The sequence below is a fragment of the Conger conger genome, chromosome 7 (assembly GCF_963514075.1).
Source record: "Conger conger chromosome 7, fConCon1.1, whole genome shotgun sequence".
Classification (NCBI taxonomy): Eukaryota; Metazoa; Chordata; class Actinopteri; order Anguilliformes; family Congridae; genus Conger; species Conger conger.
This window is the reverse complement of record NC_083766.1, coordinates 15366547-15423345: the sequence shown is the minus strand read 5'-3', so window position 1 is coordinate 15423345 and position 56799 is coordinate 15366547. Positions and strand designations below refer to the sequence as shown.

Below are 56799 nucleotides of genomic sequence, written 5' to 3'. Positions count from 1 at the left end.
TTCATTTTATATAATAATAATAATAATAATAATAATAATAATAATAATAATAATTATTATTATTATTATTATTATTATTATTATTATTATTATTATTAGTAGTAGTAGTATTATTATTAGTATTATTATTATTAATGCACCTGTCTTGTCATCCATTTCACATTACATTACATTACATTATTGGCATTTGGCAGACGCTCTTATCCAGAGCCAATAGCCATATGGTGGTATTTTAGTGCAGATAGAATGGCCCGAGACCTGGTGAGAAATGCTCAGAAGAACAGCACAGCACTGCAAAAGAGTAGCAAACAACAATATAATGTACCTTAAACAACAAAGACCCTCATGGCAAAGTTTCCAGAAAGAGCAACCTCAACACAAATTAAGCTTCTGAAGTATGCAGAAGAAAACATTGAGAAGCCTGAAGCCTTTTGGAACAATGTGCTTTAGACTGACGAAGTTCAACTTTTTGACGAGTTACAAAGTAACTGACAGGGTTCCCAAACTTTTGTACAGGGAATTTTTCCTTTTTTATTATTTTGAAATTGTAAAAGGATTATTGACCAGAGGTGTCCAAATTTTTGCACACTACTATATTTGCATAAACAAGCTGGTGTACAAGTCTACCTAATAAAATGGTCACTGAGTGTATATGCTCCAGTGCAGATTTTAGGATGTATAGAAATGGCAACCATGCATATGTAATTTGCAGATTTTCACTTTGGTAAAACTGTGGAACTTTTACAATATGCACAATTATTTTGTACCTCATAAAATAAGATAACATTTCTGCATTTTGATTGTGTGTTTACAAAATAGATATTCCTAGATCAGCGATACTCAACTCCAGGGGCCTATTCCACAAAGCAGGATTAGTGAGTCAACTGCACTGAGCAAAACTCAGACCCCGCCCAAGTCTGGAGCATGAGCTGCAGTAAAAAGCTATTCCAGGTTTTACCTTGTGCAGTTATTCAGCAAATTCAGTGACCCTGTCTGCAGGTATTTTCTCCATTCAGGAACAACACAACCTGATTTCACTAATGATTTTACGTCCAAGGAGGTAAAATTATGAATTAAATCATAATGGTGGTGTAGTGCATGATAGGAGGAAATACCTACAGACACTGCAGCCTGAAGAAGCTGGAGTTCAGTAGCACTCTTCTCGGACAGAATACAATAGTGCGGAATAACGTCTGTTCCCCAAGAGTAGCAAGAACCAAAGAGTACAGTAACACCTTTTATCTTTACCAATACACTCAGTGATCACTTTATTAGGTAGACCTGTACACCAGCTTGTTAATGCAAATATTTAATCAGCCAATCATCTGGCAGCAAATAAATGCATAAAAGCATGTAGACATGGTCAAGAGGTTCAGCTGTTTTTCGGACCAAATGTCAGAATGGGGAAGAAATGTGATCTAACTGTGAACTAACTAACTTTGACTGTGGAATGATTGTTGGTGCCAGACAGAGTGGTTTGAGTATCTCAGAAACTGCGGATCTACTGAGATTTTCATGCAGAACAGTCTCTAGAGTTTGCAGAGAATGTTGTGAAAAACAAAAAACATCCCAGGGAGCAGCAGTTCTGTGGGCAGAAACGCATTGTTAAAGTGAGAGGCCAGATTGGTTGAAGCTGACAGGAAGGTGACAGTAACGCAAATAAACATACATTACAACAGTGGTATGCAAAAGAGCATCTCTGAACATACAATATATTTTAAAATATTGTACTCTATTGTCCCTTTAACCCACAGTGTCTGCTATGTGTGTACTAAATGTTTTATTTGTATACAGCGGAGATCAAGGTCCCATCTCTGTCATATAACTATCCCTTGCTTGGTGTGCAGCTCAGGCGAAAATAAATACAACTCTGTAACACACATCAGAGCCAGACTGTTACTGGAGCACAAGATATGAGGCTACCAGGGCTAATCCCAATTCATTTGCAAAAAAAACAACTGTATGAACATGAATAAGCTCCAAAGCCAATTTGTGTTGACCTGTGCATGAGTCATGATGACCTTAGACTAATCATCATCGTTCTACACTATTTACAAATTCACCTCTGAAGAAAGACTGCTTCTTATTGTTTATGGAAATGTTTAGATTCTAGTAAGCATATTCATCACTTGTATGAATAAAATGTTTGTGCAGAAGTAAATGCCAATATATTATTCTTATTAAACAGGGATGTGGGTACTCACTGTGGATTTGACAAGGTCACGATTGCCTGAAAGATAAAATCAGAGTAACCGACCATTGTTACAATTCTACTTTTGCAGAAATGCATTTGATATTACATTAATGACATTTGGCAGATGCTCTTATCTAGAGCAACGTACAGTTGATTAGACTAAGCAGGAGACAGTCCTCCCCTGGAGCATTGCAGGGTTAAGGGCCTTTGCCAAGTGCCCAACGGCTGTGCAGATCTTATTGTGGCTACACCGGGGATCGACCACTCACCTTGCGTGTCCCAGTCATGTACCGTAACCACTACGCTACGATATGACTGAGTCACAGACAACAAACACACTTGGGTATCACAGTTTGATATATTGTAAGTGTCCAAGTAACTTTCACAGCATTTTCTGACCTTTCCTATATTGTTTAATCTTCAGATAAACGTGACCTGCTATGTAACAATAAATCATTGGGCAGGTAGCTCTGCACTTTATGGCATTTTCGTGCATTGCAAGGGCGGTTTATCTTTACAGCAAGGGCCTGCATCCAAATAGAAAATACGTCAAACAAGAACATCATCAAAAAGACCAAGCACAGCACAGCACAGCACATAGTCTTCAGGCCTGGTCTTTCCTAATTTTCATAACCTTTATTTTCCTGTTAAGCATCTATAGTATATGACAGTGTCTTCAAGAAGCACTATAAAAAAATCAGTATTACGTAGGTAACATGTTTTTTGTCTAGAAGCTGGAATAAACCATGTGTGTAGAATGCATGAATATATGCTTAGCTCCCTGTTTTGTTGTTCACGAGGTCCTGTCGCAGTGAAGGCCGGCAATAACTTAATGAGCACGTGGGGCTTGATTAGGTTATGTAGCGTGAGGTGTTGTTTCAAGACTCTAGGCGCCCCCCCGCCCAGTGGTCAGGCAGTCTACATTACGTAAATCTACAATTGATCTGTAATTTTGCGAGCTTCTCTAAGCACAAAGTTACGCCCTTGTCTATCTTGCTGAAAGATCACATTAAGCTCACTGTGTATACTGTATGTCTGAAGGGCTCTTTTTCCTTTAAAACTTATAAAGTGGGTCCCAGTTACATTTTCTTTCACATTTGTTTGTCCGTACACAGAAACCTGAAGTTGAGATGAAGATCTTGTTTTGCGAGATCAGTTACCAGGGCACTGCTTGGCAAAGAGCAGATAGCCGTTTTATTTTTTTTTCCGTCAGGCGTGTCTGAGCAGATCTGACTTCTGTACGGATGCCAGCAGACCAATCAGCAGCCGTTATGCAATGCCCTGCAGTGTGTCCCAGAGAACCAGGGGGTTGGGGGGTTTGGGTTGGGCCAGGAAAACCGAGGCCAGCTGGCTTAGGGCAAGATAATGGTAAATGATGCCTGCCAAGTCTCAAATTGGTAATCACGCAGTTTGCTTGCTCCTTTCTTGTGAGCTTACACCCACATATCCAAATTTGGAATCTTTGTTCACACTCTTTCCCATGAGTGTGCCTACCACTATCCCGCTCCTTTTGCCCCACCTGTCGCAACCAATCGCCCTGTTCTCCAAGTGCCCTGCAATTATCATCATCATCTTCATTTTTGCCCTCTGAGCCTCGAACCGGAAGAAATATAACCTACTTAACTGCAGTAAATCAAGTGTTTTGACATATCAGGTGAGACGTGACCCTCAGCTTGTCCACACACTTTATAGCACTGGGTACATTGTGTGTTTGCCACACCATCAGATGTTTGGACACTTCTCCAGATGATAAAGCAGGGCAGCCTGTATTTCCAGACATTTTCACAGCAGTATTTCTCAAGAAGTCTGAAGTGCTTGGTTACCAGTGATTTACAGAGAAACTGAAGGGCTCCATAAGCCAATGGGAAATGGAGATTGAAGAGGGGGTGGGTTTTGAGATATCAAGCAAAATTCCCAATTACTCATTGGCCAAAAATGTCAGGGGACCCTACAATTCCAAACTCTCATAATCTGGTCGGATCTCTTTGCTCACTCCCCTTTGATTTTCTGGTCTGGCTGTTATTAGTGCAATATTCTGCAGATTGAAGAACTGATGAGCCTTGCACTGTGGTTCTGCTTGGCCTGGCTCTCTGTTCAATGGTGTGATGGGAGGAACATTTCTGGTGTTGCATGCTCGTGCACACCCAAGGGTTGGGTAGCGTGTTGGGTCATTGGTGACTGCAGCACGGAGGGAACTTGCCGCTTTGGTTCCAGCTGGCTGTACTCCAGTTACCCTCCCTCTGAGCTCCATAACTGCGGGAGGCGCTCTGCCACTCTTCAACCTTCCGATATCTTTGCCTTTGTGTTGTCATCCTATTAGCTGCTGACTGGGAGCTGTTGCTATGGGGAGGGGTGGAGAGTTTGCTCAAAGCAAGGAAGTTTGCACAACGCAATTGGCTGTGGCAGATGGCCCTTTCTACTGCTCATATTTCAGTGCAACATAATTGCTCCATGTAATTATGCAACTGTGCGTTTAGAGCTTTGTGTGTAATTTATATTGAAGGTCGCACTGTGTGGCGTTTTTGGAAGTTATATGATTTGGAATGACTCTTGGGCAGATTAACCAGAGTCAGTGCACTACTACAGCCATTTTCTCACAAGAACAGCTAACTGGATCTCTGTATTTTTTATTTTAAAAAATTTTGTGGCAAGACATGTTCAATGTTGTCAGCTGTTTAATGTGGCAGTAATAACCATTGGAAGAACATTTCTATGATAAAGTTGCTTGTTGTCAGAATATGCAGGACAGTATGCAGTCATGTTATAAAATATAAAGCACACTTAATTTGAGGAAGTCGTCGTGTTATTCATGGTTATCTCTTTATTCACTGACACTGAGCAGTTCCCACCATTTCCTTTATGAACAATGCACTGCTAGTGCACATTTCTGCGCTCAATTTCTGGGATCTTTGCACAGAGTGAATCAATCATTAAGCTCATAAGGATAAGAACAAGGAAGAAAGGAGGTATAAGAATTTTTTGTACTGTAATTATCAAGCAAGTGCTATCCATTTCTTTCAGTGCAAAATCAGCATTGTTAAACATACTGAGTTCTCCGATTTGAATGTCCCTTAAATGATATGAACCTGGAGTTTGCACAGAACCACAATCAGTGGTTTCACCATTTCAGCTCAAGCATACTTGTTTCTACAGTGCATCTGTTGTCTGATAGATTTCTAATGTCAATGCAATGTGACAATGTGGGCTGTTGTATCCAAATCCTTCCTTCCACGGGGTCACTACAAGTTCTACATTTGTAAGGTGCAAAGTCTGATAAAAAAGCCAATTTCATTACATTTTTCTGTGTTTTTCTAAGTGCCAATACAGAATAATGCCAAGAATTGTCTAACCATGTGTATAGATCAGGTATGTCAAACTAATCTCCAGGGGAGCATTTCACAAAGCAGGATTACTCATTTAGCTGGATAATGGCATTGAGTAAAACCCAGAAGAGCTCTTTTTACTTTAACAGTCCATGTACCAAATTTGTGAGGGTTCTGGGTTTTGAAACAGGGAGCTGGAGAGTTGCAGTGTCTGTTGGTTTTTGGTATATTTCAGTGCTTAATTGAAGTCATTGGTTGACTAAAATCTATATACCTTGTCTCCAAGGCACAAGCTGTCTGCCGAAACCACAAAAACCAGCAGACACTGCGGCCCTTCAATACTGGACTTTGAGATCTCTGACATAAATGATAGGGATTGAGAAGGGTGGTCCTCCTGAAACACAATCAGCATTATGACAGGTAATTCAAGCAGTTACCATGTTCATTCATAAGCCAATGTTACATCTGCACAAAGTGTGCTGGCAGGCTCTCGACTCCTTTTTATGGTGGATATTGATTTGAGAAGACATAAAATCATGTGGTAGGTTCAACTTTCCCTTGCTAAAAGCTGTTCATTGTTGATGATGAATTGTTCATTCCAAGTCACCGTTTAAATTATATAAATGAAAAGATAGGAAAACAAAGGAAATGTACTTACTGTAATGACTGCGGATACCTGTGTACCACATCTTAATGAAACTGAGAAATGAAGACATTGTGTTGCCACAGATTAAGGTGCGAGCCAAAATCACTGCTACTTATGGGCTATTATGTGGATTAAAAATAAAAAGTGAGTGCAGATAACATTAACCTTACTAGAAGTGTACAAGGAGCAATTTTTTTACAGGTACAGTTGGAGTACTCCAATTTAAGGACTCATATTATATTCACATATAATGTTGTTCTAACTAGCACACTAAACAATGCAAAGGCAGCAGGACAGCACGCTCATATAGATTAGTGGTCATTTCCAGGAGTTTTAATCCAAGAGAAAAGGAGGGATACAATTTATTTTTAGCTTTTTGAAATGACAGGTGCAAGTGACTCGCTCGCTGGGCAAGAAACCGTATGGCTGAGACACAGTGCTGGACAGGACTGGCAGCTGTATAGAATCCAGCCTAGACAGTCACAAAACTGCCTGTGAGGGGTTTACCTTGTATGTTAGATTGCATAACAAAAATTAGGTCCTGTAACAGTTAGCCCCACCCACTGCAGCTGTTCTCAGCTCTTGCAGACATATCCAATCTCGCAAGCGTGCTGGGCAGGGAACAGCACGGATTTACATACATCCTGAAAGAAAACACCAATAAACAGAAAATTTTTGTTGTGTTTATTTTGGTCTTTGACAGCATTAACCAGGAGTGAGAAGATACAGTTTACAGCTGCCTCAGAGAGAATAAACTCCCATTCCCCAGAAAAACCCCAAGGACAAAGTAATTGTCAGCATATGCACAGACAGAGCACAGTACTGAACTGATTGTAACTCCCCAAATCTATTTGAAAATGAAAAATCTGGGCTCTGATGCAGCCGGGATTGCAGCACGTCAGATCATCTGTGGGGTCCATCTGTGGGGTCCAACCCTTGCTTTTTTTTTTTTACTGAAATACTTGTCTTGAGTGAAATCTATCCCAATGAATTTAGTACACAATCTTTTTGTGCCAACAGTATGTGCCATTCAGTGTTCAATTTTAGTTCTGGTTCTGGGTTTGGGGGAGGAGAAAAAAAAAAAAAAAAAAGTTTAAATTTTAAACCTATGTTAAGGCCTCCCATACATCTCAGTTGGGAAATTGTGGAAGATTCCGCCAGATCTATATTTTACTTCCATGGTCTTCCAAGTCGAAGTTTGCAGGCCTGATTTGTTGGATGTGACAGTTTGAGGCAACAAGTGGGGCAGGGCTAACCCAAACAGGATTGGTGGGATGCATTAACATGTTAGTTATTCTATTCAGTTCATGGCCCATTGCATGTTGTGAAGAGAGGCGAGAGACCATTTTGCATCTGCCCACTTCAGTGCACTGCACACCTCCTCAGTGCTGAACAGCAGAAATGTAAAGAGTGTTCATCCCAAATAGGACAGACCTCCCCTATCTCATGAAGTTGGCACCCCCGATCTCCCTCTTGTAGCGATTGGTGAGATGGTCTGCTTGTAGGGTGAGTTTGGAAAGGACCCCAAACAGCCCTCGCAGGTGATAGTGGAACTGGCTCTCCAGGTCCAAGGTCTCATTGCATGGCACCACCCCGACCGCCTTCGATTGTTCCTCCTCCTGCTTGACAGCCATCTCCAGAAAGCTGGGTCCCCCGCTCATCTCACGCTTCAAGAGACCCCACTCCATGTCATTCTTAATGGATTTAAGTAGAAGGTAGTGTTCATACATATCTTTCTGCTTGCCGGGGTCAGACGGCTCAATGCTGTTGTTGTTGTCAACCACCAGGACAGGGCTGTCTTGCTCCTCTAGTGGGACATCCCGCAGTAGGTTAGGCACCATTATCGTCTCATCCATGTTATTGGCTGCAGCGATGAAGCGATTCATCACATTGAGGAGGGAGTGCTTGTGGTTGGAGAAATCGTTGTTAATCTGCATCATGGTGGATCTTCAGGTAGACTTTGGGCAGGCTGGGAACTTTATGGAACCACAGGTGTTTCCAACTAAAGACTTGAGAGCTGGAGACCTGCATATTTGAAGTAAATGGTGCATATTTAGTGCGTAAGCAGCAGATGAACACTTTTTTTAGGCTTTAAAAATTTTACTTTGGTCCTGTGCATGAAGAAAAATCTGAGGCTTTCACCGACATCACTGATCAATGCAAAAAGAGTAGGCTACTACTGGAATACAGCAGATACATTTGTCAAAGTCGTGCAATTCATTTAAATCGATAATCATATGAAATTACTAAATGTAACGTTACACCTTTTAGATAGCCAGTGCTAGAATAGGCTTGAATAAAGCGGCATAACGAGTCATTTGTAATTAAATAAAAAGTAATGACACCTAATACTGAACCCAATGAGACCTTTTTTCGACGGCTTAAATCGTTTGCAAAGCCATGCGTCATTCAGCTTATCCGTTTTGCGCGCTGTAATTAGCAAGTCAAACAGTCAAGCTAAAGATACGATGAAACAACCGCACATTTCACTTCATACCGTGACGTTGCATTCAGCAATAATAAATGTTTCAGGTCAGACTAACATGGCAATTTGAACCGGCGTAAGATTGGAGAATTTACTCAGATCTGAAAGCAGACGTATTGCCAATTAGCCTATAAGCTGTTAATGATATTCTGTTAGCTAGCTATAGCTGTACAAAAATACCTTGGTGCAGCAGTGTGGACGACTGCAGGATTGTTCAGTTGTTACAAAAAAGCAAATGTTGCTTACCTGAATAAGTCTAGGACTAAAGAAAATCAGTTTCAATGCGATCTTAAAAGAAACCGGTAGATCTTAATGCCCAGTCTCAGTTCCTGCACCCCTAGCGTGGCAACCGTTCCCAGCGAAAGTCTGCAGGCGACACTGCTATTTATACTGGACGACGGGCGGAAAAAAGGACTCTCCCACTCTGTCTCCGTTTCGCAGACATTGACAACGCCCACATTGATTAGACTGAGTGCAAGGATAACCAATTACAAAACAGTAGCGTCTGCTTCTGGCGAATGATATACGAATAATTCAGGGGTTTGGCTCTGTGGACACCACCCGACCATGCCCTTCACGAGCCATTAATCTCACGCTATTAGTTTCACAAATATATATGGCGAAAATCAAATTAGTTCCATAATGTACGTTTAATCCAGGTTTCTGTAGCTATTAGGAAACTGGATCTAAAAGCTACCTCGTTTTCAAAACATTACCGTTAAGTGAGTCAAGGTGTCACATTTCCTGAACATAACAAAGGTAGGCTATTTTAAAGCGGAGACAAAGTTGTTTAACCACAGAAAAAAGACAAAGAAAAAAGGTTGTGGGTGGCTGTCACTGCGCTCCACGCATCATTAGTGGCTGCAGACAATGCTTCAACTAAAATCGAATGCATCAAAGGTTGCACTTTATTGGGTAAGTTATAGTCCGCGTCCACGTTATTGACCACAATTACCAGTTTTGGTGACAATTACCAGTATACATTACGACAGGCCGACCAATTGTTCACAAAAAATGGCAGTTTATGTCCATTCATCAGTGCGGCCATACACAATTCCCAAGCGGTGTGAACATACAGTAAATGATTGCCTTGCGCCATCTAGCGATGAGTTAAGACTTCTCGAGCAGATCAGAACAGGCATGAGGATCCAGCGGATGAGCAGGTGCAGCCTTCTACCATTCAGCCTGGATCATCCACAAGAATCAGAATTGTTTCATCAGGACTACTATTGGGTACACCTATCTAGTACCAGGCATGACCCACTTTTGCCTCCAAAACATCCTGAATTCCTTGCGGCACGGATACGCAAAATAACCATCCAAAACTTGATTTAATCTAAATGACAAGAGGTCAAATGTGGTTTATTATACAACTATAACAGTACCTATGCATATTTTGGACACACGTTGTTTTGTGCTATGATGACCCATCATACAATCTTGCTTAAAGAATTATGTTTCAGGAAATAGAGGGCTTCAGAAGCATGTAAAAGTAAAATCTTTTATTAATTTCTACTTTCTGGTGCAACATTTTCAATAGCCTCATCAGCTGCCTCTTTTGACATCATATGAAGGCTCCTGTTACAGTTAGGGTGACCATGTTAACCAATTACAAATACAGGGACAGGAATGGACACAGAGGTAGCTCAGAAGCAAGTAAAACCAATCAGAGTGGGTAAAGCAGTGAGAGAGAGCTGAGGCAAGGTGCTGGAAACAGTTCTGACAGATTTTGGTGCTTACTGACTCAATAGCATCACACAGTTCTGCAGATTTATTTGCCACACATATTTTGTAAGCCTCCCATACCACCTCATCCCAAAAGTGCTCTACTGGATCTGGGGACTGTGCAGACCATTGGAGTAAATACTGTCACAGTCATATTCCTGGAACCAGCTTGAAATTATGTGTGCTTTGTGCATTATCCTTTTGGCAGTATACATTTGAAAAAGGGTAGACTGTGGCCATATAGGGATGCATGTGGTCAGTAATGGTGCTTGGGTATGCTGTTACATTCAAATGATGCTCAGTATTAGGGGCCTAATGCAGGCAAAGAAAACATTCCCCACACCATTACACTACTAGCAGCAGTCTGGACTGTTCACACAAGGCAACATGGGTCCATGGATTCATATGTTTATGTCAAATTCTGACCCAACCATCTGCATGTTGCAGCAGAAATCAAAATCTGTCAAAACAATGTTTTTTCCAATCTTCAATCATCCAATCTTGGTGACCACATGCTAACTGTAGCCTCATCTTCCTGTTCTTGGCTGACAGGAGCAGAACCCTACGTGGTCATCCACTTCAAGGTTCAACACACTGTGCATTCAGAGATGCCCTTCTGCACTACTGTTGTAACCAGCTGTTATTTGAGCATGTGTGGCCTTTCTTTTAGCTTGAACAAGTCTGCCTGTTCTCACTTGACCTCTCTTATAAACAAGGGGCATGCTTTATATATCGAGTTGTACACAATTCGCTGTTTTGAGGAGCAGACTATTAGCATTACCGAGCACTAAAAGTGGTCAGTGAGTGTAATTATGCATAATAACCATCCAAAACTTGATTTAATCTAAATGACAAGAGGTCAAATGTGGTTTATTATACAACTATAACAGTACCTATGCATATTTTGGACACACGTTGTTTTGTGCTATGATGACCCATCATACAATCTTGCTTAAAGAATTATGTTTCAGGAAATAGAGGGCTTCAGAGGCATGTAAAAGTAAAATCTTTTATTAATTTCTACTTTCTGGTGCAACATTTTCAATAGCCTCATCAGCTGCCTCTTTTGACATCATATGAAGGCTCCTGTTACAGTTAGGGTGACCATGTTAACCAATTACAAATACAGGGACAGGAATGGACACAGAGGTAGCTCAGAAGCAGGTAAAACCAATCAGAGTGGGTAAAGCAGTGAGAGAGAGCTGAGGCAAGGTGCTGGAAACAGTTCTGACAGATTTTGGTGCGTACTGACTCAATAGCATCACACAGTTCTGCAGATTTATTTGCCACACATATTTTGTAAGCCTCCCATACCACCTCATCCCAAAAGTGCTCTACTGGATCTGGGGACTGTGCAGACCATTGGAGTAAATACTGTCACAGTCATATTCCTGGAACCAGCTTGAAATTATGTGTGCTTTGTGCATTATCCTTTTGGCAGTATACATTTGAAAAAGGGTAGACTGTGGCCATATAGGGATGCATGTGGTCAGTAATGGTGCTTGGGTATGCTGTGACATTCAAATGATGCTCAGTATTAGGGGCCTAATGCAGGCAAAGAAAACATTCCCCACACCATTACACTACTAGCAGCAGTCTGGACTGTTCACACAAAGCAACATGGGTCCATGGATTCATATGTTTATGTCAAATTCTGACCCAACCATCTGCATGTTGCAGCAGAAATCAAAATCTGTCAAAACAATGTTTTTTCCAATCTTCAATCATCCAATCTTGGTGACCACATGCTAACTGTAGCCTCATCTTCCTGTTCTTGGCTGACAGGAGCAGAACCCTACGTGGTCATCCACTTCAAGGTTCAACACACTGTGCATTCAGAGATGCCCTTCTGCACCACTGTTGTAACCAGCTGTTATTTGCGCATGTGTGGCCTTTCTTTTAGCTTGAACAAGTCTGCCTGTTCTCACTTGACCTCTCTTATAAACAAGGGGCATGCGTTATATATCGAGTTGTACACAATTCACTGTTTTGAGGAGCAGACTATTAGCATTACCGAGCACTAAAAGTGGTCAGTGAGTGTAATTATGCATAATAACCATCCAAAACTTGATTTAATCTAAATGACAAGAGGTCAAATGTGGTGAATTATACAACTAGAACAATACCTATGTATATTCTGGACACACGTTGTATTGTGCTATTATGACCCATCACACAGTCTTGATTAAATAATTATGTTTCAGAAAATAGAGGGCTTCAGAGGCATGTAAAAGTAAAATGTTTTATTGATCTGTACTGGTGTACAGAGTTCTACTTTCTGGTGCAACAACATTTTCAACAGGCTCATGAACTGCCTCTTTTGACATCATATGAAGGCTCCTGTTACAGTTAGGGTGACCATGTAAACCAATTACAAATACAGGGACAGGAATGGACACAGAGGTAGCTCAGAAGCAGGTAAAACCAATCAGAGTGAGTCAGGGAGAGCTGAGGCAAGCAGCCAGCCTGGGAGCTAGCTAGGAACACCAAGAGTACCAACCAGAAAAAAACAGGGCCCTGCCAGGTCTACAAAACATCCAAGATGAAAAATACTAATTCCACAGAAAACAGCATCAAATTCTAAGATTTCCTAAGGTGTGAAGTTTAATTACTTTTTGTGGAGAATTCAGCATACAATTTCTTCGAAACATTTAGAGAAATGCAAAATATACAAAAACGAAAATAGAACATACTGAATTAGGAATGCCCTGTTCTGCATTTTCACATATTAATCAAAGGCCCATTATTCATATAAAGATAGATGAATAAAAAAAAGTCACATATTGCATGGGCATAATTCCCTTTTTAGCCTACTACTTACGTTTTAAAATCTGAAGAGTATACTTAATACTGAATCCTAAAAAAAACCTAAAAGCAATAAAGCTTTCCATTCAATTTTTCTTTCTAAGCTTAAAATCATGGGGAAAAAATCGTTTTTGAATCGACCCACACTGAAAACGCATATATGGATCGTTCTTAATACACAAATCATGTGACACTGACTCATCTACTATGCTGGAGAACGTGTTGCTATGGCCGCATGTCCTCCAACAAGGCCTAGAATCTCGTCGTCAAGGAAATTGGCAAATGATTAATAACGATCTATACTGCTGTCTGTAGAGGACGGAGCTGGATATATCCAAGTTTACTGCTGGGTTGTTTGGAAGGGTAGAGAGAAAGCAGGAGCTGGCTGCACAGCAATTTAATTCATATCAGAAAAGGTAAGATGTGTAATGAGAATTGATAGTTTGTAGAAAATAACAAAATAACAGCAACACTGAAATTAAATGCACTGAAAGTCCCTTGATCCGAATGCTCACTTTCAAAACTATTAGCGTCTCTTACAATCAGCTGCTTTTGTTCGACACATTTAAAAATATCTACATGGAGGCCTTCTGTAAAAAAACTACTATCCTAACTACTGTAAAAAGTCCCTTATTGTGTTTGTCACTTCTAAATACCCCCCCCCCCCCCAAAAGAAAAAGAGAAAGAAATTCAGTCTTACAAAGAGCAGCAAAATTATCTACATAAAATGCCTAAAAACATATACGTGTACATAAGAAATTAAGGTAGAAAAAGGAGTTCCCTTTAATCCGTGGAACAGCCAGCAACATCCATGTGTAGTCTGCAGAAATAGAAAGTGATATTGCGTTACAAAGCTGGTTTGTAAATGAACACATTATAATGTGCATTTTATTCAAATTCATGGCATTCTACTAGTTGTCCTAACAGTATATGCAATTATATTTAAGCACTGTAATGAAACCATTTTTAAAACCATTATAACCAGGAGCACTTTGTGAGCTTGAATATATTTATTTACTGACATGTATACAAATTATTTGAATTAGGGATGTGACAAATCATCAGTTCTTGTAAGTGTTTAACATTCTATTTTGGAAACGGTAAACCATGCACTATACTGTTTATGACCGCTAGGGGGCATTATCTTATTCATGGAAGAAAAAAGAAAAACTGGAGTAGGCCTACTGACAAATATTCTAACTTTATTTTCGGCCATCTTAATAGTTCCATTTAAATTTCAACATTGGAAGTCAGATAATAGCCTAATGGCCAAATTAAACATTTACATTTACAGTGCCATCAGGCAGTGTAACCTTTGTCCCTCTTCCCTATGGCTTCTGCCTGACAGACTTGATTGGCATGAAATGTGTAAAACTGCTGATGTTACAAACAGGGTTGTGCATTCAAACTTCTGTGGCCATGCAATATTTCATCATCGGATCTATTTAACTATATTCGACTGGTCTAATGATTTTACTTTTTTTGCCAACAATTCTTAAACTACATGGTCCAGGAAAATGTAGGTAAGCTCTGACCAACATTAGACAGAACACACGTTGTATAATGATTGCACTATTAACTCAATTTAATTTGGAAAATTGTTGGATTTAATAAAATGATGGAACAGTGCTTACACGCAATTATAGTCTGACTTTTTCAACTTGCCTAGCGTATTCGTATTTGAACCAACACTTTCTTACATACAACTAACTTTTGCTTCATTCATTAATATCTGTACTGAATGAGGTCTCAATCAGTTTGAGAGATAATTACTTGTAAGATTAAAAAAAGCTATTTCCTGAAGTAACTTTAAAACGATAACATAAGCAGCTACACCTGTATAAATACACCTGTATTTATTGCTAACAAGCTAAATAAGAGAAAAACTAACTGGATATTAGCAGACCATTTTATTTCTGACAATAGTTTTATCCTGTTAAAGTGCAAGTGTCTGGCTGTGAAATTACAAATGCCCAGGAAAAGAAGTTGTCAGATTTGACATCTGTGATTGTCGAACCCACTCAGAATGATTAAACGCATCTTTAATAAAGGACAACATTTTTCTTGAAACCAGCACTGTAAATTGGTGTTTTGACACTTGTAGTTTCCAATGTTTGTATGTATGACTATGAGGTGAAACTTTAGTTGACGTGTGTCACTTATTTAACTTATTTATTTCTTGTACATACAATAAAGGTGTTTTTCCCACATTAAAGATCCAAACAAAGTTGTTCAATAAATGTAGTTAATCTAACCAAAATATTTTACTGACATTGTCTAAAAAACACATAATTCTTAAATTAAGAATTAAAAACTGTGCAGCTTGTTCTTTTTCTTATTTAACTGCACATGCTTTCTTAGAGACAGGAATCAATATCTCACCATTTACTTCACAGTAAATAATACACCTTAGCAATGGTGCACATTTTTAACAGATAGAATAGACCACACTTTTTTCAGTTTAGATTATTTGAATTATATGCTTAAATTATGTGTGTAGCCCTTTTTAAAATGACTGTCAGTGTAACCATTTCCTCAATATGGGACAAAACGTATGAGGGCAAACACATTTGGCTTGCATCTCCAGCCTGCGTTTCCCCTGCTGTACTGAGCGCCCGTTACCATCTGGGAAACGCAGGCTGGGGATTCAAGCCAAACACGTCCAGTGACGTCACTGCATGTGTTTGCTCTTAGAAGTTTTGCCCCATATCTAGGAAAGGGCTACACTGACGGTGATTTAAAAAATGCCTAAACACATAATTTAAGGCATTTAATCCAAATAAGCTCAACTGAAAAAAGAGTGACAGTGCTCCTGAAAGCTTCTCCTGTTGAATTTAGGAGAGGAAAAAAAGCATATTGTCATATATCGTTACCGTCCAAAATTTTTTATATATTGTGATATAAATTGTAATTTTATTTTAAATTTGCACGTTTCCTGTGGGTGTTGGACTCCGCCAAGGTTGCCCCTTGTCACCGGTCCTGTTTGTGGTATTCATGGACAGGATCTCAAGGCGCAGCCGAGGTGAGGAGAGTGTCCGGTTTGGTGACCTCAGAATCGCATCTCTGCTTTTTGCGGATGATGTGGTTCTGCTGGCTTCATCGGACCGTGACCTTCAGCACGCACTGGAGCGGTTTGCAGCCGAGTGTGAAGCGGCCGGGATGAGAGTCAGCACCTCCAAGTCTGAGGCCATGGTTCTCTGCCGGAAAACGGTGGATTGCTCCCTCCGGGTTGGGAACGAGTCTTTGCCCCAAGTGAAGGAGTTCAAGTATCTCGGGGTCTTGTTCACGAGTGAGGGTAGAAGGGAGCGTGAGATCGACAGGCGGATCGGTGCAGCGTCAGCAGTAATGCGGGCGTTGCACCGGACCGTTGTGGTGAAGAGGGAGCTGAGCCGGAAGGCGAAGCTCTCGATTTACCGGTCGATCTACGTCCCAACCCTCACCTATGGTCACGAAAGAACCGAAAGAACGAGATCGCGTATACAAGCGGCCGAAATGAGCTTCCTCCGTAGGGTGGCCGGGCTCAGCCTTAGAGATAGGGTGAGGAGCTCGGACATCCGGAGGGAGCTCGGAGTAGAGCCGTTGCTCCTTCCCGTCGAAAGGAGCCAATTGAGGTGGTTCGGGCATCTGATCAGGATGCCTCCCGGGCGCCTCCCTTTGGAGGTTTTCCGGGCTCGTCCAACTGGGCGGAGACCCCGAGGGAGACCCAGAGCCCGCTGGAGAGATTATATATCACTCCTGGCCAGGGAACGCCTTGGGATCCCCCAGGAGGAGCTAGAATGCGTTGCTGGGGAGAGGGACGCCTGGAATACCCGGCTTTGCCTACTGCCCCTGCAACCCGACTCCGGATAAGCGGGTGATGATGGATGGATGGATGGATGGATAAATTTTAGGCCATGTCACCCAGACCTAATTTCAACCAAAGCAATCACTCCAGATTAATAAGGACCAGACACTTTTATGAACAAACTCTCACCAAATCATGTCTCAACCTACCACCAAGCAAATATGAAGCAATACCTGAGTCGAGGTGCTGCTATACCATCTCATACTGGTTGTTGGTGATATACCGGGATAAGCAGCAAGCCAGGAAGACACCAATGACCTGGGGCAGAAGATTCAATTCAGAATTTTGACATGATGAAAAATGTGTGCATTACAGATTCCCTACTTTCCCGAGTTTGCCAATTACCAGTTTGCCAATCACCCATTTATTCTCCATTATTCACCCATTTATTCTCCCCAGCTTTTTTAGACCGGTAGCTGTATGAGTAAATTCCTTACTTATGAACAGATTTATTGTTTCTGGTCAATTACTGCCTTGCTCAGGTGTACTGTACCTGGAAGAAAGCTATGCCAAAGGAAATCCCAGCAATGATTCCGAGGTTGGACTCCATCCGAGAAGTCATGAATGTGAAGCAACCCTGGAGGAAGACAAAACAGTGATTTAACCAAACTGACTTTTCACATGCACATTACACTTACGATTTATCTGAATTTCTACCAGACAATAATTACACTGCTATTGTCAAGTAAACAGTCAAGTATAAACACTATGCAGAGTGTCGTTGTTTTCTGGAATGTCCTGAGCTTTAAAATGTGATAATTAAAAGGTCATTATAAAAGGAGAATCAGAGGAGCTGCTAAGGGATACACCTGTGAAACGCTACATTTTTCTTATTTTGCAAAAAAAATTAGTCTGGAATCACAGTGAGGGAGTGTATTTGTGTATCAACAATTTATACATTGTAACCAACTTTTCAAAACATTTCAAACCTTCTTTGCAATGAAATATCAGCCTGCAATAATGCATGTAATTTTATTACATGCATTACAAACCTCAATTTGTGCTGATCAACCTTAATTAACCCAAGGAAATACATCAGTCCTCTATGAGGAAAAAACATGAATTTAATTAACTGTACCCAAGGTCGTTCTACCAACTGAGGATGCAAAAAAAATAAGAATGTTTTGATGTTAAATTGAATAAGTACATTTAAAGTCAAATACAATCTGTGTAGCTGTATGCTTATACATCGTACACATCAGTTCTCAGAGCATCTAGAACATTGGGAAGAGCTGTAAAAGAATGTACAATTAAAATAAACGAGCTTCACCAAATATGCACACCTGTTTCACAAGACAAAACAACCCTACATCCTTTCGCCAAAGCAATGCCCATGAATGGACACACCGCAATGTACATTTTGGAGGTTGTGGTGAGTGAGATGTCACATAAACTGTCACATAAACTGCACCCTCACCAGATTGTAAACCTCCATAGCAGCCTGGTTCAGATCTTTCAAGATTTCCACAGTGCAGTTTGCGCTCTCCTTGCAGCAGCTGGCGGGGATGCCGTTGTCTTTGAAGTAATCTGTGTTTGCCCAGTCAGTGTAGTTCTTCATTCCACAGCACATCAGCTGGACGAAGGAAAACACAACATTAATACGCCTTACCAGCACATAAAAAAAAAAACGAAACATTTTCTATGGTCACTGGATCATTCCGTTTTTGAGGGGCTGGGTCTGTTTATTGAAATTGATGAAAAATATGCTTGTGCAAAGCAAATAAATAAACAAACATGTACAATTTTTCTAAACCTGCTGAAGGTAACAGTACATGGTCTGTTCCTGTACAAAGCTGATCCATAAAGCTGTGGTGCACATCCTACATTAAAAAATAAAATTAAAAAAATCTACATTTCTCTGGATAGTGTCCACCGCGTTGCTCCTGGAGCTGGTACCATTGTAGGTTTTAATAGCATCTTCATAGGTGTCAGCTAATATGGCCTTAATCTGAAAGACAAAAACATAACCATGAGTTTCCTATTATATGTGCTAGAAGTAGAGAACTCAAAACTCAATGCTCACAAGGAGTGCTTTACAGTGATTTGCAATGCCCTACCTCGTGCCTGAAGAGGAAGCCGGAGATGCCAGCGACGAGCTCAGCTAGAAACACCAGCATCAGGAAAACTGCATACTGAAGAGAGAACATTCACACAATATTAAAAGGAGTAACATTTGGTTGGTCACACTTTCTAAGTTTTTATATGCGATTTGCATAAGAGGGCATTGGGAAAAACATGATGAAAGTATGAAATATGGCCATTCTTTTGTTTTGGAGAAGTAAGCGTTTTAAACGCATCTATTAAATTACCTATTTTCAACCGGTTGAGAATGTTCTGCTCGTAGTGCTTCACATGACGATAACCACTCTCCTTATCCCTCCGATATAACTTCTGACCCATAGTTTGTGCCGCTGGCCTCCAGGCAAGACAATGCAAATGCCTGACTAACGTTAGGTTCACTTAAATTAGAGTGCCTTTTAAGGACCATTAAACTATTTGTGGTTATATTCTTTCAGCTAGCTAGTTCGCCTTCATATGGTGATGTTATCGAAACGTTAGCCACCTAGTTTGTTTTCATAAGGACGTTATAATTGTGCTTATATCTTAACTTGGCTAGCTAGCAATCAAAAATGATCAAATCAGCATCCTTACCTTAGCTATCGATAGTTGATATACTAAGTCATGAAAATTCAGTCACCCAAGATGAGCGCGTACCATGGAGGTAGCTATGGTAACAAACAATGTGCGGAAAGTGGGAGCACAGTTGGTCAATCATAGCTAATTGACAGTTCTCATTACCACGCCCAGACAGTTTGGGTGAAATGGGAAACGTAAGCTGCAAATACATTCAAATGACAGAATAATAAAACAATTATGCGCATTTGTTTTGTTGGTGTCTAAAGACAACTGGCAAATGTCACATTCAACTACCTTTAATAATTGGCTTAATTTACAAATTAGTTTGAATTTGGCTCCAAGTAACAAAAAGGCTTGTTCATTCATGAAAATCGCTTTACCCAGTTCATGAAACAAAACAACTCATAACTGCACAGCAAAGTGAAGGAAATGCATGTTTATGGCAATGGGAAAGCAGCACAGAACACGTCTATGGCAACTAACCATTTTCAGCATCCAGGGGCTTCCTCGGCAAGTGGCAAAGCAGCCGAACAGGCCAAAGATGACAATGGTGGCGCCAGTTCCAATGAGTACGTAGGGTGCATTGGTGCTCTTCTCTGTGGCTAGGGAAAAGTAGGCCTCCAGATTTACCTTCCCCCACACACCTACCGCCAGCAGAATGACCCCTGTGAACTGGGAAGAAACATCACTGTACTCACAGGTCTTAGTCCTACAGGATGCTCTCTGTAATTTGCCAAAATGTGTCAGCTTCCAGAACTTTAACAGATGGCTAAATACAGTCTGGGCAAAAAGCCAACAGTTTAGCTAACCATGCGGCAACACACAATCATTTGTGCAACATCAAGGTGAGGTTTGAGGTTGACTACTAGGAGATTTCAACAAGTGTAGGATGCAGGATATCCTGATTTTCATTATTACACAGTGCCATGCAATTTGTCTATGTAAAATAGCATAACAAGCCATGAATGGGCTGTTCTCATAATTATGCATTGCTATTAGGTACACAGATGGAGAATATGACCAGATGAAAATGTTAGCTTGCAAGTCAGGACAAGAGGACAGTGTTTGCAACTTGCTGGACATACAATACAGTTACAGTTATTATTACAATAATAGTCAAGATGCATGTGGGCATTACAATAAACAAATATAATTTACAGCTAGCTGGAGAGCATTATAAATTTTGTAAGAAAGGAAAGTACATTTAACAGAGACTCTTTTAGTGAGACCATGGCTACAAAAGATATCCAAGTTAGTTTGCTAATCACAACTGTAACAAGCTATATTGTAACATTACTACTGACTAGTTAAGTTGGATGTTGGGGAGCTTTTCGAGAAAAGAAGTCAACGTAGACCGTTTTCCGAACACCAAGTTAGCTCACGATGTTCCGAACAGAACTTTAATATCGAATACATAATGAATTACTCTCAGATCGAGTTCAGACTGATAGTGATCCTTCAGTTTTGATCTGGGTACGAGCTATATACGCGATCTATTTCAGCAGTGACATGGTAATGATGCTCCCCTCAATCGAAAGTGTTCCTTATAAAATTGTCCACGCACGTACACATACCGTTTTATATAGACGGTATCACTTTTTTAAATTAAGTTAATACTAAGCAGATAAATATTTAATATCGTGTCTGCACAACAGAGTGCAAAACTATAGTATTTGTACTTCAGGTGCTGTTCGGAACTGCGTGAATAGGTGTTCGGAACATCGAACGGGGTCTTGTCTTCCGAACACAGGGAAACTGTGTAGTTATTTGCCGTTGTCTTCATAATTATTTGTCCAAGTGACATGAATTCAAGTCTTTTAGTGTCTGGGACAGCCAATACGCAACCATAACCATAAACCACATTCCTCGGGAGAAAAACTACCACTGAACGGACGTTAACTTCTGGGGGAAGCGGCCGCTTTCCCGTGTTCTGTCCGGAACACAGTCAAATATACGTGTAAACGAGCAGTATCTGTACATTTTAAATTGACTTTGCAATTCGATTTCATATTGTAGCGTTACCTAAATGGCAGACGATAAATTAACTATCAGAACACGCAGGTTAACGCTATTCTGTTGGATCTTTCTGATATTTTTGCCAACGAAGAGATAAAAGTAATAATAAATAAGTTATATCATATCAAATTAGTCTATCCACAGAAATAGCAACGTTCACACACTAGACCGTTTACGACATAACGTGCAGGCTGATCTTATTTCTTTGTATTTTGGTCAGCAGGGCTGTGAATATGATAATTTATCTAGTTAGAAGTAGGTAGTCTAGGCAGTTATCACAGTCACTTGGACAAAACACTAAGTTATAGGAAATTTCATCAAGTTAATGTAACCTATTCGCTATATCAATTTAATAAACGCATGCTTAATATGAAAGCTATTCGACTGTGTAGTATAATGCTAGCTACCAGGCAACTTTGCTGCCTATATTTTTTTCCGCGTGTCCATTGTTTCCACGTAGCCAGATTTGCTGCTAGTGAGTTAGAGTTGCTAGCCAATATGTTATTACGATTTTGCAAGACTTACCCAAAATATCAGACTATACGAAATAAGGAACGTCTTGAGACATGTTATTACAGGCTTGGTTTGAAGCCTTCTGGAAGGCGAAGTCATTCTGGCGTTTTTTTTTTTTGCGGAGTGTTTATCCTGATTCCCTTTTCGGAGGTTATTCCTCAACTTTTGTCACGATTGCTTTAAAAAACTTTCGGATTCGGGAGAAAGGAAATGTCGTCACAGACTTCCAATTCGACTTCCTGTGATAAAAAAAAAAAAAAAAAAAAAGGGCCAGGACTTTTGATAAATGCTTTTTTTGATCTGTTTTTTTATCTGTCCCTGCGCGCCCCAATGCGAAGTGTGAACGGTTTAGATCTAGTTATCATCGGATAATCGGTAATTCATTTGTAATTAAAAAACGATAAAAGGCTAAATCTGTTATTTGTTTCAAAACCAAATCCGAAAAAATCAAAAATCAAAAAAACGAAAAACTAGAAAACCACATCCAACGGTCCAATTTTGTTTTTTGGAAATTCCAAATTTTTCCTTTTTGAATTGAAGATTGAAGAACAGTGGTGCTGTTAGAGAGAACGTAAATACATAGGCTATTGGTGACCTGTAACAATAGGTAATTTCGGACTCCTAACGGTCAAGAGAAGAATTGCAACAACAAACAACCTCAAAACACAACACTGTTTATGATTACCACGAATAATATAAAGCGTTATTATACAGTTCAGTGTTGTCATGCACTGTTTTGGAAAGCTGACAGTGACAAACGCCACAGAGCCTGCCGTCTTTTCGTCGTGGTCTAGTAAGAAAATGTTCGCCGAACAGCTGACTTTATGAAATCTTGACTTTTGTGTACTACACAACACTAAATATTTTTTTGTCTTTTTGAAGTTTTCACTTTAGCAAACCAACTATATTGTGAGCAAGCAAGCTTTTTGGCTACGTAACTAGCTGGCTATATAACTAAGATATGATAGTCTACCACAAACGACGCAACTGTAACTTACAGTTTGAGAGAGAAAAAAAGGTTTAGTTTAACATGAATGAACACTTGTCTCTGTGTGCGTCTGCTAAATGCCTGTAATGCAATGAGATAAAAGGATCGCGTAGCTGCCCAAATTGCACTCCAAAAAAGCGATCACTGAAACTCTGTATACTATTGAATATCTAGTTAGAAAACAATACCAGTTCGATATCAGTAACAACAAATTAGCGATTACTTAGTTCCCGAATTTACAAATATCCACCTGGAAGCACAACGCTTCTGCAATCAACGCTTCAGCTTCTGCTGTGCTATGTTCGTATTGCCTATATTTTATGGTAAGTGGATATTTGTAAATTCGTCAAGCTAACTATTGCTAATTTGCTTGTTGCTACCGATAACAAACTGGCTTTGTTTTATAACTAAATATGTAGTCTTCGCTTACAATGTTTTGATACAGAGTGACGGCCCGACAAATGTACACTTTGAAACCGGAATTTAAGGAGTATAAACACAGGCAGAGGGTGAGTCATGTCCTTTTTCAATGATAGGAGGGGGATTGGCAATGGTCTTGTAACAATGTTTTAACACAAAAATCTTACCTATTGTACCGGTACAGTGGCACAAGGAGAGAACTGCAGACAGACGGTAGACTGCTCGACTCTGTACATACATCTACCTCTCCACCGGCTGGCGCTAACAAAATGTCAGGTGGCTGAGCATAAGATCAAGGAGATGGCTGACGCAGGTGTCATCAAGTAGCCTGTGTGCAGCCCTGGAAATCCGAAAAAAAGATTGGACATCTTGGTTCTGCGTTGACTATTGGTGCCTGAATTCTGTCACAAGGAAGGGCTCCTATCCACTTCCCTACATTGACGATGCACTCAACCACATCTAAGTCTGGTCTGTGGTAGTTCCGAGTCATGCCATTTGGACTCCGCAATGCCCCTGCCACCTTTGAGTGCCTCATGGAGAAGGTGCTGGCTGCTGTCTCTGGGAGCTGCTGCATGGTGTGTGGCTGAGCTGCATAGCTTCCTGCTACTGGCAGTTTGTGAAGGACTTTGCCACTAATGCTAGCCTGCTGCACCAAGTGACGGCCACGCGACAGTGCTACCAGTGGGACCTGGACTGCGCCGCTGCCTTCACCCAAATCTCCACTGCACTTGCCGAGGCCCCTGTGTTGGCATACCCTGATCCTGTATGATTATTAATCGTAGACACTGATGCCAGCAATGTTGGAATAGGTGTGGTGCTGTCCCAGGAGGGAGAGAACAGGGAGCGTGTGGTAGCCTACTTCAACCCATGCGCTGAGCCACCCCGAGCACAATTACTGCATCATACACCAAGGAACTCCTGGTCGTGGTTCAAAGCATCAATTCTGTAACTACCTGTACAGAAGGCGTTTCCTACCGTGGATCAACCATGCGTCCCTCACATGGTTCCTCAACTTTGAGGAGCCAGAAGGGCACATGGTTGCAGCACTTCAGGCGGCTCCCCGTCGGTGTTTGGGGCCCCACCTGAACCGGAGGTGCACAGAGAGGCGGGCATGGAAGACTTACAACAGCTGGGGAGCTGTCTGTGTAGTACAAGAGTTCACCTGCCAGGCCCAATAGTCCTTGGGCCAAACCATTTTTCGGTACCATCTGGGTGGGCAAATTCTAGATGTGATTTTTTTAGTCCTATACATCCCTAGATTATGTTTTGATATGATAGACCTTTTGGTTTGGCAGCTTATTAGTGGTTATCACCTCCTAAAGGTATGGACTGCTTTCGTTCAAAACCGGAGTTTTGCCAAAAAAAGTCCCCTGCCATATTTTGCCCCCCTTCGCATGATTCGCTTGTAGGTCGGGCTGTGGGGGTGCTAGAGACATGAGCCTGCAGTTTTTATTATGCGCCTGAGTCTCCTGAACACGGAGAAACCAACCCTGAGTCGATCAGACCTCCCTAGGCCGAGCTATGGTCACTTTTCCCGCACCTACCCCCTACCGGTGAATGCCTAATTTTTGCGGTTTTCCGGAGGTATTGTGCGGTAGGTGCGGGAAAGTTACCATAGCTCAGCGTAGGAAGCTCTGATCGACTCGGGGTTGGTCTCTACGTGTTCAGGAGACCCAGGCGCATAAAGAACATGTCTCTATCAACCACAGCCCAACCACAGCCCGAGCTATGAGCAAATAACCCGAAGGGGAGCAAAATATGGCAGGGGACTTTTTTGGCTCCACCAGAAAAGTTAAAAAGGGTAAAACATTTTACCTAATAGATATCACCATGACACTTCCTCAGTTGGTTACTTACATAAAGACTATTATTTTTTGTATTAAAAGTTTTCTGAATTTTTATGTTTAAATATGCAAATGATGCATTATCTACTTAAAATATGTGTTAATTTACACATACAATACATAAACCCTTCTTGAAGGTTTTGTATATGTCCAGGTTTCAGTTCAGTTCAGTGAGTGAGTCTAGTGGCTGGTGACCGCTAGGACCATAGGCAGATGCCTTGTTGGTAAGTAATTTGTTCAAAGTACTTAAAACAAATAAAGTGTGTGTTTACCCCCTCAAATGAATTAATTAATTAATTTATTTATTATTTATTTAATTTATCTCCAGCCAGATCTATATTTAGAGGTAAGTTACCTTAGGTAAGTTAGCGGTAATGTATATTACATAGATACGCTCCCGTTAATAACTAGCTAGTTAATAACGAGTTAATCACCTTTTAGTTAGCTAGTTTGGCTAGCTAGTAGCTTGCTGTGCACCCAGGCATGAGACACGTGTTTATATTGTAGTAATATTAATGTAACTTAATTTACATTACATTTACAGAAGATTCCTTGTTTGTAGCCCCCCTAAGTTGTAATGAGATCTGCACCCTTGATTGGCAGCACTGAGCCAGCAGGCAGGGCCCCAGTTACTGCACCCTGACAATATTTTAGTTTAGAATAAGGTTGATAATTTTATGTCAAACTATATTTATTCCTCTATGTCAGAGACCCACATCGTCAGCAGTAGTGTAATGATGGATCCAACTTCAGGCGAATGCAGCAGCAACCTGCCAAGAAAGCGGGCCCGCATGGACTGCATCATCCACTGCTCTGATGATGATTCCAACTCAAACCTGGTGTCACCCCAAAACCTGGACTCATGGAGAACTTTGTTGAGGGCGGCAGAAATGAGACAACATCTCCCAATTTTGGACTTAGCCAAATACTTGTGTGAGGGAGATATTCCACCAGTGCAGTATCATTACCGCTGCCGTAGTATTTTCACATTGAAAAAATCCCTGGATTCTATCACAAAAAAAAAAAAACTGCCTCTGACTCTGGAACCGAAGAAGTAAGTTCAAGAAGACTGTCTAGAGATGTGCCAAGCAAATCCATGGTGTATGATGAAGTGTGTATCTTCTGTGAGAAATCAACAAAGTATCTGAAGGGCAAAAATACGAGGGAACCTCTCGTACAGTGTTCAGAGTTGCGCGCAGATGACAGGATCCGAGAAGCAGCAGTCACCAAACTGGACCAAAGGATGCTTGCTGTCACTAGTAGAGAGCTTGTTGCTGCTGAGGGCCATTATCATAGGTCCTGCTACCGAGCATATACACGCGGAGAGCCTGCTGCCAACTCTAAGTCAAGGGAACAAAGTGGAGATGCAGATGCTCCATATGAGGTAGCAGAAAAACATGCCTACGAGGAACTGTTCTCATACATTAGGAATTAACTCTTTCCCAACCCAGAAGTACTACCCATGACATACCTCTCATCAAGACTACAATCATCCATGACGTCTCTTGGTATCAGCCAGATCAAGGACTCAACCAAGAAACACCTCCGCCGTAGGATGGAAACAGAGTTCGGTGGAACCATCCATATATTTTCTGATGACAGTGGGAGGCTTCTTCTGTACCCAGACAACCAAAGACTGAGCTGGCCAAAACTGTGTACTCCTTGAATATGGAACTACAGCATACCAGATCTGTCAGAGGTGATATAACAGAAGCAGCTTTGCTGATAAGAAATGAGATAAAAAAACAATACACCCAAGTGTGGCCACCTGATGTAGAACAAAATGAATTCATCCTTCCCAAATCTATCACTCAGTTCCTGCAAACACTACTGACTGGAAACGGCGAGTGCACAAGTCCATCTGAAAGAGTCAAGCGACTTACCACCTCCTTTGGCAGTGACTTGGTCTTTGCAGTCACCAGTGGCAGAATCAAGCCACCAAAACACCTACTTCTGCCGTTTGCTGTGAAGTCCTTGACAGGAAACACAGAACTGGTACACACCTTGAATCGGCTCGGACACGGTGTGTCCTATTCACAGGCTGAAGAGATTGACACAGCACTGTGTCTGCAGAAGATGGAACTGTCAAGGGGCGGCATACCACTACCAACAGACATATACCAAAATGTCTTCACCACCCTGGCTTATGACAACATAGACCGACTAGAGGAGACGGTTAGTGGAGCAGGAACCTCTCACCGAGTCAATGGCATAGCTGTCCAGGCAAAAGTAATTGGACCTGTACCTCAAAGGATCATGCCTACAGTCACTAAGTCAAAGAAGCGGAGCATCAGCCCCAAAGCACTGATGCTACCCACCTACAATTCTGGACAGAGAGTGGGGCCAACAAACGCCCCAAGTGTAGATGCCAACACTACCACACAGGTACATGATGCAAAGGCAAAGAACGTTGTCTGGCTGCTTGCTCGAATGTTTGCCCCAGAAGCTCAGACCGTGAGCAGCTGGACTGGATTCAACATCCAGACCCGCAACGATGTCACAGTGGTCCAGGATACTGTGAGCTACATGCCAACAATCAATGCCCCTGCTACAGAACTGTCTACTGTGTACGAGATGCTAAACCAGACAGTATGCATCATGGAGTCCCTGCAGTTAAAGACAATTGTCTGCGTGTTTGACCAAGCACTCTACGCCAAGGCAGCAGAAATAGTGTGGAAGCATGACAAGTTCAAAAACATTGTCATCAGGATGGGGGTGTTCCACACCATTTGCAACCTACTTTCCATTCTGGGGAAACGATTCCAAGATGCAGGGTTGAGAGACATCTGTGTGGAGTCTGGTGTTATTGCTGAAGGGTCGGTAGCTGGTGTGATGGAAGGAAGAAAGTACAACAGAGCTGTCAGGCTGCACAAGCTGGTCTACGAAGCATTAATGAGGCTTGCCTGGAAAGGCTTCCTTCTGTGGATAAAGGACAAACATCCCACACAGGTTCGCAACCTGGAAGAAGCCCTGAGGGGCATTGGCAGCTTCCATGGTGATGTCTGTCAGGTGTCACTCACAGAGCTTCTTGAGAATGCCTCATTCACCCTCACCATGGAGCTGTTCCAGGTCTACCTGGACTCTCTCCAAAGCCAACATGGTCTTTCAGCTTTCTGGATGTCCTACCTTGATATGACAGAGATCCTGTTGGGCCTGATTCGTGCTTCTAGAGAAGGCAACTGGATGTTGCACCTTGCATGCATCAGAGAGATGATCCCTTGGTGTTTTGCTTACGACAAGCTCAATTACGCCCGCTACCTTTCCTACTACTATGCAACCATGTCACAACTGCCTGCTGATCACCCTGAAGTACATGCCCACTTCCTGCAGGGAGGCTTCTCTGTCCAAATTGGCAGCAGAAATCCTTTTGGGCGAATTCCTGTCGACCAGACCATTGAGGAGACTGTCAACAAGGACACACAAACACCTGGAGGAACCAAAGGCTTCAGTCTCAGGCCTGGGGCTATAAAATGTCCACTCCAATAATAGAATAACCAAATAAAAAGTGATCAATGTCAATGTGCAATTAGAAAACAAAAATATCACAATTAGTGTAAACAATGTACTCTTGAAAACAACTATTGCACATTCAAATAACGTAAACAGGAACAGTCTTTGCGTTTGCCCACTGGACTCCACTGTAGCCTGCACTTTCGATCGTGTTTTGTGACGAACATTTGAACATTAGGGTCTAAACTTTGAGCAACAGTTGAAAATAAACACCATTGCCCTGTTTTATTATGTTTTCTAGTGATGGATCAAGCCGGTATTTTTTTCGGCCTGCTGGCGGGCCGATCGGGCTTAACAGGTTTAATATTACTACAATATAAACACGTGTCTCATGCCTGGGTGCACAGCAAGCTACTAGCTAGCCAAACTAGCTAACTAAAAGGTGATTAACTCGTTATTAACTAGCTAGTTATTAACGGGAGCGTATCTATGTAATATACATTACCGCTAACTTACCTAAGGTAACTTACCTCTAAATATAGATCTGGCTGGAGATAAATTAAATAAATAATAAATTAATTAATTAATTAATTCATTTGAGGGGGTAAACACACACTTTATTTGTTTTAAGTACTTTGAACAAATTACTTACCAACAAGGCATCTGCCTATGGTCCTAGCGGTCACCAGCCACTAGACTCACTCACTGAACTGAACTGAAACCTGGACATATACAAAACCTTCAAGAAGGGTTTATGTATTGTATGTGTAAATTAACACATATTTTAAGTAGATAATGCATCATTTGCATATTTAAACATAAAAATTCAGAAAACTTTTAATACAAAAAATAATAGTCTTTATGTAAGTAACCAACTGAGGAAGTGTCATGGTGATATCTATTAGGTAAAATGTTTTACCCTTTTTAACTTTTCTGGTGGAGCCAAAAAAGTCCCCTGCCATATTTTGCTCCCCTTCGGGTTATTTGCTCATAGCTCGGGCTGTGGTTGGGCTGTGGTTGATAGAGACATGTTCTTTATGCGCCTGGGTCTCCTGAACACGTAGAGACCAACCCCGAGTCGATCAGAGCTTCCTACGCTGAGCTATGGTAACTTTCCCGCACCTACCGCACAATACCTCCGGAAAACCGCAAAAATTAGGCATTCACCGGTAGGGGGTAGGTGCGGGGAAAGTGACCATAGCTCGGCCTAGGGAGGTCTGATCGACTCAGGGTTGGTTTCTACGTGTTCAGGAGACTCAGGCGCATAACAAAAACTGCAGGCTCATGTCTCTAGCACCCCCACAGCCCGACCTACAAGCGAATCATGCGAAGGGGGGCAAAATATGGCAGGGGACTTTTTTTGGCAAAACTCCGGTTTTGAACGAAAGCAGTCCATACCTTTAGGAGGTGATAACCACTAATAAGCTGCCAAACCAAAAGGTCTATCATATCAAAACATAATCTAGGGATGTATAGGACTAAAAAAATCACATCTAGAATTTGCCCACCCAGATGGTACCAAATCGTCCAATTTTGGGGTTTGGCCCAAGGACTACAAGGGAACTCTGGCGCCTGCCAGAAAGGAGCCTACGACACCCACTGCCGCAGCCATGATCTTGGGGACAAGGTGTGGGTCTACTGCCCCACCCACAAGAAAGGTGTGACTCCCAATGTTCAAGTTCTGGAGAAGCTGTCGGATGTGGTATACCGGACATGGCTGACCGCCGCTTTGTGGTACTGCACCCTATCATCCCCTCGTCAAGTTGTACACCTAACCAGTGGGGACTTTGGAACAGACATGAGCCACGGCACCTGAGGTACCTTGTGGTGGGTTGCTGATGGGGGCGCCGGGATGGGATGGCTGACCCCTCAGGTGGAGTCAATATGGCAATTGTGGTTGGTGATTAGCATTATTGGTTCCCATTGGACATTTCTCTGTTATCACTTCCCATAATTCTTTGCCAGTGGACATTTCCCTTTCTGTTTGTTGATTTTGCAAATATTCCAGTTGTATGCTTACTGTTCCATCAATTATATTATTTGATACAGATATAACATATTTAATGATGTAATTTACTTGAATTCATGTTGCACAACCACATTGGAAACGTGTTGAACGTGCTGTGCTATAATAATCTGCTAGTCAAGGTAGTTGATGGAGGATTGAGAATTATTCTTGAACTTGTCTTATTGTCTTTTGTCACTGACACAGACGACGCCGACCGGATCCAGCTTTGCCATCCCTGCTTGGATCCAACGCTTGGCGTCTTCTTCAAGAAGGGAGGTGCCACTGCACCAGGGGAGCTGATCTTTGATCAGCGAGAGGGAGGATGGCGACAGGAGTCCAGCCAGGTGTCAGAAGACATCACGCCGTCCGCATGACTCTCCTGCCCAGTGGAGAAGGGGGCAGCAGCAGTAGTGTGGGTCCTCCGGTGGAGCAAGGGGCAGGTGGTGCAGCCGCTGAGGGCACCACTGGGCCAGCTGCCACCAGTGGAGGAAATGGAGCTGCTGCCCCAAAAGTGAGCGGACAGGACAGGAGAGTGACAGGTATGACCCGCCTGGAATTTAGTCGGGCAGTTCTTCAGCGAGCCATGGGCTTTGTGCCTGGCGACCTGAACTGCCTGGTGAAGGTTCCAGGAAATGCAGATATTTTTGAAATTAGCTTTAAAAACGCTAATGTCCTGGAGAGGTTCTGGAACCTCTTTAGAGAGGGGAAGGACAAGGCCCCCCTCAGCAACTTTGAGGTAGAGCCCCTGTCCGACACGGAAAACAAAGTGGTCACTGTACAGTTTTATAATGAAGCTGTACAGGACCACGATGTGAGTACGTGTTTGGGCAGGTATGGCCAAGTTAAATCAGGATCTCGGAGGGTCCTGGATGAGGACGGAGTCTGGACTGGGGCCAGAAAATGGCTGGTCCAGCTAAAACCTGACCCCTCTGCAGTTGGGGGGGTATGTCATATCCCCAGCACCATTACGCTGGGGAGACACCGGGGCGTGGTGTTTTATCACGGCATGCCCAAGCTGTGCAGGAACTGCGGCGAGTTAGGTCACTTGGCCGCAGCCTGCACAGTGGTCAAGTGCAAGTCGTGTGGCGGCGAGCACGAGACCAGGGCGTGCCGTGACCCGAGGCCCTGTAATCTTTGCGGGGTGAGGGGGCATCTCTTCCGGGATTGCCCCCTCTCGTACGCGAACAGGGCCCGGAGCACCGCGCCCCTACCATCGTCATTGACTGCCCCCCCGCTCCCTACCCCTCTTATACCCACAATAATTGAAAATACATACACGTCCCCCCCCATTCAGCCTGACAACATACCAACACAAGCACCGAGCACGGCACAAGACCTCCCCTGTAGCACTATTTCGGAAATCCCAAACAGCACAGTTCCCCTGATTACCCTATCCCCAATCACCACAGTAAAGGAGGAGCCTGACTCCGACATCCTCATCACGGTGGAGGAGTCAGACTCTGATGACACCATTACACCCTGGCAGAAGGCAAAATCCAAAAAGGGCAAAAGAATGAGATCACCAAAAACTACAGCTCAGCACAATTTTCCCACCCAGCCTGCAAATCCAGCAATAACACGCCAAACAAAATTAGCCAAAAGAGCCGTTATGACAAACCCAAAAGAAACCCCACAAACCTCCGTTAGGCCAAATCCCCTACCACGCCCAAACAAACCAACCCCACCACCATCAAAGCCGAGACAAACCGGTCACCACACCCTTAGCACCTTTCATCCTAGAACCACTAAGGACCAGCCAGCCCCTGGTCCAGACTCTGTAAACGGGACCCAAACAACATCCGCCTCTCAGGGCCCTCCAGGGGCTGGGGGGAAGCCTGGGGTAAGAACATCTGCCCCCACCTCTCCAGGACGGAACCTCCCAGGCAGTCGGGAGGGGAGACCCATGGGAGCACATGGTCAGGGGGTGAGTAGGCGCCAAAATAACCCAGACACAATTTTTACTACAATAGACCAAATGTGCCAAAAAATTTCCAGTAATAACCCCGGTACACCAGATACACATCAAAAATAAACTTTTATGGAAAATACAATCACATTAACAACACTCAACACTCGCAGCATTAAACATCCAGACAAACGTTCAACAGTTTTCTCCATTCTTTCACAAATCCCCTCGGACGTCGTCCTGCTCCAGGAATGTGGAATCCCGTTCCGGGAGTTGGATGGCGTTCTGGGGGGGGAATGGAGAATGGGAGACTCTCTCTGGTCTGGCTCCAACATCGCCAGAGCTGATGGGGTCGGCACGTTGACCAAGAATCCCTTTGTTAAAACAACAGCACACAATATTGTGGAGAGTGGGCGAATCCTCGTAACTGATTTCGATGTCGGGGGTTCCCCACTCAGGGTCGTCAACGTGTACGGCCCCACCAGTGTGGCCAAGAGAGTCTCCCTTTTCACAAAATTACGCTCCATATTACACACTACAATGCCCGTCGTCGTAGGGGGAGACTTCAACTGTGCTTTAAGAGATGAGGACCGCAGCAAACCAAGGCCGGATCGCTCCGGCACCCTGCTGTGGTCCCTCATCGAGGATTTCTCCCTCTGCGACGCCGGGGGCGCCTCTCCTCCCCAGCATACGTTCGTGAGTTCCTCTGGCTCCTCCTCATCCAGAATTGACATGTTTCTGCTCTCCCCAGGCCTGAGGGTGCACAGCTATTCCACCAAGGCGGTGCACTTCTCGGACCACCACATGGTAACCGTGTCCCTGGTCTGGGACAAATCGATAACCGTGGGTAAGGGGCTCTGGCGAATGAACATCAGCCATCTCCAAGACCCCCAGGTGCGTCTCTCCTTCTCGAGAAGATACCTGGAGTGGGTGAGTCTGAAACATCTCTTTGACTCCCCGGTGGAGTGGTGGGAGATGGTGAAGGAGCGAGTGCGGGGTTACTTCCGGGCAGTCGGGCGGAGGAAGGCGAGGGAAGGGAGGGCAGTTTTTGAACGCCACAATGCTGCCCTTCAAAGACTAAGCCTCCTCCAGTCCCGAGGCCTGGATGTTAGCAGCGAGATCGCGCAAGCTCGGCAGAACCTCACCACCCTCTACCGGGAAGAGCGGAAGAAACAGACCTTCCGCTCCAAACTCCAGGGCCTCGAGGAGGATGAGAAATGCACACGGTTCTTCTTCCGCAGGGCACGGACCAAGACGAATAACATCTTGTCTCTCTATAACAGCAGAGGTGTGGTGGTGTCTGAAGAGGCGGAGGTCCGGGAGGTGGCCAGGGAGTTCTATGAGGGCCTTTACAGCGAGAGGCCCTCAGACGGGGCTCTCATGGACACCTTCCTGGGCTGCCTGGACAGACGCCTGGGAGATGAGCAGATGGAGGCGGAGTTGAGCACTGAGGAGCTCACCAGGGCGGTGCACTCCTTGAACACGCAAAAAGCTCCGGGCCCTGACGGAATCCCAGCAGAGTTTTACCAGGCTCACTGGGATCTCCTGAAGGGGGACGTGGCGGAAGTGTTCAGGGCTGCGTACAGGGAGGGGCGGTTAGGCGCCTCACTGAGACAGAGCTCAGTAGCTCTTGTCCCAAAGAAGGGGGACCTGAAGGACCTCCGTAACTGGCGGCCGATCAACCTCCTCTCAGTCGATTACAAGATCATGGCGAAGGCGCTGATGGGGAGGTTCCAAGGCCTGATAACATCGGTGATCGGACCGGACCAGACCTGCAGTGTGCAGGGGAGGTCCATAAATGACAACCTGCTCCTCGTGAGGGATCTAATCATCCACTCCGGGGAGCGGAGGTCCCCCTTGTGCCTTCTCAGTCTCGATCAAGAGAAGGCATTTGACCGGGTGAGTCATGTGTGCTTGGAGAGAGTGCTAGAGAAAATGAACATTCCTGGCCCCCTCCTGCGCTGGACAAAGATCTGTCTGACAGATATAACGGGCAGAGTGGTTGTCAATCGGCAGCCCTCTGCCCCGTTCGATGTCAGGTCTGGCGTCAGGCAGGGGTGCCCTCTAGCATCTCTCCTGTACGTCATCTACCTGGAACCGTTCCTCCAGGCCCTCAGGGCCAATCCAGGGGTGGTGGGCTACCCACTACCTGGAGCCGGGGGGGAACGGCTAAAGGTGATGGCGTACATGGACGACATTGCCATCGTCGCCACAGACAGTCGTTCTATCGCTTGTGCCACCAAGGTGTTGGACGACTTCTGTGTGGCCACTGGCGCCCTGGTCAACAGGGACAAGAGTGAACTGTTTCTGTCTCCACATTGGAGTGAGGAGCTGACCGTTTCCTTCCCTGTGCGTAGGAATACCATCAAGCTCCTGGGGGTGACCTTCCAGGCTGATGGAGGAGGGAGAACCAGCTGGGAGGGAGCCCTCCGCCACGTCCAAAATAAAATCAGGAGCTGGAGTGCACGGCCCTTGACCATGGCGGGTAAGATCCTTGTCCTGAAGGCAATTGTCCTACCCATTCTGCTCTATTTGGGGAGGGTGTTTCCCCCAGACAAAGCCACCGGGAAGTTAATCACCCGGATGGCTTTCCGCTTTGTCTGGGGGAGCACGATGGAAAAACTGAAACGTGTCACCCTCCTCAAGGAGGAGCGGAATGGGGGGCGGGGGGTCCCAGATATCGTAAACATCATTATGGTGCAGGGTCTGGCCACCCTTGTCCAGAACGTAGGGAAGGTGGGTAAGGCCTCTGGTACCTTTGCCAGGTACTATGCCACCCCCTTCCTCAGAGCAATGGGCTTGGGTGTGCTGGACCTCACCATACCCTACAGCTGGGACCCCCCCTATGTCTATCGAGCCCTGAAGGACTTTGCCTACAGGACGGGTCTGCCCAGGGCTGGCCTAACCTCGTGGAGCTACAAAATGATCATGGCTCATTTACGATCTGGCCAAATTGTAACGCTCCCGAGGGGGGGGCCAGACCTGGACCCGCAAGTCATCTGGGCAAATGTGACACACAAGTGTCTTACCAACAAACAAAAAGACATTGCCTGGATGACAGCCCATAGGTGTCTCCCCACACGAACTTTTATGTATCGCCGGCACTTAGCCCTGACTGAACGCTGCCCCCACGGATGCACTGACTCTGAACACATTCACCACCTGTTCTGGGAGTGCTCCGTGGCCAGGCGGGTCTGGGGCCTTGTTTGTTCCTCTGTCTCCCTAAGCAGGTTCCTGCCGAGGTCCTCCCTGATGGCTGAGGGCATCCTCTACGGTCCGCCGGGGGGATGCAAGACCACCGTGCTCCAGCGTCAGTGGAGGATCATCAACACCGTGAAGCAGGTCCTGTGGGAGACGAGGAACATCAAGGTCTACCAGAAAACATCTGTAGACCTGGTCACTCTCCGGAGGAGGATCCAAAACCTGCTCCAAGACGGCGTGATGTTGGACATTCACACCAACAAGACCCTGGCGAGAGAGAAATGGGGGGTGGACCACTGGAAAGAACTGGTTATATAGTCCACCCCCCCAAGAGGGGCAAGACATTCTCAACACCTGCCAAACCCGAGCAAGATGGACCCTTTTTAAGCATTTTTGCCCGCTTTGGGCTTTCTTAAAAAGACTCACTTTGTTGTTTTCCGTTTGTTTTGATATGATTTTCCAAAGACTTGTTTCTCATTTGTTTAGTCATCTGTTTGCACGTTTTTGTTTGGAGTTATGTTTCATGTGATTTACAGTTGTTGTCTAGTTTTGTCGAGTGTTTGTTTTTGTTGAAATCATTATTTTGAATTATTGAGTGTGTTTTAAAAAGGAAAAGAATTTTAAAATGTAAAAGAAATTTAAACCAATAAAACAACCTTTTGTCACTGACTCAAATTTCTAAACAATTTTCTTTATTTGATGAACATGTCAGTCCCATTATTTTCCCGAGTGTGCGGTTTTTTAGTGTCGGATTCGACATTTCGAAAGAAACACTGTTTCTTTAACAAGGAATGGGCTGTGAATTTCCTTTGGGAGCGCGTGGATGCCTTGTTAAGTGGTGCGAACTTTTTTTCCAGGTCGTCTGTGTTTCAGCGTCGTTCCAAAAGGAGAGGTGGACTGCACTCAGCATTAGGTAAGATTTGTTTCACGTACAGTGTGGCCAAATCCAATAATTTGTCAGAATAATAGAACCAGTTACGACTCAAACTTCTACAATAGTAATTTCGTTTAGCCTTTCAGTGTCGCGCGTAGTTTTCCATCACTACGGATATCCAAATATAAAACGAACTTAACCGCAGTCTTTCAGTATAGTAAATTGCTTCCACTGACCGTATTATAATATTGATTATTGCAATGCAAGTTATCTTATGTAGAATGTATTTTCGCATTAATTTTTTTTGTATCGCATTTTTAAATTTATAATATAGTTAAATGTGCTTTTCTCTCTGCAGCGAAGAAGCTAAAGAGACAAAGATGTCAAAACTTTTTCAATTACTGCTTTACATTTGTATTGCGGACAAGCTTCACGGACAGTATGAAGGTAAGGCTAAAACTAAAACTGAAACACATGAACTATGTTTTACGGGGTCGCTTGATATGCCACTTTGCCTGTAAAATCCAATTTTATTATGTGCCATGTACATCTCGATATTTTCCGATTTTCTGATTAATGGTTATGCCTGCATACCATGAGGTTGATTCAGTCTTACTAATGTGGAAATACCCTCAGAATAGCTAGTTAAACGTTTTGTACTTAAAACAGCTGTTGTGGGGGGCTATCTGCTTCAGAAGCAGTGAGAGGAGCTTACTGTTCCAGCATCACAATAAAACATTTCAAAGTAGCTCTTTGTACATTAAGATAAAATAGTAGGTTTTTAAAAGACACAACTATTACTACCATACACGGGTCATTTGAAATAGTCCCCTTAGCAGTCCAGGTAGAACAGTTTGCTCAAGTGTACAGTAGCAGCGCTCCATCAAGAGGTTTATTTCCACTGCACCATGCTTGTGGTCACACTTCCTGGTCATCATGTCTATGATTTCTGTAATTCTTACGTTTGTAAGAGTCATCCTACACACAAATACACAAAGGGACATTGTCAAAGAAATACTTTTCTTCCCACAACCTGCCATAAAACTACTGAATTTGAAGGGATAACTCAAGTTACACAAATAAATTACTAAAAGATTATGCCAAGAAGTATCACGTTCTGAATCTTCCTTAGAAGATTAGAAGTTCCTTTGAAGTCCTGAATTGTTCCTTAAGCCATAAGCTGACAACTACTGATACAAATTAGCACAGTTTAGATTCTGAATGCAAACATTTTGTTGTCCATTGTTCAATGCTTTAACAATATAATTTTTTTTTAAAGTTTACATTCAGTTCCACAACTATTATGTATATAAACAAAATGATTTGTTTGAAGTGATGCTGTGAAACATTATTGAATTGTTCTTTCGATCAAATTCTCATTCTCACACTGCCCTGGCCCATCATGCCATACTTTATGCATTAGTTCATTCATCAGTTCCAAACAATAAAATCTTATAAATCCATTAAAAAATACTCCTCTCCTGGCCAAGACACTTAATGTGTATCCTTGTCCACCAAAACCTGGTTTTAGGCAAGATAATTCCATGAAGAGGTTTTTTTCCAAAGGTCCTACAACTGAAATCATTGACCATCTGGATGATTCTGAAGAAATGTGATGTGACATGCTGAGTTGAAATTCAACACAGCTGTGATGACTACTCATCAGTGGTCATGGAAGTTATGAGTCTCATAGTCTGAGATATTGGCTGTAAATCTCTGCTGCATGTCATATAGTTTTATATTTATTTATCAGTATTTATCAGTGTGCCAAAATCTTGATGTTTAGAATGCGAAAAACCATAGTGCAACATGTCATGTTCGATTGAACAAGATGCCATTTCATTTACTCTTACATCTTAGTTCACTTCAGCGTAGTTTATCTTTATGAGCCCACAACCCACTTAATGAGTGACCCACTTCAGTTCTCTAAAACCCTAAAATGTTTTTGCATGCCAAAAAACCTTAATGTACGACTAGTAACAGTGTTGCACTGATGCAAATGTTAATGGAATGTATGTTATATACAGCTCTTCTTTTTTTCTTTGTGTGACCTACTTTCCTGACCCACATCAGGCCCACTAACAACCAGACCCACAGTTTTGGAACCACTTACCCGGATCAAATGACTATGTGTATATTTTGGCTATTGCATGTAGCTACTGAACTTGGTGAAAGCGGGGCTAAGATGAGGGCAGCTATTCACACCAGTGATTCAAACATAAGCCACACAATACAGGCAAATGGTTGAATAATGAGAGGAGATGTGTGTGAAATGCATCCCATGCATGGCTGGGTTTGGAGATTTTCTGAAATAACATCGATATCCGAACCGTTTGACAAATCAGATTTCTCTATATTCAAGATTATACCAAAAAATAGATCAGCATTTTCGGGAGTCTGGATGGAATCTTTGGAACATAAGTGCATATCTCATCAGAGTAGGTATTCAGAAACATTCCTTAAAAGGCATGACCTCCAATTCCTATCATAATTCGGCTGGCAGGCTCTTTTGGATTTGCTTTCTCAAGGTAGCAGATACAAATACTTAATCACTGTATTTCTGGATGGAAATAGTTCCCTATCTTTATTTCTAATGTCTTGCTTAAGGGTTTACACTTTAAGGTGTGTAGTATTGAGGAGGCTGGGTGTATAAGTAACTTAACATTTGTATATGTCTCCATATACCCAAGGTTACACAGTACACAGTAGATGTAATACCAGGTTAATTGCAGGTTATCCATTAGCAGCTGGAGCAAGGCCTTCATTTTACCCAGTTCTTCCCAAACATTTTTTGGTCAGGCCCCCCTTTGGTAATAGGACATTTTTAAAGCCTGCAGCCCATACACAAGTCCTTTGCTGTGCCTTTTTTGTTCAATCCTCTCCACACCACCTGTTGTCTCCATGTGCCCTCACTTTGGGAAAAGCTGATTTAACCAAATGACTCAAATGTTCTCATATACAGCTAATGTTGTTCTTCAAGTAAGTTAAAAAAAAAATCATCCTGCTTTAGCTGTGTATGATTTCCCTCATCATTATTTAAAGAATATTACGGATGACTACAATTTTCACCATGGCAAGTAATATACATTTTTGCAATATTTACATTTCAGTATTTCCTAGTGAAAAAATGAGCAGATGTAAGAATAATTAAATGTGCTGCATAGGCACCCTTCCAGAACCTTCCAACCCATGATGATTCCAATCTTGATGATTTACAAGATTTTACATGTTTTAACAACTGATGTAGCACAACAAATAATGACCAAATAGCATTTTTAACTTGTTTATCTGTACTGGCACCAACAATCATGTCTTCTTTTAATTTAACCATAACATAACTCAAACATGTCAGCTAGCAGGACTTGGAAGTCCTTGCTCTGACTTGGAAAGTGATACAAGCCCCAGATTGTACTCATCCTTGTCTATGGTCGAGGTATTTTTTATCTTCCTCAGATGGCCATAGCTGTAATTTAAGATGTATAAATTACCTTATGCCAGTGTAGGTAAAACAAATGTGGCTAAAAGCATTCTTTGAATATGAGTTGGCATGTATAATGCTCCTGTTGAAAAACATTTCAGTCCAAAGATCAAGTGAATTACCCCGTTTAACAGGAAGTCAGTAATGAAGCAGTAATTTTGACATTTTTTGCCATGTTCTTAACTTGCTTGTTTGGACTTGAGTGTCTTTGTGGTCATGGTGTACAGTGGTCATTTGTTTGTACGTGTGTGTTCCTGTCTGTGTTGTTTGAATCTTCCTGCTGTTTCAGTGTGTAAAAATACACCAGTGGTTAAGTCTGCTTGTACTTTGTGATGGTAAAGACAGCTGTGAAAACAAACAAGGAACAAGAAACAAGGAAAAACATTCATATTTAGAGGTTAAAAGAATACCAAATCATGGGATTTTACATTCATACTTGTGCTGTGTTTTTTTTACAGGTGGAAATGGCTATGGTAGAATGTGAATTTAGGCACTATGAATCAACATTACCGGGACTAATGAGTGTGCTAAGCTAGCTAGCTAGAGTATACAAACAATTCATGCAACTGACCACATGTTGATTGAAATTGGTACACTCAGCATAAGCTTTTCTTACATCAGAATCCATCTTAAAAAGGTAATATATTATCTTTATGAAGACAGAGGACCATGCAATTTCAATGAATTATAATCACTATCAAGCCATGTAATTATAGCTACATTCAACAACAACTGAATAAGTACTTGAGATTAAATAAACCACAACTGCTGATGGTGAATCCTCCCCAGGTTGCTTTGGCATGAAGGAAATCAAACTAAAGCTTAGGGTGAAGTGAAGACAAAACATAAATATTGAATATGTAGATGTGTGGATCCTGAGTCATGCTGCTCCTGGGGAAACAGCTAGTGTCAGTTCTGCCATGAAATCTGCAGCCAGTGAATCATCAGGCTGAAGGTCTGCGGTGAATTAAAGTGCAGCAATTTACATGGATGCACATTTTCCCAAAGTATCAATTCTCAGATATTCAGATATTCCAGTGGTCTCTTGGAGCAGTGAAATTGATAAAACAGACATGATATTGCTTGATGTGTTTCACTGGATCACATCAAAAAGTATTTTCTTTTCTTTTGAGACCTAGAGACCGAATACTGGGGCCAGGAAATAAAACCCATCAGGAAAAACACACGCGCACGCACACACCCACGCACACTCGCTCACTCACTGATCTAAATTCCTTTAAAATACCACAGATGGGGATAACCATGGACTGGAAAGTCTAAGTTTATCGCTGTTGTGGTTTGCAGCCTCTTCCATGCAAATGCTAGTAAATAAATCATGTATGATGCAGCGTTAACAGCAATCTGTTTCTTTCAGGCTCAGGGAATACAGAGAGCAGCTACAATGAGGTCATGCCCGAGCAGACCCGGTACACGCCACAACTGGACCACAGGAGTAAGTGAGGAACCCTGTCTCAGCCTGAAGTGCAGAATGCTCACCCTTTCCTACTCTGCAGAAAACAAATATCTGGAGCAAGTGATTAAACCCGCCCTGGTGCCATATGTCAGGAAATGGCTGTTTAAATCTTCTCTAGGAACCTCTAGACGGTACTATATATCTCCAGGATTAGGACTACATGCAACATGTCTAGTATGTACAGATGTTATTTTTCACATGAAAGGATGGGTCACCTGATGGGATTGCAAACGCAGACTACTGTGTTATGTGCTGCTAGGGCCAATGTTAAAGTTAGCTGGCCTGTCGACCCTGCTGTGTTAATGAGATGTGTCACATGTGCCCGGGTGGCAGATCCGCACTGGTGTCACACCTTGAGCCTGTCCAACGGGGAGGCCACCTGCTTCTCCCCACGCGGGGGGCACTACCGCAGCACCCTGGGGACCCGCTGTCACCTGGCCTGCGACCACGGGTACCGGCTGCTGGGGCGAGCGTCCGTGCACTGCATGGCCAACCGCCGATGGTCAGGCACCGCCCACTGTCGCCGTGAGTAACACTCTGGTACACCGCACTGTCTACTCGCGTTTTAGGGAAAGACTCGGCCTAATTGAATCTGGTCAAAAATATGTAGGTGGGCAGTATAAAAGTAAATACTTGCAGTTCAGATTCTGGCATTGTGTACGTGTCACTCTATTTTGCTGGTTAAGGAAAAATTTGTGTAAAAATGGATTTACCTCATTCTGAATGCTAAGGTAAATCACTGTCAAAGTCCTGCAGTTGCAATATTTTATCACCAGAGGGCAAGGTCACATCAAATTGGTAAAGATCTTGGCTGGGTTCGATTCCACTTTGACACATTCCCTTCCCCTGCTGTCTTACCTCGAGGGAGGTATTTCCCAGCTAAATTTGTGACGTACAACAAGCAAACGTAACAGGTGCTCTGCAAGGGAGGATAGGCGATGAACAAACCAAAACGGAAGTCTATTGTAACCTCGGCTCGGTGTGCAAGGACGACATTGGAAAGTTCATGAAAAATTCATAACAACCACTTCAATCTTATTGAGTGTTTATGAAAGGAAATGTGTTTTGTCTTCTCTGTACAGTTAGCGTTTACTGTTATTCCCTTTCAGTCAACACTTCAGAAATAAAAATGTTTTTCTTATTTTTGGCAGAAATCCGTTGCCATGTCTTGCCTCTGATTGAACATGGGAGTCACACCTGCACGGAAGGTGTGGCAGTGGACTCCAGGTGCGACTACACCTGCGACAAGGGTTATGAGTTGGAGGGGGACCGCACCCGCACCTGCCTGGAGGGGGGCTTTTGGAGTGGGGCAGAGCCCACCTGTACAGGTACGGAAGTGGCTTGGATCAACAGTCAACTACAAAACAATCACAAGTTCTTCAGAACAGTGTGTAATAAGTAGAAGACATTAACTTCTTGCTATTTCCCTGAAGCTTTGTTGTGTTTAACCTTTGAAATGCTGCAGTCCTCTGTGGGCCCACGCACATCCCTTCTTTGACTTCACAACTCCATCCCTCCCAGCCTCATACTGCGTTCACCCAATCCACCTTCCCGTGTAACTACAGTGGGGCACAAAATTCTGAGACCACATAGAAAATCTGGGTTTTTTTCCTCAATGTATTTCTGGAAATAAACAAAGTTTTAGGATTTTTAAAAATTAAAACAAATGAAAGTTGCTTCAAAGCTTTGCAAGAACTACCAAAGAAGAGCAAGGAATGCTGGACAATCCAGAAACACCTGACCACAACCCGTTGAACATTTATGGGGGCACTTGAAGATTGACAAAAGCAAAGTTATACTTTTGTGTAAGTTACTGTGTAGTAACCACGTTCTGGTCACCGCCTGGCGTGGGTTGACTGTCGACAGACAGGAAGAGATGAAGCAAGTTATCGATTAAATATTTCCTCAAGTTGTTGGTCATGCTCAAGGGAATGTCTCTGAATGGTAAACAAAACCACCAACATAATGATGGCTAGCTAACTAGCCACAAAAAACCAACATATACTATTGAACACACAAACGATAGCCACCACAATAGTGGCTAACATTAGCTAGCTAGCTTGACAACGCAGCTACCGTTGTAGTCACTGGTTGGTTAAATTCAGTGATTTTCGTTATTTTCAACAATTGGCATGCTCCAGCTAACCGAGCACATCTGAAGGACATTTTCCATAGACAGAGAGAATGTTGCCATAGACATAGAGACTTTTCCCATAGACAGGGGGACTTTTTACATAAGCAAAGGGAAAAAGTTTTCCATGGATGAAGGATGTTACCCATAAACTGACAGACAAATTCCATGAACTGACGGAATGGGTCTAAATACCTTCTGGAGTCACTGTATTAAGGTTCATTTTTCACTTTACTTTGCTCATATCTTCACTACACAAAACTAATGTTAGCTGAAATGTGTGTTGTTGCAGATAATGACCCACCCATGATCAAGTGCCCCACCTCCAAGGTAAGGCTTGCGGGTCCAGGCAGGCAAACTGCCAGGGTGTCGTGGGAGCCCCCATTGGTCAAGGACACCGCTGACATGACGCTGACAGAGTACGAAAGATCCTTTACTCCCCCCCCCCCCCCCCCCATTCCATCATACCCCCCTGACCATCCCTCTTTTTCAGGGAAGAAGTAATTTATTTGCCTCTCTACAGCGTGACACTGATGGGCCAAGAGCCAGGTTCAGACTTTAAAGAGGGGATACACGTCATCCGTTACAAGGTTTACGACCAGGCAAGAAACAAGGCCGCCTGCAAATTCATCGTCCGTGTGGAAGGTATGCAGCCTGAGCTGATGACAGTGTGTGGGAGGGAGGAGATTGCCTTTGGGTCCAGATAAACTATTTTTGATGATACAATGCCTTCAAAGTGGGAAGCTAAGGGAAATAGCAGAGGGTGTCACAGGAGTCTGTACAAAACAAAAATACAGCCATTCCCTGCTAAAAAAAAATAACTCAAGCTAGGTGAAACAGCTGGTAGCTGGATGACCAGTTCAGACCAGCTCCCAGCTCAACATGGTTTAGCTGGTTGACCAGTACCTACCAGCTCAACATGGTTTAGCTGGTTGACCAGTTCATCCAGCTCCCTGCTTCACATGGTTTGACCTGCATGTTTTGAAACAGCACAGACAAGCTACCAGCACTAGCTGGTTGACCAGCTCATACCCAACTAGACCAGCATTATGACCAGCTAGGCCATGCTTTTTGACCAGATCATACCCAGCAAGACCAGGTTATGACCAGCTCAATTTTGATAGCTGGATTTTACAGCAGGGTTTTGTTACCTATAGCTGTTCATTCATAATTTGTTTCATTGTGATTCCTGACAATGTCCTATGATTGTAAAGTAACCAAAGATAGACTACAGTACCCATGAGCACACTGAAATGCCTGCTCGCATCTGCTCTCTGTTTGTCTGCAGTCAGGAGGTGTCCCGCGCTCAAGGCCCCACTGCACGGCTACCTCACCTGCTCCTCGGACAGGAACAACTACGGGGCCGTGTGCCAGTACCATTGCGACGGAGGCTACGAGCGGAGTGGAACCCAAACCCGGGTGTGCCAGTTCAACCGTAGCTGGTCTATGTCAACTCCAGTCTGTGTCAGTGAGTATCAGCAATGAACCTCGGACTTGGCAATCTTATTGTATTCAGTTATCTATGAATTAGCCACAAGATTCATATTGAGAATTGTTAGATATGAGTTTGGTCAGTTAGGGACAGGATTTTTTGACTGATTTAAAAAAAAAAAGTTTTATCCATCATTTGAGACTTGAGAATTACAAGATCTAAGTGACAGGGTTGAAAGTGATATTATGAAAAATTTGTCATAGACAAATATATTCTGTATTCATCATTGTTTACATTTGTGTGGTGTTATTTCTTTTAAGAAGTTTAAAATCTAGGTGTAATTCCAGTTTTGGATGTTCTCAGCACAGTTCATTCAAGTCATTGATCGGCTAAAGAAAGCACACATCTTAATTAGCAGCTCAGAAGAAATCACAAAAGCCTGCAGACATTGTGGCCCCCTGCAAATTTTAGTTTGAAAACCTCCAAACCTTCCCTCTCTGGGTGGTGCTACGATCAACTGGGCATCACCCCACCCAGCTGTCAGCCTGTTTTCACCAGGGTGGCCAGGATTTAATTCTGGACTGTGGGACACTGTACTAGTACTAGTACTTTCATCCAGCTCTAGTACTAGTCCCTGGTACAGCGTCCCACCCAGGAGGCCCTGTTAAAGTAGTATTGTAAACTGTGTAATCCAGCATACATATAGTTTACATGCAGATTGGAGCTGTGTAGCGGATGCTTCCTGTCAGCGATGCCAGTGCTGTTCTAGAAGGTTCTGTGGGTCTCCAGTTCAGAAAGTGATTTGCTGAAGTAACACTAAAGGGTTCAAGGTCTCTTGCCTGATGTTGGCTGAGCATTATCCCTGTGTCCACAGGGTTTGAGATAAACACAAAAGTGAGGACGGCCGCTGCCCTGCTGGACCAATTCTACGAGAAGAGGAGACTACTCATCTTGTCCGCGCCTGACAATTCCGACCACTACTACAGACTGCAGAACATGATGTTACAGGTGTGTAATTCCACTGGTGAAGTTTTGGGGGGTTGGGCAGGTAGATGAAAGACCAGTGGATTTGTTTGATGACCATTTTCATTGTGCAGAGAGCTGGGTGCGGTCTCGACCTGAGACAGGTGACGGTAATCGAGCTTATCGGGCTACCTCCTCGAGAAGTGGGCCGCATAAAAGACCGGCAGCTGAACTCTGAGGTCATTGAGGGACTCAGGTAATGGCAGCCAAAATGGCGCACAACTGCACTTCAGACAGACTGGAAGTTTAATCATTTTCGGTTTTCTTGAAAGAAGAAATGCATGGCATGTGTGCAACTGTGTGTTGGCAATATGAAATGCCAAAACATTAAGCCTTTAGACAGTTTTTCCAAATACGGTCCAGGGGGCCTACAAATTTTTTCATTTCAGGAACTATAAAAAAAAAGAAAATAAAAAGTTTTGAGGACAGAATGAATCATGAATCATAACCTCCAAAACAGAACCAGCATTCACAGTGGTCCCCAGGACTGGGTTAGCTGGGGGAATCCATGCATGCATTGCCAAGAGCTCGGTGAGCACACATCTTGTAATGTGTACTTAAGTGACCAAAAGAACCCATTACATCACCCTTTCTGTACTGCAGGCAGGCTCTGAGGATCTCCAGAGCCTATTTCTCCATGGTGCTGCTCGATAAGCACGGCGTCGATCACGAGCGCTTCATCAACCCCACCACCTCGGAGGAGCTCTACTCAATCATTGACAATTATATGATGGAGGAGGAGGAACGTGAACGCCTGGAGGAAAAGAGGGACTACTGCGACTGAGTCTCCATGCACCGCTGCCCCCTAGTGGTGCAACAACCAGCCATGGCTCTTAGCAATATGAAGTCATGTATTCCACAGAGCACTGGATGGATGCCAAGACAACTTATGTTTCCTGTTTTATTTTTATTTTTTATTTTTTTTGTTTTTTACAAATGTGCTACTTTGCAGCAATCTGAAAAGGTAACCTGGAATTACCTTGTGGCAGACCGGAGGGACACTTGTGGAACATTGTTCAAGGGTGAAACCACAGGGATTTCAGTACAGTTAAGTACAGCTGGTAGCTGAAGTTTGACAGCCGTGATAATTATAACACTGTAGAGATGTGTGAACAGGCTGTGAAGATGCTGCTGTCTCACAATGTGTCATCAGCATGTATATAGCACTGAAAAAATTATATCATTATATTTGTTACAAGATAATTTATTATACTTCATAAAACCAAGCTACACTACCAACCATTACTTTAATGTTTAAAACACTGTATAGGAATATTGTATTCATTCATTTTGTTTGGAGAAGCTGCATTACCCCTTTAAAATGGAGAATGGTATAAGCTGTAAACTTGTTTATAAATCTATGTACATCTCAGTTACATACAGTAAAAACAAACTTAAGTGGAGAGACAAAAAACGTGGGGTTGCATGTGAAAGTTTAAGGGCCAGTTGACCTATTAATACAAAAACCAAAAAACCCTGTATCTGATCCACTTATTGTTCTAAAGTTGACCAGTCTGTGCTGTAGTAAATTTAAAATGTAATAAACAGAACCGAGGTCATTTCTCTTGATTACACTAAACACCAGATATCCACCTCTCCACATTCATGGTCAAGAGCAGACTTTAGTATCATAGCCATACACCATTAAATGTTTGTAGAAAACTGAAACTTGTAGAAAAGTATTATTAATTTATGAATGGACCCCTCATTTTGGAACCCTTTCAGGGTGATGCAGTTATCCTCAATTGCTGTGGTCCATGGAGGAGCACAGAGAGAGAGTGCCCTCTGCCCACGAGTCAGGATACTGCATCATCTTCTGCCACAGACACACTTCCTCATTGGAGCCTGACTGCTCTTCTGTAAGAATCGGTCATGTAAAACAGTCACACATTGCACAGGAATCAGACTCCCACACAAGTGACTTTTTGATCATTATCAATGACAGATGTTTGCGGTGGTTGCGTATGAACATAGGTTTAGTGTTGCTTTCGATAGCGTTTGGAAAAGTGTTTGAGCTCTCACTGGCTCTAGGTTGCTATACCAACAGCCGGAAGCCACAAATATGGCAGTTGAGTAGAAGTGTATATGTCGGTATAATGGCCGTCCATTAGCTCAGGTACCACCCTGTGTCTGCAGTCAGGCACCTGGATTGCTGCTCACCTGTCCCCGAGCGGAGCCGGATGCCCCCAAGGAAGTCGTTGCTGGTCTCACGGTCCCATACGGTCAGCTCCAGGCTCATGCTCTTCAGCTGCTCCAGCCTCAGGTCCTTGTAGATGAAGGTGTGGTCATAACGGGGGTTCTGCGTCATCCTCACCACTGGGGTTTTCTTCTTGGCAGCCCTGGTTTTAACCGGAAGCAGGTACCTGGAGCAGCAGACCAGTCGTGAATGGGACCGCCGGACAGTTCTGGAAGCCTTGTCAAAGGTTGCATTACTAAAACTTAATGAGGGCAGAGCGCTCTCACCCTTTGACGAAGGAATCCAACGCGCCTCCTGCTTTTACTGGAGTCAGGTCTCTGGCCTCTTTGATGTGAATGTGCAGCTCCCCCTCGCTACTCTTCTTCTTCTTCAGGAAAGAAAGGGCTGCACAGAGCACAATCACAGTGAGGACGTTCAGAGACAGGTGAAGTGTCCGCAAGCCCCGATTCCCCCCGTTTCTCCCACTCACCTTTTGCACCGTCTGTAGATGACATGTCAGCAGTGACGTACTTCAGAGAAACCACCAGCTGTCCCTTGTATTGAGGTAAGGCTGAGAGCTGTGCATGTGGTATGACCTTCAAAAGGAAAAAAAAAAAAAGTGACTGTTGGTTCACAACTGCGGCACGGGAGTCAAGAAAGTTAGCATTAGCTCATGCAGCTTTACCTTTCCCCTCAGTGCGATGCACTCCTCATGGGGAGAGTCCAAGTCCTTGCAGTCCAATGGAAGCTCTACCTCCCCTAGAAACATGTTATGGCCGAAGAGGTCATAGTGCCAGACAGACAGTAGCAATGTGCGCATGAGCACCTGTGAACGGCAGATTGAAAACTGGAACACAAAACCGGAACAAACCATTAAAACACTACAGCATTACCTTTTTAGCATTTCATTTTCCATAGATGTAGAACCAGAAAAATAATCCAAACCACAGGCCACTGCTCCTGTTATACAATTTTTAGATCATTCATATGGCAGGATCTATTTTATTGCTTAGTGAATGTGGAAAAAATGATCAGAATGTGAAGACGACCCCCCCACCCCGATACTGCTTTATTGCAGTGATAAAAGTCCTTGCCTTGAGATTCTCATTGTAGGCTGGGTTTACAGTGTTGCGCTTGACTGACGTTTTTTTCTTGTTATGTTGAGACTTTCCTGGTAGCAGGTAACATTTGACATACCTGAATAAGATTACAGCATTCTTTTAAAATCCATCTCTGAGATACAAATCCATGGGTCGACCCCAGATGCAATCCCCTCCAAAAGTATTGGAACAGCAAGGCCAATTCCCTTGTTTTTGCAATACACTGAATACATTTGGTTTGAGATGAACACGAGACGAGAGTTCAGAATTTCAGCTTTTATTTCCTGGTATTAACATCTCATACTACTTCGAACATAACACCTTTGGTAACAGACCACCCCATTTTTGGTGAGCAAAAGTATTGGAACAGAGAGTAGAAGTAAATTAAAGTAAGTAACCCTTAATATTTGGTAGCATATACCTTGCTTCCAAATAATTGCATCAAGCCTGCGACCCATTGAGATCACCAAACTGTTGCATTGTGTTTGTGATGGGGGGTTAATCTTGGTCTCATCAGTCCATGAAACTTTGTTCCAGTACTTTCATGGCGTATCTGTACCTTTTGCAAATTGTAATCTTGCCTTCCCATTCTTACTACTGATGATTGGTTTGCATCTTGTGGTATAGCCTCTATATTGCTGAATGGTCGATTGAGAACTTCACTCTTGCCCTGTGGAAATTGTTTGTGGTGTCACTGACTAATGTTTTGGGGTTTTTCTTCACAGCTCTCACATTCTTTTTTTTCAGGACATTCCAAGTTGTTGTACAAGCTATCCCCAATGATTGATTGATTGATTTCTCCCATTTTCAAAGCTTCAAAATTGCTTGCTTTTCTACCAAAGAACTATTTATTGTTCAACCAATCAATATAACAGACACATCTGACCTTGCTGTTCCAACACTATTTGAGGGGACTGTATTACCCATTTGCTGTAATCCTACCCATTAAGATAAACAATCTCAAATTCAATATATTCATCATCTGTCAATTTTGACAATTTGATACACAAAGACAAGGTGCCATTTGATTTAATTGTGCCATTGAATGTTGCCTTGGGCAGAACACTAGAACAAAATTGATGATGCAGTATCCAAACAATTAGAAGCACCTCATGTAATAATGTCATTGACCACATGGTAAAGTAAAAATAGATCTTCGCATTACACTTTTTATAATGAGGGATTTTGCTAAGGATGAATTGATTAAATAATGAATCATGAATGGCATGGGATACAGGCTAGCCTGTCCCCTTCTCAACAGCAGACTCACGGGCTGGTGCACTGCTTCATGGCGTCTCCATAGGCCAGGTTGCGGCACTCCTTGATGAGGACTGATAAGGTCTGGGTGCGTTCGTCATAGGCCAGGGAGAAAACAATGTCCCCACTGACTTCAATGCAATCCCCTGCCCCACTGTACATGCCTGTCATACTACCCAATGAACTCTGTGGATTAAACATATACACAGCCAGGATAACACAGGCAAGTTACACAACTCGAAACAACCACTGAGAATGTCTTGAAGTCTCACAGCATTTCTAACCAGATTTTAATTGATGACACAAACAGAATGTGTAAATACTGTAGGGAGAGGTGAGACCACGCAATGTGTCACCTTGGAAATGGAGTTTCTGTGGAACTTCACCAGATTATCAATGTCCTCTTCCTCCTCTTCTTCCTGCAAACAGTAATTTCTCAGACATGATATAGTTAAGAAATAACTCACGACAGGCAGTCGTATATAGACATTTTATCACAGCTAAGGGGCGTTGTTTATGCTACATGCAGTGATAAATTTTCTATATACCACACAGTGAGTTATTGCTTTTATAAAACTGTTACCAAACATAATAATATAGATCTTATAGACACAATCCAATTAAAACAGTTAAAACAATTTCATTACAAGAATAATTTACAAGAAAATAGTTCCTGCTACTGGTAGATAGTTTACTAACGTTGCATAGCAACCACTTGGCACTAACGTTCTGCTAAATGCGTTCTTACAAGCTATCTACCATGAGTGAGCAAACAAGTTTATGCCTTTTTGAGGTTCATTTGTACATTCCCATTGTGCAAGCGGAGGCAGTGTGTCGCTCTTCATCCCTGCATGCAAGGTGATTGACATGCATCGGCTAGCATCTAACGGTTTTTCATTTTAACTCAAATGGCTGCCTCACCGCGGAGTGATACATGAAATAGAACTGCAAACAAGCATTAGAACTTAATTGGTCCATAGCAGTGATATATGGAAATTTGATCACTGCTATGGACCAATTAGATAGCGAGATTTGTCCTTCCTGTTTTATAATCAATTATATTTGGCACAATCGGTGAGAACTTGACTGGTGCTGATCGGGTTCACCTTGCCATTAAGATTCTTAATGTCCTCTCAGATTTCACAATCTCTTGGATCACTGGAACGTTAACCTTAAAATTGTGGAAATTACTGACCAAGCATGAACTAAGCTTTAGATGGACAGTTCAAGAAAGCAATCATGGCATGGGGGCGGGGGCCAAAAGATTACGACCATAATTTTATATGAAAATATACGATGCTGATGAATGCAGTTCAGACTCAATGACTTCTGTAGGCAGGCCCGGCCCTCTCAGGCACACCCACAGCAACGGGACATGACCTTTCCTTGGGACATGCGTATCAATATTAATAGGCAATGCATATTTGTTGATCGTCTGCCCTTGACAAAACATAATTTGGTTGGGGTGAATTATTGAGAAGATAATGGAATGGTAAGTGGTTCATTTCCAACTGAATCTGAACACATCTGTTGCCATACTGCAATTTTCTGACTATTTTCTGAGAGATTTAAGCACAAGTTAATTTCCAAATGGTTTGTGATCACCCGATACCTGTGGTCATCATCGATTTCCTGCTGAAATGCATCACGTTTCATGAAAATGGACAGAGAAGTTTCTGAAGGTCACATTTTTAAATGGGAGAACTGAATAGGACTCCAAGCCTTTCAGCACCTGGGTAAATGGCAACTATGCATTTTGGGGAAATTTCACAAATAACACAAAACTTTCTCAAATACAGGAATGTAAAGCTTTCTTCAGAGGTTAATGAAATACAAATGCAATCACATTTTTGTCAGGTTACCCATAACATAAAAACATTGAACGGCATAAAACTGCAGTTGCCTTTTCTTTTACTTGGCTCCTGATCAGAAGTTAATTGAATATACTCTCACATCTGGCTAGTCCTTTAGTGACAGATTGAGTGAATGTTTTGTAATAAGGGATTACCTGCCCATTGAGGCCAGATGCAGACTTACTGTGGTCCCCCATGGACCCTCCTAGGACCTCAGTGCTATCCTCACACAGGCCCAACATTGAGGGGGTCTTACTGTATTCTTGACATAGGGAAAAATACATGAAGAGCATCATATTCATGTCTTTTCTGGATTGACTACATGCAAGAACACAAATCTGTTCAGCTACAGGTGTAGGTCTTACCTACAGGCTTCTGTGCTCTTTTGGTGCTACGTTTAAAGAGGCATTTGTCCTCAAAGAAGTCCCCTGGGCAAGAATTCACTCTGTCCAATATGGAGGCCTGAAGTGCAATGATAACAGAATGTGGGTGAAAGGCCACTGGCATCCAATCAGAAAACAAGATAAAACCTGAACCAGAGGTAGTGGTACTGCAATCGCACCTGATCAGAGGCGGATTGACCAGTATGCCCTGCGTCCAAATCCTTCATCCTAAAAGACAGGATACAAGGTCCGGTGGGCATGTAAAATAAGTGACGGTCATTGGATTGATGCTACAATGGTCTAACCGCAATGCAACCGAGGACACTGACCGAACATCGCTGTGCTGCTCAATCTTCCCATCCGAAGGATCAGAGGCCTTTGATGGCTCCGAAGCACAGGTTCTGAAATGAAACCAAATTTCAGTCAGTACACAGCTTTTTGCAACATCTCATCACAGGTGACAAACCGTTACAGTCATGGGCCTCATGTAATAATCCCCCAGCATTACTATGGAGGATATGTACCCCTCATTGAAGTTGAGCTGATCCTTCAATCTGTCCTGAGGGACAGGTTCAGCTTTGCTGGGCATCATCTCTGAGCTCTGGAGGAGCACCTTTCTAGTTCCTTGCATCTTCACTGTAAGCAGAACAGAAGCTCACCGTCAGTGCTGATACAACACCTGGCCGAAAGGCCCAATGTTTTAGGAAATGCTTCCAATTCTGACCAATAGCCACAGAATGCACACATGCGTTTCCTTCTATAGAAATGACACTGGTTATTAATGTCCTGTACTCACACAGAGGTTTCTTCCTCAGGGATGCTCGCACTATGCCATGTCCTGGAGAACTCGAGAAACGGTTTACCCTCTGGTCATAGAACCAGTCTCCGGTGCTCTTCTTAAAATCCCTGAAGACAAATGTCATGTAGCCTGATGTAAGTTTAGTGATATGCCCTTACTTAATTGCCAGACAAGGTGACCATTCACAAACAGCATTAGTCCACCGGAGCACTGAACTGAACACACACCACAGAGTCCAAGGGTACTAAAAGGTAGGGTCACAGTTTCCCTGGGGAATTTGAAAGTGACACTCACGCTTCCATGGCACAGACGTTGCACACCCAGAATCCATTGGTGTTGACAGCCCTGCACTTGGTGCAGACTTGGTGGTTGCAGCCATGGCAGTAACCAGCGCCCAGCGGGCTCAACTGCTCCTGGCAACGTCCACAGCTGCGTTTGTCGTAGTACCTGTTGCCGCATTTGGCTCCTTTCTTCTTGGCTTCCAGCAGCTCCAACTTCAGTCTCCTGCAGTGGGAAGAGAGCACTGTGAGAGGCCAGGTAATATCGGCTATACTGCAGCAGGGTTTGATCTCTATTCACTAGGGATGCAGTGTCTATGCTTTCGGTCACAGTTATGTTCATTGTGCGTGACTGGTGTCTCGTGTCGTGGTGGAGTCTCACCGTACACGCTGCTCTTCTGCTTGCCTCAGTTCTTCATCCCGCCGGAGCACCTCCAGGATCAGCTCCCGTTCAGTGTCCGTCAGGAAAGCCACACTAATCAACTCGCTGTCTGGCAGCATCCTCTAGTCACGCCTGCTCCAACCTCAGAGAAACACCACCCTGACTGACCCAGAGGCTGTTGCAAAGTGGTTTAGATCTTCTGCAGCAATTCCACACTGCAATACAAGGAATAAATAAATAAATACAGATCCTATTGAAAATAAATTAAATCCGTGCCAGGTTTCTGAAAACAAAGTACATTTTATTGATTTTTTTAAGGTTGCTGAACCTTATTTTTCTATATTCTTTGTCTTGGAAATAAATAAATACTGTACACTGTACAAAGACATCACTGATGAAATATGTATGCTCTGTAACAGTGAGTCATGTAAGAGGGAGTAGAAGTTCTTGCTTTGAAGGGGGGACAGAAAAGTTCAAATACCAGAAGCTACCAGAGCCTTGATGCATGTGTTGACCTTTCACTCTGTGTCCGTTTGAAACCATGTCAGTTACAGATGTGGCAGATGGGGAGAGGTGGATCCACAGGTTGATCATTTATACATCAGGCTTTCCAAAAAAATACTTCTGCAAAGGATGCACTGATGTTTTATTACTCAAAGTAAAGATTAGGAGTACCTACCTTCTACTACTTGCTCATAGAAGGAACATTTAAGGGGTTGGAATGTCCTAAAGATGGCAGACCACGATCAAATTCCAACATCCATCCAACATCCATCCTTCATTTTCCATCTAGACTCTACCCATATTAGGTCAACTAATTGTTTTTATAAATGTCTCAATTAGAAACTCAATTGGACAAACAAGTGTCAGTGGGGACCCCTGGGGGATAACCATCAAAATACAAGTTAATCCCTACAGGTCACAGGGTGGAGACTGGTGACCCTAATCATGGTTAGTCACCAATGTTTTGACATTTAAATCATTGTTAGACCTCTCCTGCAAACCAACGCTTGGTGCAGACACTGGTCTGTGATCAGATGTCTGGGAACTTGTGGGCAGCAGTGAGGCATGATGGTTAGGGAACGGGGCTGGAAGTGATGAGGTTGTCGGTTCAATTCTCAGTATGACATTACTGCTATATGCTTGAACAAGATACTGAACCAGAATTGCTCCAGTAAATATCAAACAATATCAATGGATTGTATGTCATGACTGCAAGTCGGACTGATTACAAGTGTCAGCTGAATGCCTTCCAAGTAAATCAGTGGTCCTCACTCCTGGTCCAGGAGAGCCGCAGGCTGTGCTGGTTATTGTCTTTGACTTTATATCAGCAGCCAATTCAGACCCAAGAAGACCACTTATGTAAATATAAACCAAGTAAATATAGCCCTAAGTCTGCAGACTTTGATTATGTCTGCTTATTTTAAGGACTGGACTGCATTTATACTAACTATAAAGAACTAGAAACCTTTGTGTTCCCCCTCATGCACAGGTCTGCGAGTGCACACAATTTATAAAAAGACATTTGGGCATTATACATGCAGCCTGCTTTTGATGTACCAATTTGTCCATAATTACAAGGCAAGCAAAACACACCAGCTTTTACTAGCTGACAACATTGCACTAACTTCACAGCATAGTGCATTGCTGGATCCAGACAAATTATTTCTGCCTTTAAAAAAAAGAGACTTGTCCCCACTGAACCTTAATGACACAGAACATGATAGCATCACCATTTCAAACTGCATACATTATGGCTTAAGGCAAACATTTCCTCATTGTTAGAAAGTTTCTATAGACATTTAAGGAGATTAAAGACCAGTATTGCAGCATACTTTAATGCAGTCTGAGCAGCTTCCTTGTGCAAAAATAATGGTAAGTTCACAGATGGCCATCAGCAGCTGAAAAAACACGATGCCATGATGTGAGGTTCATTCGCCCTTACATTCAGTTAGATATGCTCTTTTCCAGAGTGACTTACAACGTAGGAGAAACAAGAGTTCAATGGGCTATAGTGCCAGATCTGGCAAACAAAAACACTAGTGCAAGTTAATGCTACACTACAAAATAAAATAAAAATTCTGGAAACAGAGTACATCCATAAGCCATAAGAGAAACATAAAACCAAAACCATAAGAAATACCATAACATGAA

At 42.9% G+C, this 56799-nt stretch overlaps 4 protein-coding genes across 4 annotated transcripts; 1 reads left to right on the top strand and 3 right to left on the bottom strand.

Annotated features, from left to right (window-relative positions):
• Positions 1-6826: 6826 nt before the first annotated feature.
• On the bottom strand, positions 6827-9031 carry LOC133132730 (mid1-interacting protein 1-like). The gene is made up of 2 exons (XM_061248400.1): positions 8895-9031; positions 6827-8188 (listed from the first exon to the last, which is right to left on the bottom strand). Exon 2 carries the CDS (start codon positions 8101-8103, stop codon positions 7603-7605), a length of 501 nt encoding a protein of 166 aa, XP_061104384.1. The 5' UTR covers positions 8104-8188; positions 8895-9031; the 3' UTR covers positions 6827-7602.
• A 3570-nt stretch (positions 9032-12601) lies between these two features.
• LOC133132882 (tetraspanin-7-like) lies at positions 12602-22393 on the bottom strand. Its single transcript, XM_061248670.1, has 8 exons — positions 22201-22393; positions 20143-20331; positions 19080-19154; positions 18875-18970; positions 18440-18595; positions 17516-17599; positions 17196-17280; positions 12602-13998 (listed from the first exon to the last, which is right to left on the bottom strand). Exons 1-7 carry the CDS (start codon positions 22285-22287, stop codon positions 17212-17214), a joined length of 756 nt encoding a protein of 251 aa, XP_061104654.1. The 5' UTR covers positions 22288-22393; the 3' UTR covers positions 12602-13998; positions 17196-17211.
• Positions 22394-36872: 14479 nt separating this feature from the next.
• LOC133132115 (sushi repeat-containing protein SRPX2-like) lies at positions 36873-47976 on the top strand. The gene is made up of 11 exons (XM_061247290.1): positions 36873-36918; positions 37238-37326; positions 41733-41810; positions 42165-42356; positions 42983-43159; positions 44255-44381; positions 44486-44607; positions 45251-45430; positions 46269-46402; positions 46492-46613; positions 47021-47976. The coding sequence occupies exons 2-11, from the start codon at positions 37260-37262 to the stop codon at positions 47199-47201; spliced, it is 1380 nt and encodes a 459-aa protein (XP_061103274.1). The 5' UTR covers positions 36873-36918; positions 37238-37259; the 3' UTR covers positions 47202-47976.
• Positions 47977-48054: 78 nt separating this feature from the next.
• Positions 48055-54805, bottom strand: LOC133132114 (synaptotagmin-like protein 4). Its single transcript, XM_061247289.1, has 16 exons — positions 54646-54805; positions 54280-54489; positions 53983-54092; positions 53711-53822; positions 53516-53587; positions 53366-53414; positions 53169-53265; positions 52959-53065; positions 51307-51369; positions 50964-51136; positions 49688-49790; positions 49279-49440; positions 49084-49189; positions 48881-48998; positions 48578-48780; positions 48055-48274 (listed from the first exon to the last, which is right to left on the bottom strand). Exons 1-16 carry the CDS (start codon positions 54762-54764, stop codon positions 48159-48161), a joined length of 1920 nt encoding a protein of 639 aa, XP_061103273.1. The 5' UTR covers positions 54765-54805; the 3' UTR covers positions 48055-48158.
• Positions 54806-56799: the final 1994 nt, after the last annotated feature.

What these genes read in the sequence shown, in the direction of transcription:
- LOC133132730 (XM_061248400.1), bottom strand. Translation starts at nt 8,103, where the DNA reads ATGATGCAGATTAACAACGATTTCTCCAACCACAAGCACTCCCTCCTC.
- LOC133132882 (XM_061248670.1), bottom strand. Translation starts at nt 22,287, where the DNA reads ATGACTTCGCCTTCCAGAAGGCTTCAAACCAAGCCTGTAATAACATGT. An exon ending in TGGACACTATCCAGAGAAAT is followed by an intron (nt 18,596 to 18,874) that starts GTAGATTTTTTT and finishes TCCTTCGTCCAG; the next exon opens with CTGATGTGCTGTGGAATGAA. An exon ending in CTATGGAGGTTTACAATCTG is followed by an intron (nt 17,600 to 18,439) that starts GTGAGGGTGCAG and finishes GTCTTCCTCCAG; the next exon opens with GGTTGCTTCACATTCATGAC.
- LOC133132115 (XM_061247290.1), top strand. Translation starts at nt 37,260, where the DNA reads ATGTCAAAACTTTTTCAATTACTGCTTTACATTTGTATTGCGGACAAG. An exon ending in TGCAGAACATGATGTTACAG is followed by an intron (nt 46,403 to 46,491) that starts GTGTGTAATTCC and finishes TTCATTGTGCAG; the next exon opens with AGAGCTGGGTGCGGTCTCGA. An exon ending in GAGGTCATTGAGGGACTCAG is followed by an intron (nt 46,614 to 47,020) that starts GTAATGGCAGCC and finishes TCTGTACTGCAG; the next exon opens with GCAGGCTCTGAGGATCTCCA.
- LOC133132114 (XM_061247289.1), bottom strand. Translation starts at nt 54,764, where the DNA reads ATGCTGCCAGACAGCGAGTTGATTAGTGTGGCTTTCCTGACGGACACT. An exon ending in GCATCGCACTGAGGGGAAAG is followed by an intron (nt 49,190 to 49,278) that starts GTAAAGCTGCAT and finishes TTCCTTTTGAAG; the next exon opens with GTCATACCACATGCACAGCT. An exon ending in TTGGATTCCTTCGTCAAAGG is followed by an intron (nt 48,781 to 48,880) that starts GTGAGAGCGCTC and finishes CTGCTGCTCCAG; the next exon opens with GTACCTGCTTCCGGTTAAAA.